Source organism: Oncorhynchus keta, chromosome 4 (assembly GCF_023373465.1).
Source record: "Oncorhynchus keta strain PuntledgeMale-10-30-2019 chromosome 4, Oket_V2, whole genome shotgun sequence".
NCBI lineage: Eukaryota > Metazoa > Chordata > Actinopteri > Salmoniformes > Salmonidae > Oncorhynchus > Oncorhynchus keta.
The window spans coordinates 4,597,025-4,669,113 of record NC_068424.1 but is presented as its reverse complement, the minus strand read 5'-3'; the positions used below and the strand labels follow the sequence as shown (position 1 = coordinate 4,669,113).

The window sequence follows — 72,089 nt, the reverse complement described above, 5'->3', positions numbered from 1 at the left end:
GAGGTGTTCTAGTGGGGCCTACAGTTAAGACAGTCCTAGAGGCGTTCTAATGGGGCCTACAGTTAAGACAGTCCTAGAGGTGTTCTAGGTGGGCCTACAGTTAGTTAAGACCGTGCTAAAGGTTTTCTAGTGGGGCCTACAGTTAAGACAGTCTTAGAGGTGTTCTAGTGGGGCCTACAGTTAGTTAAGACATTCCTAGAGGTGTTGTAGTGGGGCCTACAGTTAGTTAAGACAGTCCTAGAGGTGTTTTAGTGGGGCCTACAGTTAAGACAGTCCTAGAGGTGTTCTAGTGGGGCCTACAGTTAAGACAGTCCTAGAGGCGTTCTAATGGGGCCTACAGTTAAGACAGTCCTAGAGGTGTTCTAGGGGGGCCTACAGTTAGTTAAGACAGTCCTAGAGGTGTACTAGTGGGGCCTACAGTTAGTTAAGACAGTCCTATAGGTGTTCTAGGGGGGGCTACAGTTAAGACAGTCCTAGAGATGTTCTAGTGGGGCCTACAGTTAGTTAAGACAGTCCTAGAGGTGTTCTAGTGGGGCCTACAGTTAGTTAAGACAGTCCTAGAGATGTTCTAGTGGGGCCTACAGTTAGTTAAGACAGTCCTAGAGATGTTGTAGTGGGGCCTACAGTTAGTTAAGACAGTCCTAGAGATGTTGTAGTGGGGCCTACAGTTAGTTAAGACAGTCCTAGAGATGTTGTAGTGGGGCCTACAGTTAGTTAAGACAGTCCTAGAGATGTTGTAGTGGGGCCTACAGTTAGTTAAGACAGTCCTAGAGATGTTGTAGTGGGGCCTACAGTTAGTTAAGACAGTCCTAGAGGTGTTCTAGTGGGGCCTACAGTTAGTTAAGACAGTCCTAGAGATGTTCTAGTGGGGCCTACAGTTAGTTAAGACAGTCCTAGAGATGTTGTTGTGTGGCCTACAGTTAGTTAAGACAGTCCTAGAGATGTTGTAGTGGGGCCTACAGTTAGTTAAGACAGTCCTAGAGATGTTGTAGTGGGGCCTACAGTTAGTTAAGACAGTCCTAGAGATGTTGTAGTGGGACCTACAGTTAGTTAAGACAGTCCTAGAGATGTTGTAGTGGGGCCTACAGTTAGTTAAGACAGTCCTAGAGGTGTTCTAGTGGGGCCTACAGTTAGTTAAGACAGTCCTAGAGGTGTACTAGTGGGGCCTACAGTTAGTTAAGACAGTCCTAGAGATGTTGTAGTGGGGCCTACAGTTAGTTAAAACAGTCCTAGAGATGTTGTAGTGGGACCTACAGTTAGTTAAGACAGTCCTAGAGATGTTGTAGTGGGACCTACAGTTAGTTAAGACAGTCCTAGAGATGTTGTAGTGGGGCCTACAGTTAGTTAAGACAGTCCTAGAGATGTTGTAGTGGGACCTACAGTTAGTTAAGACAGTCCTAGAGATGTTGTAGTGGGGCCTACAGTTAGTTAAGACAGTCCTAGAGATGTTGTAGTGGGGCCTACAGTTAGTTAAGACAGTCCTGGAGATGTTGTAGTGGGGCCTACAGTTAGTTAAGACAGTCCTAGAGATGTTGTAGTGGGGCCTACAGTTAGTTAAGACAGTCCTAGAGATGTTGTAGTGGGGCCTACAGTTAGTTAAGACAGTCCTGGAGATGTTGTAGTGGGGCCTACAGTTAGTTAAGACATTCCTAGAGATGTTGTAGTGGGGCCTACAGTTAGTTAAGACAGTCCTAGAGATGTTGTAGTGGGGCCTACAGTTAGTTAAGACAGTTCTAGAGATGTTGTAGTGGGGCCTACAGTTAGTTAAGACAGTCCTAGAGATGTTGTAGTGGGGCCTACAGTTAGTTAAGACAGTCCTAGAGATGTTGTAGTGGGGCCTACAGTTAGTTAAGACAGTCCTAGAGATGTTGTAGTGGGACCTACAGTTAGTTAAGACAGTCCTAGAGGTGTTGTAGTGGGGCCTACAGTTAGTTAAGACAGTCCTAGAGATGTTGTAGTGGGGCCTACAGTTAGTTAAGACAGTCCTAGAGATGTTGTAGTGGGACCTACAGTTAGTTAAGACAGTCCTAGAGATGTTGTAGTGGGACCTACAGTTAGTTTAGACAGTCCTAGAGGTGTTGTAGTGGGGCCTACAGTTAGTTAAGACAGTCCTAGAGATGTTGTAGTGGGACCTACAGTTAGTTAAGACAGTCCTAGAGATGTTGTAGTGGGACCTACAGTTAGTTAAGACAGTCCTAGAGATGTTGTAGTGGGACCTATGTAGATAATTTGGAGTTCCATTTGGGGCAGAAAAATATTAGTGTATCTCAAAAAAAAAAAAAAAAACATTAGTATTACTTCTACTGTCAGATGACCAATACATGTGATCATGTTTTTATCTATCAGTCTATCAAGGCATTCTAGCTGCTCATTAACACCAGTAAATGAGTAGATGATAGTTGTTTTTGATTTCTCTAACGGGTGGTTTGTCTCTGGCATCGTAATTGATTCATCATATTCTCAAGTGTCATCCTGATATCATTACTGTAACTCTTTTGGTCTGTTTCCAGTTAGTTTTTCATCCTGATCATTTAAAACTTCTCTGTTCGTATTGCTGTCGTGTCTTGGACTGGACGTAATTGTTTATATTTCTGTCGTGTCTTGGACTGGGCGTAATTGTTTATATTTCTGTAGTGTCTTGGACATGATTGAGTTTTAAAACTGAATGATTTCAGTCAAGACCTCAAGCTTAACTTCTACTTTCTCTGCTTGTTTTCGCAGAATGATAATACCAGCCACGTTGCCTTTTGTTCTAATTGACATGCTAGAATATAATATATTATATATATATATATAGCTTTGGCATGGAGCTTGGCTGAGTGTAAAATATAAACTTGTGTTGAGTTTGAGAAAAGGACATAGATGCTGAACGCTACAGAGACGAGGAGTAGGTTCATCTTTCCTGGTGGTTCTCATAGTGTAAAGCAGGGGAGAAGGACTACCCCCTTTCATAGGAGACACGGAAGTTCAAGGCTGACAGAGGGGTACGCAGGAATTGTTTACAGAAAACAGGATCCCTCGTTATAGTGAATTGAAAAATGTCAATCTTTTTGGTTAGTCTTCATGCAAATAAAAATGTAAATAAATCTTAGACAAATATGGTACCAATAATTGAAAAGGATCATTTTGTTGCTCATGAGAGCCTGCAGTACCCCGGTCGGCCTTCAGCTTGAGTTACTCAATGAGAGGGGGCAGCACTGAGCTTAGCCTGCATCGTGACTTCCTAGAGTGGCTCAACCTGCACATGTTGTCTCCATGAGACGCCATCTTAACCAACTTCAGGGTGCTATTGAGTCTTCAGATAGGAATGAATGGTGTCAAGTGATCGATGGCTTTGTCCATTCATATATACAGTCATGGGTAGCCTAGTGGTTAGAGCGTTGGGCTAGTAACCGAAAGGTTGCAAGTTCAAATCCCCGAGCTGACAAGGTACAAAATCTGTCGTTCTGTCCCTGAACAAGGCAGTTAACCCACTGTTCCTAGGCCATCATTGAAAATAAGACTTTGTTCTTAACTGACTTGCCTCGTTAAATAAATACATTTGTTTAATAAGAGAGGAAGAAAGTGCAATACAGCCTTCTTTGCAGGCCAAGAATTGTGTAACTTTATTTTCTATCCAATTGGATGTATGAGTATACAGGCAGACACTAGTACTACACTAGTATTTTTCAGAAGGTATTTCATCTATAAGGCCCGAGGGGATGTGGTATATATCACAGCGTTTGTGAAATATCTGAAAAATACAAGTGTAGTACTAGTGTCTGCCTGTATACTCAAGGTGCCTTATTTCCATTATAAACTGGTTACCAACGTAATAAGAGCAGTGAAAACAAATGTTTTTTCATACCCGTAGTATACGGTCTGATATGCCACAGCGGTCAGCCAATCAGCATTCAGGGCCCAGTTTATAAATCTGAATATATAACGGGAGCTATATCTCTAATCTACACTGAGCATACCAAACCTTAGAAACACCTTCGTAATATTGAGTTATACAGCCCCAACTTGTGTCAAGTTGGCTGGATGTCCTTTGGGTGGTGGACCATTACTGATACACAGGGGAAACTGTCAAGCATGAAAAACCTAGCAGCGTTGCAGTTCTTGACACACTCAAAGCAGTGCCCCTGGTCACCTACGACGACGCCCCCATCTCCGCCCCCATCTCCGCCCCTATCTCCGCCCCCATCTCCGCCCCCATCTCCCCAGTTCAATAGGTACTTACTGTAAATCTTTCGTCTTGCCCATTCACCCTCTGAATGGCAAACATACACAATCCATGTCTCCATTGTCTCAAGATGTAAAACTCCTTCTTTAACCTGTCTCCTCTCCTTCATCTACATGTCTCCTCTCCTTCATCTACACTGAATGAAGTGGATTTAACAGGTGACATCAATAAGAGATCACGGTTTTCACCTGGTCAGTCTGTTAAACAAAGAGCAGGTGTTCTTAATGTTTTGTACACTCAGTGTATCGCGGAGAAATGTCTTTATTATATAATGATATAACATTGTTATCATGACCAATGCACCATTATCAAAATATAAACTGAGAAATGAAAATGTTTACTTTCAAATATTGGTATGACTGACAATGTGTTGTCAGTCATCCTACAATGTGCTGTCAGTCATCCTACAATGTGCTGTCAGTCATCCTACAATGTGTTGTCAGTCATCCTACAATGTGTTGTCAGTCATCCTACAATGTGTTGTCAGTCATCCTACAATGTGTTGTCAGTCATCCTACAATGTGTTGTCAGTCATCCTACAATGTGCTGTCAGTCATCCTACAATGTGTTGTCAGTCATCCTACAATGTGTTGTCAGTCATCCTACAATGTGTTGTCAGTCATCCTACAATGTGTTGTCAGTCATCCTACAATGTGTTGTCAGTCATCCTACAATGTGTTGTCAGTCATCCTACAATGTGCTGTCAATCATCCTACAATGTGTTGTCAGTCATCCTACAATGTGTTGTCAGTCATCCTACAATGTGCTGTCAGTCATCCTACAATGTGTTGTCAGTCATCCTACAATGTGCTGTCAGTCATCCTACAATGTGTTGTCAGTCATCCTACAATGTGCTGTCAGTCATCCTACAATGTGTTGTCAGTCATCCTACAATGTGCTGTCAGTCATCCTACAATGTGTTGTCAGTCATCCTACAATGTGTTGTCAGTCATCCTACAATGTGTTGTCAGTCATCCTACAATGTGTTGTCAGTCATCCTACAATGTGCTGTCAGTCATCCTACAATGTGTTGTCAGTCATCCTACAATGTGCTGTCAGTCATCCTACAATGTGTTGTCAGTCATCCTACAATGTGTTGTCAGTCATCCTACAATGTGTTGTCAGTCATCCTACAATGTGTTGTCAGTCATCCTACAATGTGTTGTCAGTCATCCTACAATGTGTTGTCAGTCATCCTACAATGTGTTGTCAATCATCCTACAATGTGTTGTCAATCATCCTACAATGTGCTGTCAGTCATCCTACAATGTGTTGTCAGTCATCCTACAATGTGCTGTCAGTCATCCTACAATGTGTTTTCAGTCATCCTACAATGTGTTGTCAGTCATCCTACAATGTGCTGTCAGTCATCCTACAATGTGTTGTCAGTCATCCTACAATGCCAGAAGACGATGGGGGAAAAAAACTCTAAACAATTATGGAATATAAATGAGAATATCTTAAATGTTATTTATTTATTTCCATAGCAACTAGAGTAACATGTAAAGCTATTTTATGTTTTGTTGTGAATTAATGTAGAGAATAATTATATATATTTTTCTAAACCAAAACCAAACAAGCACAACCAACGATTTAACGGTGACTTCTCATAAAGATGTTGTTTATGAGAAGGTGTTTAAACATTAGGCTTTGATCATAGTATAGAACTGTACAGACTTTTATAGAGTTAAAACATCAGGTCTTTAAGTAATAGATACAATATAATTGAGTTCTCAGGATTTCTAACTATCAACTCTCTTATGTTTCGATTGGCTCTCTGGTTTTCATCAACAGGTATAATGTCAGCTAGTACAGAACTTTATATAATATGTTTTCAAACCCACATTGATGTCTTGGCGACTAGGATATACCTCGACGCCCCTATCTCCGCCCCCATCTCCGCCCCTATCTCCGCCCCCATCTCCGCCCCTATCTCCGCTCCCTATCTCCGCCCCCATCTCCGCTCCCCATCTCCGCCCCTATCTCCGCTCCCTATCTCCACTCCCCCATCTCCGCCCCTATCTCCACTCCCTATCTCCGCCCCCATCTCCGCCCCCCATCCCCATCTCCGCCCCCATCTCCGCCCCCCGTCTCCGCCCCTGTCTCCGCTCCCTATCTCCGCCCCCATCTCCGCCCCTAGGGAGAGGAGAGGGAGAGGGAGAGGGGAGATACAGAGGAGAGAGACAGAGACAGATACAAAAAGAGAGAGAGAGAGAGAGAGAGAGACAGTTAGACAGATACAGAGAGAGAAAAGAGAGACAGAGACAGATACAGAGAGAGAGAGACAGTTAGACAGATACAGAGAGAGAGAGACAGTTAGACAGATACAGAGAGAGAGAGACAGTTAGACAGAGAGAGAGAGAGAGAGAGAGACAGACAGATACAGAGAGAGAGAGAGAGAGAGAGACAGTTAGACAGATACAGAGAGAGAGAGAGAGACAGTTAGACAGATACAGAAAGAGAGAGAGAGAGACAGTTAGACAGATACAGAGAGAGAGAGAGAGAGAGACAGTGAGACAGATACAGAGAGAGAGAGAGAGAGACAGTTAGACAGATACAGAGAGAGAGAGAGAGACAGTTAGACAGATACAGAGAGAGAGAGTGAGACAGTTAGACAGATACAGAGAGAGAGAGAGAGACAGTTAGACAGATACAGAGAGAGAGACAGTTAGACAGACAGACAGACAGACAGACAGACAGACAGACAGACAGACAGACAGACAGACAGACAGACAGACAGACAGACAGACAGACAGAGCAGTCATCAATGAGAGTCTAACGGACCATCAGAATGGCAGAACGGAATTGGACCTCAGACAGGAAGAGATGTGAATGGATCACTCTGATTGGCTCCTACTGAAGCCAAGTCAATGAAAAGTCAGTATTGTAGATCACTGGAAGGAGTGATGGGCTGGATCCCCATGGCATGCTTGCAGGAAGACTGGTCCATTGATAAATGGTTAGGATAGGTTATGGAGACAGTTTTGGGATGCAGGGAAGGACACTAGTCTTTGGACTAAAATATAACCTGTTTCTAGGTGAGAGCAGTCCCCCCAAAAAAAAAAAAAAATATATATATTTTTGACTTATTTGGGTTTTATTTTAATTTTTCTGTCCAAGATTCATCTTTTAAATGTGAAAGGTCATGAAATGTGTCCATGTTTTCTCTCAACGGTGATTCCACATGGAAAAGCTCTTTCTTGGTATTTGTATACAGTAATCATAAGTGTAGAGTAATCATTAATCAGTAGCGAAGCAGGGCAACAGAGTTGAATCAGCTATCTAGAACCAAGCTGAATGTTTCTTCAGGATTGTGTACTGTAGTGTTTTCCCAACTCCAGTCCTCCAGTACCCCCAACAGCCCAACTCCAGTCCTCCAGTACCCCCAACAGCCCAACTCCAGTCCTCCAGTACCCCCAACAGCCCAACTCCGGTCCTCCAGTACCCCCAACAGCCCAACTCCAGTCCTCCAGTACCCCCAACAGCCCAACTCCAGTCCTCCAGTACCCCCAACAGCCCAACTCCGGTCCTCCAGTACTCCCAACAGCCCAACTCCAGTCCTCCAGTACCCCCAACAGCCCAACTCCGGTCCTCCAGTACCCCCAACAGCCCAACTCCAGTCCTCCAGTACCCCCAACAGCCCAACTCCGGTCCTCCAGTACCCCCAACAGTCCAACTCCGGTCCTCCAGTACCCCCAACAGCCCCACTCCGGGTCCTCCAGTACCCCCCAACAGCCCAACTCCGGTCCTCCAGTACCCCCCAACAGCCCAACTCCGGTCCTCCAGTACCCCCAACAGTCCAGCTCCGGTCCTCCAGTACCCCCAACAGCCCAACTCCGGGTCCTCCAGTACCCCCCAACAGCCCAACTCCGGTCCTCCAGTACCCCCAACAGCCCAACTCCGGTCCTCCAGTACCCCCAACAGCCCAACTCCGGTCCTCCAGTACCCCCAACAGCCCAACTCCGGTCCTCCAGTACCCCCCAACAGCCCAACTCCGGTCCTCCAGTACCCCCAACAGCCCAACTCCGGTCCTCCAGTACCCCCAACAGCCCAACTCCGGTCCTCCAGTACCCCCAACAGCCCAACTCCGGTCCTCCAGTACCCCCAACAGCCCAACTCCAGTCCTCCAGTATCTCCAACTCCGGTCCTCCAGGACCCCCAACAGGAGTTGGGACTGGAGTTGGGCTGTTGTGTGTGTGTGTGTGTGTGTGTGTGTGTGTGTGTGTGTGTGTGTGTGTGTGTGTGTGTGTGTGTGTGTGTGTGTGTGTGTGTGCGTGTGTGCGTGCGTGCGTGCGTGCGTGCGTGCGTGCGTGCGTGTGTGTGTGTGTAGAATTTAACTCTATGAGCTAACAGAAGAAGGACAGTGTGCTACGACAGTCTCCTGGTATTATTATTGGTGATACCGTTTAAAATGGTGGAGGAAATATTGTGTCTTTATTTTCTTTGACAGAATTATATTGTGTCATTCACACGTAGAATTATCGAACTCCCACTTCCCTTCCCACAAACACATAAATACTGCGTTGTTTTGTTTCCCATGTCCATGTGAAAGTCTGCCTCTCTTAGTTGGGGGATTTTTTTAATTTTTTTTTATTCTCAATTATTTATTTTTTGACAGTTTTAAGGGACATTATCAGTAAACACCTTTTTAAGATTCAGACTGTTTATCTTTATACGCATGTAATTAGTCCCAACAATTGTCACGGTACATGTATGTTAACATTTCTGTATTGGTTAGACAGCATTGTTCCCCATTAAGTCTACTAGCATATGCAGGACAACAAATAAATGTAAATACAACTCACCTGTTTCCTGTCTGCTCTTCTCCTTCTACAAGATATTTGTGTCCCAAATGGCAACCTATTCCCTATATAGTGAACTACTGTAGCCTGGCACCAGTCTCTTTAGCTAATGTTCCCTGTAGTCCCAGTCATGTGTCTAAGAGACATCTTTGTGAACTTGAACATTCTATCACTAATGAGCTCGGGAGGATTTGATCCTGATTCGATCACCCTCACAGCTATAATCCAATCACAAAGATTATGCAAATGATTTATGTACTTTTTCCTGTATCCACAGAACACATCGGTATGCGGTTTCTAAGCAACCGTTGTCTTTATTCAGATCAAAAGTTGCTAGCTCATGTTTACATTCTCAAACTAAATAGCTGGCTGTATGCTTCAATTCCAACCATAAAACGTCTTAGCTTTGATTTTAAGCCTTAAAATACAACAACTTGTCGAGCTAACAGCTAGCTGTTTGTTTATAAATATTTATGTTATTTCCAATAACCAATTCGATATTAGATAGCTAGAACGTAGCGGCCCCTTTGAAGGAAAACAACCTGTGGTTACCTAGGTTACCCAATCAGCTCACAACACATTTTCAAGTGCAATTTTCTCGTCTACTTGTTTTTGTCAATAACAAGACTACACTTAAGAAAAGTATAACATGTCTAAAAATAACTTTTCAACATTTTCTGCTCCCGAGCATTCTCACTAATTGGAAAAAAGATCATATTGTACGGTCGGTCCCCTTTTCATAACGCTGGTAGCAGCCAGGTGAGTGAATGTTAACTAGGAGTTACCCACCTGAACATTAAATGTCTTACTGTAACCGTGATTAAACGTTTTCCACATTCATATCTACGTGTATCCTACTTAGACACCTGTCCCCATATTGTCCAAGCCATCGCAGAATAGCCTGAAGCCACAGGGCTCTTCTCAGAGTCTCTTATTTCCCTACCTGGGAGTATTACAAACCGTAGGTCGGGATGATTGACCTGGTTGCATTTTTACTGAACAAAAATATGAAAGCAATATGTAAAGTGTTGTAAAGTGTTGTAAAGTGTTGTAAAGTGTTGTAAAGCGTCTCAGGGAAGCTCATCTGCATTGGTTGGGTTATGGTATGGACAGGGATAAGCTACAGACAACAAACACAATTGCATTTTATCGATGTCATTTTGAATGCAAAGATATTCCGTGACCAGATCCTGATACACATTGTCGTGCCATTCATCCACCACCATCACCTCATGTTTCAGCTTGATAACGCACGGCCCCATGTCACAAGGATCTGTACACAATTCTTGGATGCTGAAAATGTCCCAGTTCTTCCGTGGCCTGCATGCTCACCAGACATGTCACTTATTAAGCATGTTTGGTGTGGATGGACGTTTACGACGTGGGTGACAGCGTGTTCCAGTTCCCGCCAATATCCAGCAACTTCACAGCCATTGGGAGAGGAGTGGGACAACACTCCACAGTCCACAATCAACAGCCTGATCAACTCTATGTGAAGGAGATGTGTCTCGCTGCATGAGGCAAATGGTGGTATCACCAGATACTGACTGGTTTTCTGATCCACACCAGATACTGACTGGTTTTCTGATCCACACCAGATACTGACTGGTTTTCTGATCCACACCAGATACTGACTGGTTCTCTGATCCACACCAGATACTGACTGGTTTTCTGATCCACACCAGATACTGACTGGTTTTCTGATCCACACCAGATACTGACTGGTTTTCTGATCCACACCAGATACTGACTGGTTTTCTGATCCACACCAGATACTGACTGGTTTTCTGATCCACGCCAGATACTGACTGGTTTTCTGATCCACACCAGATACTGACTGGTTTTCTGATCCACACCAGATACTGACTGGTTTTCTGATCCACACCAGATACTGACTGGTTTTCTGATCCACACCAGATACTGACTGGTTTTCTGATCCACACCAGATACTGACTGGTTTTCTGATCCACACCAGATACTGACTGGTTTTCTTCCACGCCAGATTGACTGGTTTTTTGATCCACACCAGATACTGACTGGTTTTCTGATCCACGCCAGATACTGACTGGTTCTCTGATCCACACCAGATACTGACTGGTTTTCTGATCCACACCAGATACTGACTGGTTTTCTGATCCACACCAGATACTGACTGGTTTTCTGATCCACGCCAGATACTGACTGGTTTTCTGATCCACACCAGATACTGACTGGTTTTCTGATCCACACCAGATACTGACTGGTTTTCTGATCCACGCCAGATACTGACTGGTTTTTTGATCCACACCCCTACCTTTTTCTAATGTATCTGTGACCAACAGATTCATATCTGTATTCCCAGTCATGTGAAATCCATAGATTAGGGCACAATTAATTTATTTCAATTGACTGATTGCCTTATATGAACTGTAACTCAGTAAAATCTTTGAAATTGTAGCATTTATATTTTTGTTCATGTATGTTGAACAACACAACAACTTTTGCATGCTTAGTTATTTCTGTATAGCAAAAGAAATTGACGACAAAGTTGGCTCTTTTACACAGGGTGTCAATGGGAAAGAATGTTTGCACAGCACGCATAAAGCAACTATTTCTGTCTTACAATCTCTCTCCACCAGGTGTAGTAGCACTTCTATCATCCTTTAATAAAAAACAAGAAATGCACAATGACGATGGTAAGGGGAGGATACCTAGTCATTTTTTCCGACAGAAGAGTGAAGGAGACAGAGGAGGAAAGGTAAAGATATGATTACAAAGCCTGCCAATTTATTATTACAAACAATGTTTGAGATAAAATACAAAAATGAGGCAAGCAATGGGAATCTGTTAACCGAAGTATTATATCTAATAGTGTACTATTTATTATTAAAGATTGGATTAGAAGAAGGGAAGATTAAGGGAGTAAAAAGAGTGAAGTGAGGAGAGTGTGGAAGAGTGAGGTGGAAAGGTGAAGAGAAGGAAAGGAAGAAAGAGCAGGAAGACGATTGGAGAAAGAGCAGGAAGACGATTGGAGAAAGAGCAGGAAGACGATTGGAGAAAGAGCAGGAAGACGATTGGAGAAAGAGCAGGAAGACAATTGGAGAAAGAGCAGGAAGACGATTGGAGAAAGAGCAGGAAGACGATTGGAGAAAGAGCAGGAAGACGATTGGAGAAAGAGCAGTAAAGACGATTGGAGGAGAATGAAACAGTTTATGAGTAAGAAGAGTGACACAAGGAGAGTGAAGAAGAGCAGACAGAGGAGGTACAATGACTCTTTCCCAGAAACAGAAATGCCATTTTAATGACAACATGATGAGAGAATGTCTATTTATAAGCTCAGGTCAAGACAATAGAATGGTTAACTGCACCCTTTGTCATTCCTCTCTTTCAATTGGCTGCCGGAGAAGAACGGCAGTGGTAGAACATCAGCAGACGAAAAAAAGCATAAAGCCTCTCTGATTGGCCGTGTTGGTTTGCCCTCCGTCACCACATTCTTCAAGAAGGTAGAGCCTTCCCAAGAAGAATATGGTTTAGCTGTGCGGGAGGGTTTCTTTGCACACCACACTATCCGACACAATCATAGTTACAGATCTATGGACTGCACAGCGCAACTGACACGAAAGCTTTATGAGTCGAAGTCTACATGTGCTAGGACAAAATGTGACGCCACAGTAACGTGTTAGTAACATGGACAACTACTTTGGTAACACAGGACCTAGACCAGGTTGAATGCATCCAATCACAGACATGTAAAAGCTGCTGTCAGTAGTAGGTCCTGCTGGTCATACAAAACTGTTTGATTGTGTTGAATTGAAAGGAGACACAGCAGAGGAGATTGCAGCTGAGGTCCTGGTGGTCATACAAAAGTGTAACCTGCAAAACAAAGTCGTGGCATTCTCTGCCGACAACACTTTGTTTTTGCATTATTTAACATTTACATTTACATTTCTCCTGTCCTATTCGGTGTCCTGTGTGAATCTAAGTGTGCATTCTCTCCTTCTCTCTTTCTTTCTCTCTCTCGGAGGACCTGAGCCCTAGGACCATGCCCCAGGACTACCTGACATGATGACTCCTTGCTGTCCCCAGTCCACCTGGCCATGCTGCTGCTCCAGTTTCAACTGGCCTGGGCCCTAGGACCATGTCCCAGGACTACCTGACATGAGGACTCCTTGCTGTCCCCAGTCCACCTGGCCATGCTCCTGCTCCAGTTTCAACTGTTCTGCCTTACTATTATTCAACCATGCTGGTCATTTATGAACATTTGAACATCTTGGCCACGTTCTGTTATAATCTCCACCCGGCACAGCCAGAAGAGGACTGGCCACCCCACATATGCTCTCTCTAATTCTCTCTTTCTTTCTCTCTCTCGGAGGACCTGAGCCCTAGGACCGTGCCCCAGGACTACCTGACATGATGGCTCCTTGCTGTCCCCAGTCCACCTGACTGCTGCTGCTCCAGTTTCAACTGTTCTGCCTTATTATTATTCGACCATGCTGGTCATTTATGAACATTTGAACATCTTGGTCATGTTCTGTTATAATCTCCACCCGGCACAGCCAGAAGAGGACTGGCCACCCCACATAGCCCGGTTCCTCTCTAGGTTTCTTCCTAGGTTTTGGCCTTTCTAGGGAGTTTTTCCTAGCCACTGTGCTTTTACACCTGCATTGTTTGCTGTTTGGGGTTTTAGGCTGGGTTTCTGTACAGCACTTTGAGATATCAGCTGATGTATGAAGGGCTATATAAATAAATTTGATTTGATTTGATTTGATTTGATTTAAGTCATTTAGCAGACGCTCTTATCCAGAGCGACTTACAAATTGGTGCATTCACCTTATGACATCAGTTGGAACCAAATTGAACATGTTTAATTATTTATTTGAGGCTAAATTGATTGTATTGATGTATTGTATTAAGTTGAAATAATTGTTCATTCAGTAAACAAAACAAAAAAATTGTCCGATTAATCGGTATCAAAACTCTTTTTTTTTGGTCCTCCAATAATCGGTATCGGCGTTGAAATATCATAATCGGTCGACCTCTAATGTCCATACCAAAGTAAAAAATGCTCTGCAGTGGGAGGTGATTGGCTTAGGTTGTCCTGCCCACATCATTCATAACACGGCCAGAACAGCTTTGGATGTGATCCCACTTGAGTGTTGAGTACCTGCTCACAAAGATGTTTTCATATTTTCACTGTCAGAGTAGAAAGACTGAAGAGCTTTTGTGAGTTTGTTGGCCAGGAGTACCATAACATTTTAGGACACATCAACGTTCGCTGGCTGTCCCTGCTCCCTGCTCTAGAAAGAGTGCTGAAAAGGCATGTGCTATTGAAAACCTTTTTTCTTTCTGAAGACAAAATAGCCTGTTGTCTTGCTAACAATGTTCGAAGATCCACTGACTGAACTTTGGCCTTTGTCCATGGAAACCTGATTGTATTCAGTGACACGATCGAGAGGCTTGGAGGCCAGGACCACTGTGCTGTGGAGTCCGCTGCAATCCTGAGAAACCTTGAGGCAAAATTGACTGCAAGACGTGATGACAACTTCATTCCCGTTTTGGTCAGAGGACTTCTGAGAGAGCTGTAGGACAATGGAGACGTGTCCAAAGGGAGCTTTCTCAAAACATCCCAATCGTTCTTCACTACGGCTGTGAACTACTTGCAAGCATTGGAGAAAGCACACAGATAATAATCATCTAAAATATGTACTTTGTCTCCTTTTAAAAAGGCAACCTCGGCATGAAGAGATCCAGAAGGCAGCAGACTCACTGCAGGAAAAATGCCCCCATGTGACCATCAATGAGGATGCATTGTGTGACGAGGTTACTGGCCTGCAAGAGTTCCTAAAAGGGGGGATCGCTTGAAGAATGGAAAACATCTGAGACACCGCTTAGTCAGAGATGGAGCACGGTGTTTACCCACTTCAAAGAGAACGACATCCCACACACTAACCTGGCTAGATTAGCCTCTGTTGTCATGTGCTTACCTGGAAGTAATGCACCAGTCGAGAGAGTGTTCTCCCAAATGAATGATCTATGGACAGCAGCAAGAAATAGGTTCACTGTTCCTGCCATCAAGGCCATGCTTATTGTGAAGACAAACTTCAACCTCCCCTGCCAGGAGTTCATGGAGAAGCTGGCCAAAGACAGAGCAATCAAGCTGAATAAGATAATAACCAAGCTGAATAAGATAATAACCAAGCTATACAAGATAGCAACCAAGCTAAATAAGATAGCAACCAAGCTAAATAAGATAGCAACCAAGCTGTACAAGATAGCAACCAAGCTAAATAAGATAGCAACCAAGCTGTACAAGATAGCAACCAAGCTATACAAGATAGCAACCAGGCGTTACAAGATACTAACAGCATTCATTGCATCATTGTGCTTTCAACCAAACATTTGAGTTAATTAATTACCTCAATCAATAGTTTAGTTACTTAACAGATTTTCAATTCCCAATGGTGAGTTTAATAATTCATTATTCATCTCCAACATTGCAGAATAAGCAACAAAACAACTGGTGTGTGTGTGTGTGTGTGTGTGTGTGTGTGTGTGTGTGTGTGTGTGTGTGTGTGTGTGTGTGTGTGTGCGTGTGTGTGTGTGTGTGTGTGTGCGTGCGTGCGTGCGTGCGTGCGTGCGTGTGTGTATGAACAGTTTATCACAAAAGAGGAAATGTTTTACATTTCAATGCACAGTTAATTGATAGCCCCTATTTAAATCAGGGTCAATAACTCAAGTGGTGAAGTTTAATGTCTGGTTTTAGGACCAGTCTCCTATAACAGGTCGTAGCGAGATGAAAACTGAAATCTTCATATCATGTTGGATCGGGATTCTTAGTGGAATAACCTAGTGGTTTATATTTATGTTCAGAAAAGGGAGGCGATGAGGACAGCGTACACACTCCCATTGACCTCTCCTGTCTCCCCAAGTGTGCACTCGTTCACTTCCCTTCACAGAACTGAAAGGAAATGACTGGCATATGGAAACTCCATTTAGGCCGTGCCAACACCAATCCAATGCTTTTACATTTAGTGAACAAGTGCACACTTCAGCAGGAAGGAGAAAGTATTGGAATTAAACCCTTACATTGTACTAGCCAACCAGGGTTTTCCCTCACTAGCTAAATGTGGTAGAGGCTGATGAACCCCCCTCCAACCCTCCTCATTAGCTAAATGTGGTAGAGGCAGGTGAACCCCCCTCTAACCCTCCTCATTAGCTAAATGTGGTAGAGGCAGGTGAACCCCCCTCTAACCCTCCTCACTAGCTAAATGTGGTAGAGGCAGGTGAACCCCCCTCTAACCCTCCTCATTAGCTAAATGTGGTAGAGGCTGGTGAACCCCCCTCTAACCCTCCTCATTAGCTAAATGTGGTAGAGGCAGGTGAACCCCCCTCTAACCCTCCTCATTAGCTAAATGTGGTAGAGGCAGGTGAACCCCCCTCTAACCCTCCTCACTAGCTAAATGTGGTAGAGGCAGGTGAACCCCCCTCTAACCCTCCTCATTAGCTAAATGTGGTAGAGGCAGGTGAACCCCCCTCTAACCCTCCTCACTAGCTAAATTTGGTAGAGGCAGGTGAACCCCCCTCTAACCCTCCTCATTAGCTAAATGTGGTAGAGGCTGGTGAACCCCCCTCTAACCCTCCTCACTAGCTAAATGTGGTAGAGGCAGGTGAAACAACCCTCCTCATTATAAATGTGGTAGAGGCTGGTGAACCCCCTCTAACCCTCCTCATTAGCTAAATGTGGTAGAGACAGGTTAACCCTCCTCATTAGCTAAATGTGGAGACAGGTGAAAACCCTCCTCACTAGCTAACTGTGGTAGAGGCAGGTGAACCCCCCTAACCCTCCTCATTATCTAAATGTGGTAGAGGCAGGTGAACCCCCTCTAACCCTCCTCACAGCTGTAGAGGCAGGTGAACCCCCTCTAACCCTCCTCATTAGCTAAATGTGGTAGAGGCAGGTGAACCCCCTCTAACCCTTCTCATTAGCTAAATGTGGTAGAGGCAGGTGAACCCCCTCTAACCCTCCTCACTAGCTAACTGTGGTAGAGGCAGGTGAACCCCCTCTAACCCTCCTCATTATCTAAATGTGGTAGAGGCAGGTGACCCCCTCAACCCTCCTCACCAGGCAGGTGAACCCCCTCTAACCCTCCTCATTAGCTAAATGTGGTAGAGGCAGGTGAACCCCCCTCTAACCCTCCTCGTTAGCTAAATGTGGTAGAGGCTGGTGAACCCCCCTCTAACCCTCCTCGTTAGCTAAATGTGGTAGAGGCTGGTGAACCCCCCTCTAACCCTCCTCGTTAGCTAAATGTGGTAGAGGCTGGTGAACCCCCCTGTCCACATCACCAACAAACTGTCATGGTCCAAACAAACCAATAAAGTTGTGAAGAGGGCACGACAACGCCTTTTCCCCCTCAGGAGACAAAAAATATTTGGCATGGGTCCCCAGATCCTCAAAGAATTCTACAGCTGCACCATCGAGAGCATCCTGACAGGTTGCATCACCGCCTGGTATGGCAACTGCCCGGCCTCCGACCGTAAGGAGCTACAGAGGGTAATGTGTACAGCCCAGTACATCACTGGGGCCAAGCTTCCTGCCATCCAGGACCTCAATACCAGGCGGTGGTGTGTACAGCCCAGTACATCACTGGGGCCAAGCTTCCTGCCATCCAGGACCTCTATACCAGGCGGTGGTGTGTACAGCCCAGTACATCACTGGGGCCAAGCTTCCTGCCATCCAGGACCTCTATACCAGGCGGTGGTGTGTACAGCCCAGTACATCACTGGGGCCAAGCTTCCTGCCATCCAGGACCTCTATACCAGGCGGTGGTGTGTACAGCCCAGTACATCACTGGGGCCAAACTTCCTGCCACCCAGGACCTCTATACCAGGCGGTGGTGTGTACAGCCCAGTACATCACTGGGGCCAAGCTTCCTGCCATCCAGGACCTCTATACCAGGCGGTGGTGTGTACAGCCCAGTACATCACTGGGGCCAAGCTTCCTGCCATCCAGGACTTATATACTTGGAAGTGTTGTTTTTACATTGCTGTTTATTACCTATGCATAGTCACTTTACCCCTAACTACATGTACAAATGACCTCGACTAACCTGTTCACCCGCACATTGACTTGGTATCGGTACCCCCTGTATATAGACTCATTATTGTTATTTTATTGTGTTTATTTTTTATTTTACTTTATATTGTAAATATTTTCTTAACTCTATTTTCTTAAAATAGCATTGTTGGTTAAGGGCTTGTAAGGTAAGGTGTTGTATTCGGCACATGTGACAAATACAATTGGATTTGACAGGTGCACCTTGTGCTGGGAACAACAAAAGTCCACACTAAAATGTGCAGTTGTGTCACACAACACAATGTCACAGATGTCTCAAGTTTGGAGGCAGTGTGCAATTAGTATGCTGACTGAGGGAATGTCCTCCAGAGCTATTGCCAGATGTTCAATGTTCATTTTTCTATCATAAGCCGCCGTTTTAGAGAATTTGCCAGTATGTCCAACCGGCCTCATAACCACAGACAATGGCGTTGTGTTGGCGAGTGGTATGCTGATGCTGTTGTGAACAGAGTGCCTAAAGGTGGCGGTGGGGTTATGGCATGGGGCAGGCATAAGCTACGGACAACGAACACAATTGCATTTTTTCAATGGCAATTTGAATGCACGGAGACACAGTGATGAGATCCCGAGGCCCATTGTCGTGCCATTCATCCGCCCGCCGTCACCTCATGTTTCAGCATGATAATGCACGGCCCCAAGTTCGCAAGAATCTGCACACAATTCCTGAAAACTGAAAATGTCCTTCCATGGCCTGCGTTCTCACAAGACATGTCACCCATTAAGCATGTTTGGTCTGGACATTTACGACATGTACGACAGCGTGTTCCAGTTCTCGCCAATATCAAGGAAAGAGCAGAGGGGAGGAAACCAGCACCACTGATGGAGGAGGGGAAAACAGACATCTTCTCTACCACACCTTCATCATGTCATCCAATGTTGCTTCATGATGTTGAATCTGCTCAAATAAATCCATAGTCTTTTTACGCGAGTAAATTAGCAGTTCTATAGTATAATCTTTTGTTTTTCAATGTGTCTAAAATATAATCATTTTGATTATTTTATGTTTCCTTTTTAAATGTTTGCTAAAATTATGTATGTATTGTTATCATTAGTTTGGGCTAATCTTGGTCATGTTCTGTTATAATCTCCACCCGGCACAGCCAGAAGAGGACTGGCCCACCCCTCATAACCTGGTTCCTCTCCACCCGGCACAGCCAGAAGAGGACTGGCCACCTCTCAGAGCCTGGTTCCTCTCCACCCGGCACAGCCAGAAGAGGACTGGCCACCCCTCATAGCCTGGTTCCTCTCCACCCGGCACAGCCAGAAAAGGACTGGCCCACCCCTCATAGCCTGGTTCCTCTCCACCCGGCACAGCCAGAAGAGGACTGGCCACCTCTCATAGCCTGGTTCCTCTCTACCCAGTACAGCCAGAAGAGGACTGGCCCACCCCTCATAGCCTGGTTCCTCTCCACCCGGCACAGCCAGAAGAGGACTGGCACACCCCTCATAGCCTGGTTCCTCTCCACCCGGCACAGCCAGAAGAGGACTGGCCCACCCCTCATAGCCTGGTTCCTCTCCACCCGGCACAGCCAGAAGAGGACTGGCACACCCCTCATAGCCTGGTTCCTCTCCACCCGGCACAGCCAGAAGAGGACTGGCCCACCCCTCATAGCCTGGTTCCTCTCCACCCGGCACAGCCAGAAGAGGACTGGCCCACCCCTCATAGCCTGGTTCCTCTCCACCCGGCACAGCCAGAAGAGGACTGGCCCATCCCTCATAGCCTGGTTCCTCTCTAGGTTTCTTCCTAGGTTCTGGCTTTTCTAGGGAGTTTTTCCTAGCCACCGTGCTTCTACACCTGCATTGCTTGCTGTTTGGGGGTTTTAGGCTGGGTTTCTGTACAGCACTTTGAGATATCAGCTGATGTACGAAGGGCTAAATAAATAACATTTGATTTGATTTGACTATGATCTGGAAATGTTTCCTTTATTAAAAAGTTGAGTGAAGTCAGAACTCGTCAACCTCGGATGTGTATTGATTATGCGTGTAAAGTCGACATGAGTGCTGAAAACCTACATTTTATTGAATGTCATTAACCAGGATAGAAGCTGACAAACATGATTTGATGGCAAGAATCCTACACACCCTTGTAAAGTGTTGTGTGATGTGTTTATTGTTGAATATGTAATGTAGTGAAACTAAATGTGTAATATACGCTTCAAACTACAGATTAAAGGACATTGAAGTGGTAAACAATGGCATTAAAAAAAAAGCATTAAAAAGAGGAGAAAATGAATTTACAAATGTATGAGTATTACCAACATCAGACTGTTTAAAAAGCGTAGGTAAGAGTGGAGAGAACTGGCAGCATGTGGCTTTGCAACACGCAGGTGTTTCATTTCAACACTTGGATGATTTTAACAGTACAACGCCACACAGGCCTCATGCCTCTCAGGTAGGTAGGTGCCAGAAATAAATGAATAAAAACACAAAACTCATGAAAGAGCACACAGGGCCACAGCACTTCAGGAGCAGGCAGAAGCCAACAATATCCCTGGTATCAATATGTTCAACTGGCTCGGATCGCTATTACAGCGCCACCAAATTACATTTATTAAGGTGGTAACTGACCTTTTAATGGGGTCAGACCTGCCTTCGTGCTCCTAGACATTAGTGCTGCTTTTGACACCATCGATCACCACATTCTTTTGAAGAGATTAGAAACCCATATTGGTCTACACGGACATCTTCTTGGCCGGCTTAGAGCATATTTGTTGGAAATATATCAGTTTGTCTCTGTGGATGGTTTGTCCTCTGAATAATCAATTGTACGTTTCGGCGTTCCTCAAGGTTCTGTTTTAGGACCGCTATTGTTTTCACTATATATTCTACCTCTTGGTGATGTCATTCGGGAAACACAATGTCAACTTTCACTGCTATGTGGATTACACACAGCTGTACATTTTGATGAAACATGGTGAAGCCCCAAAATTGCCTTCCCTGGAAGCCTGTGTTTCAGACATAAGGAAGTGGATAGCGGCAAAAGTTTTACTTTTAAACTCGGACAAAACAGACATTCTAGTTCTAGGTCCCAAGAAGCAGTTGCAGTTGCTGCAGTTGGATCTGACAATGAATCTTAATGGTTGTACAGTCGTCTCAAATAAAACTGTGAAGGACCTCGGCGTTACTCTGGACCCTGATCTCTCTTTTGACGAACATATCAGGACTGTTTCAAGGACGTTTTTTTCCCATCTATGTAACATTGTAAAAATCAGAAACTTTCTGTTAAAAAACTAGGCAGAAAAATTTGTCCATGCTTTTGTTACTTCTAGGTTAGACTACTGCAATGTTCTACTTTCCGGCTACCCGGATAAAACACTAAATAAACTTCAGTTAGTGCTAAATACGGCTGCTAGAATCCTGACTAGAACCATATTATCATATTATCATTATCATACCATGTTATCATCCTGACTAGAACCATATCATATTACTCCAGTGCTAGCCTCCCTACACTGGCTTCCTGTTAAGGCAAGGGCTGATTTCAAGGTTTTACTGCTAACCTACAAAGCATTACATGGGCTCCTACCTATCTTTCCGATTTGGTCCTGCCGTACATACCTACACGTACGCTACGGTCACAAGACGCAGGCCTCCCAATTGCCCCTAGAATTTCTAAGCAAACAGCTGGAGGCAGGGCTCTCTCCTATAGAGCTCCATTTTTATGCAATGGTCTGCCTACCCATGTGAGAGACGCAGACTCGGTCTGGACCTTTAAGTCTTTACTGAAGACTAAATCTCTACAGTAGGTCCTATGATTGAGTGTAGTCTGGCCGAGGGGGGCAAAGGTGAACGTCAATGCACTGGAGCGAAGAACCGCCCTTGCTGTCTCTGCCTTGCGGGCTCCCCTCTCTCCACAGAGGTTCTCAGGCTCTGACCCTATTACGGGGGCTGGATCACTGGTTTACTAGTGTTCTTCCATGCAGTCCCTAGTAGGGGTGTGTCACTTGAGTGGGTTGAGTCACAGGCGGGATCTTCCTGTCTGGTTTTGCGTCCCCTCAGGCTTGTGCAGTGGAGGATATCTTCATGGCCTATACTCAACCTTGTCTCAGGATGGTAAATTGGTGGTCTGTTGATATCCCTCTAGTGGTGTAGGGGCTGTGCTTTGGCAAAATGGGTGGGGTTATATCCTGCCTGGTTGGCCCTGTCCGGGGGTATCGTGGGATGGGGCCACAGTGTCTCCCGACCCCTCTTGTCTCAGCCTCCAGTATCTATGGTGCAATAGACTATGTGCCGGGTCGGTCTGATATATTTGGTGTAATTCTCCTGTCCTATCTGGTGTCCTGTGCGAATGTAAGTATACTCCCTCTAATTCTCTCTCCCTCCCCTCTCGGAGGACCTGAGCCCTAGGATCATGCCGGAGGACTACCTGGCCTGATGACTCCTGGCTGTCCCCAGTCCACCTGTTCGTGCTGTTGCTCCGGTTTCAACTGTTTTCAACCCTGACCTGTTCACCGATGTGCTATGTCCCTGACCTGCTGTTTTCATCTCTCTCTTCAATCTCCCTCAGTGTTGTGTTTCACACTGATCCCGGTAGATAGAAGTTTCAGTAAGGCACAGATCTAGGATCAGCCTAATCGTTCTTAAATTTTAATGTTAGCCATTAGAGGGAAGGCCAAAGGGCTTTTGTCAAAAGTAGGGCACTATGTAGGAAATAATGTGCAATTTGGGATGCTCTCTCTCTCGTCCTCTGACTGCTCGGTTATGAAAAGCCAACTGACATTCCTCCTGAGGTACTGACCTGCTGCACCCTCTACAACCACTGGGCCTAGTTATTACCAAGGGGCTTTCTACCGGGCCTAGTTATTACCAAGGGGCTTTCTACCGGGCCTAGTTATTACCAAGGGGCTTTCTACTGGGCCTGGTTATTACCATCACTTATTCTGCCTTCCTCTTGTGACAATTTAGCTAACTATAATAGAAAATGAATGGCAACTATTGATGCCGCAGCTCCAGTAAAGATAAGAAAGGTGACATCCAAACAGAGAACCCCTTGGATGAGTGAGGAAACTAATCAATGAAAGAGAAATTGTAGGAAGGCAGAGCAGAAGTGTACAAAGTCAAAGTTGCAGATCCATTATGATATTGTGAGAGAACAACTTGCCTTCAGGAAAGTATTCAGACCCTTTGACTTTTTTTTCCCACAGTTTGTTGCGTTACAATCGCATTTATAAGTGTAAGAAGGCTATTAGAAATGCCAGACGGGGTAGATTACTCTTCTCAACCAATGATGGCCTGATAAATCCCACCCTCTCAAACCGATGTGAGCTTTCCTCCACATCTAAATGTGATGGGTTTGTGGCATATTTCAGAGATAAGATTAGGCTGTGTATCAGTCAGGCAAGAGCTGATGAGAAGTTCGATATGTGCCCTAGCCTACCACGCAAAAGCACTATGGATTTGTGTTCCCTGGTTGACACAGACATGCTCAGGAAAGTGATATAACAATTGAAGTCTTCTACTAGTCTTCTAGGTCCTATCCCCACCAACTTCTTCAAAACAGTTTTCAATTATATATCTGAAGAAGTGCAAGCTATTGTTAATCACTCCCCATCCACTGGCACTTTTTCCACGGCACTAAAAACTGCTATGGTGAACCCTCTTCTGAAGAAAAGTAATCTATATTCTTCAGCTCTTAGCAATTTTCAGCCAATCTCCAACCTTCCATTCCTAAGCAATGTTCTGGAGAAATTGGTGTTCAAACAGCTAAATTATTTTTTAAGTGCCAACTGTATTTTGTTTTTTTGTGCACACCACAGCACAGAGACAGCCTTGGTTAACGCGGTAAATGATCTTAGAGCCAAACAGAGATGCCAAACAGCTCTCTGTCCCTTGTACCCTTAGATTTAAGTGCTACATTCAACACGGTTGTCCACGATGTTCTTCTGAACAGGCTGGAGAGGTGGCCTCTTCAGGTCCAATTCTAAATTGGTTTTGGACTTAACCGGTCAAGAGTTCATTTTTTTTATTGTCCGAATTTTTGTCGTTTATTTTTCACTGGTACGCAGACGATACACGTCTTTCCATTTCTCTTTCACCAGAGAATTTTAGCTCCACGGATAAAGTATTACACTGTAGTGATTTAAGTACTTGGAAGTACTCACAACTTCCTCCAGCTAAATCAAGACAGGACTGAGAGACTTACTGTTGTAACCGAAGCACAGAGAGAGAGAATCTGGCCGCACATTTGAATTCACAGGCAATAAAGATAAAACATTAGGTAAAAAAAAAAAAACGTAGTTTTAACTTTAGATTCTGAACTAAATGTTGAATCATTAGGAATGTGACCAAAATAGCTTTTTACCATGAGGAACATTGTCAATGCGTGGCCATTTCTCTCTCAGACTGACACAGAGAGACTCATACATGTTTTTATTACAAACAGGCATGACTACCGTAATGCTCTCCTGTCTGGTCAAAAGCAAAACATTGGTCAACTGCAAAACATACAGATTTCTGCAGCACGGGTACTGACCAGGACCAGACGGAGAGCATGCATTACACCGGTTTAATGGTCCCTGCACTGTCTGCCTGTGAGTTACAGAATTCATTTTAAGATTATTCTATTGGTTTTTAAATCAATCCACGATGGTGCACCTCAATACATGTCAGACATGCTTTTAAGTTACGTACCCAGTAGGTCCCTCAGGTCCTCTGGCCTTTTAACTATCCCAAAGCCCAGGGCCAAGAGACATGGAGAGACAGCCTTTTAACTATCCCAAAGCCCAGGACCAAGAGACATGGAGAGGCAGCCTTTTAACTATCCCAAAGCCCAGGACCAAGAGACATGGAGAGGCAGCCTTTTAACTATCCCAAAGCCCAGGACCAAGAGGCATGGAGAGGCAGCCTTTAGTTACTATGCCGCCAGCCTTTAGTTACTATTCCCCCAGCCTTTAGTTACTATTCCCCCAGCCTTTAGTTACTATGCCCCCAGCCTTTAGTTACTATGTCCCCCAGCCTGTAGTTACTATGCCCCCAGCCTTTAGTTACTATGCCCCCAGCCTTTAGTTACTATGTCCCCCAGCCTGTAGTTACTATGCCTCCAGCCTTTAGTTGCTATGCCCCCAGCCTTTAGTTACTATGCCCCCAGCCTTTAGTTACTATGCCCCCAGCCTTTAGTTACTATGCCCCCAGTCTTTAGTTACCATGCCCCCAGCCTTTAGTTACCATGCCCCCAGCCTTTAGTTACCATGCCCCCAGCCTTTAGTTACCATGCCCCCAGCCTTTAGTTACCATGCCCCCAGCCTTTAGTTACTATGCCTCCAGTCTCTGCAACAGCCTGCCAGAGAACCTGGGGGGGGGGCTGAAACTGTGGACATATTTAAAAGTGTCTGGGGGCAAAACATATCTCAAAACACATATTTAACTTAGCTTTTCCTTGGTGTGCTTTTTGGTCATTCAGTTTGCGTCAGTCTTTTGTTTTTTTGTCTTGTGTTTGTTGTTTCGTAACTATCTCAGCTTTTATTTTCAGAATGTAAGGCACATTGCGTTGCATTCCATTTCTGAAATGTGCTGTATAAATAAAGCTTGATATGATTTCATTGGAATATCAGTCTGGTCCAACAGTCTGTATGACATCTCATCAGTCTGGTCCAACAGTCTGTATGACATCTCATCAGTCTGGTCCAACAGTCTGTATGACATCTCATCGGTCTGGTCCAACAGTCTGTATGACATCTCATCGGTCTGGTCCAACAGTCTGTATGACATCTCATCAGTCTGGTCCAACAGTCTGTATGACATCTCATCAGTCTGGTCCAACAGTCTGTATGACATCTCATCAGTCTGGTCCAACAGTCTGTATGACATCTCATCAGTCTGGTCCAACAGTCTGTATGACATCTCATCAGTCTGGTCCAACAGTCTGTATGACATCTCATCAGTCTGGTCCAACAGTCTGTATGACATCTCATCAGTCTGGTCCAACAGTCTGTATGACATCTCGTCAGTCTGGTCCAACAGTCTGTATGACATCTCATCAGTCTGGTCCAACAGTCTGTATGACATCTCATCAGTCTGGCCCAACAGTCTGTATGACATCTCATCAGTCTGGTCCAACAGTCTGTATGACATCTCATCAGTCTGGTCCAACAGTCTGTATGACATCTCATCAGTCTGGTCCAACAGTCTGTAGGACATCTCATCAGTCTGGTCCAACAGTCTGTATGACATCTCGTCAGTCTGGTCCAACAGTCTGCATGACATCTCATCAGTCTGGCCCAACAGTCCCCCCCTTTGCTGCTATAACAGCATCCACTCTTCTGTGAAGACTTTAAAATGGAGTTGGTCCCCCTTTGCTGCTATAACAGCCTCCACTCTTCTGTGAAGGCATTCCAGTAGATGTTTGAACATTGCTGTTGGGATTTGCTTCCATTCAGCGACGAGCATTAGTGAGGTCGGGCACTGATGTTGAGCGATTAGGCCTCCTGGCTTGCAGTCGGCGTTCCAATTCATCCCGAAGGTGTTCAATGAGATTGAGACCAGGGCTCTGTGCAGGCCAGTCAAGTTCTTCAACACCAACCGAGACAAACCATTTTCTGTATGCACCTCGCTTTGTGCACAGAGGCACAGTCATGCAGAAACAGGAAAGGGCCCTTCCCAAAACTCTTTCCATAAGATTTGGAAGCACAGAATCGTCTAGAATGACATTGTATGCTGCAGCGTTAAGATTTCCCTTCACTGAAACTAAAGAGTTGTCCCGAAACATGAAAAACAGCCGCCCTCCACCAAACTGTGCAGTTGGCACTATGCATTGGGGCTGGCATCCGCCAAGCCCAGATATGTCCATCGGACTGCTAGATAGTGACGCGTGATTCATCACTCCAGAGAACGCGTTTCCACTGCTCCAGAGTCCAATGGCGGTGAGCATTTACACCACTCCAGACGACGCTTGGCATTGTGATCTTAGGCTTGTGTGTGCAGCTTATTTGGCCATGGCAAACCATTTCATGAAGCTCCTAGACTTTTCCACTTCACAATAACAGCACTCACAGTTGGCCTTGGCAGCTCTGGCTGGGCAGAAATGTGACAAACTGGACTTGTTGGAACAGTGGCACGCTATCATGGTGCCACGTTGAAAGTCACCGAGCTCTTTATGCGCCCGTCAGCAACAACGGGTGTGGCTGAAATAGCCAAATCCGCTAATTTGAAAGGGTGTCCACATACTTTTGTATTATCTGTCATCGTAATTGAGTTTAAACTGTAGCCGACTTTGATTCGCCCATAAACAGGAAAATTAACACATTACAAGGTCATTATTTACAAGTATGGCGAGCTGCTGACTTACTGTTGTGAATGTGAAGAAATTAAAGCATTTGGTAGATGCGGTAAAGACAGAGATTTGTATAGCTTACACAATATAGACCATTGACTGGCATTTCCAACGGGAGCAAATGCATTGTAGTGGGCAGAGCCAAGCACGAGTTACCAAGATCCTATTGGCTTGTGCTTCTAGTAAAACCAACAAGTAATTTTCAATTTAGCTGACACAGTTTACCATGAATTCGATCTCCACAAACGCGAGAATCTTGCCTTTAAAAGCTGCATTGTCTACAAACAGCGATCGGATTGAATCCCGGGCTTTTGTTAACATGCCGCTTCGATGCAAATGTGTTTTGTTGAGGAAATTGTCGTTGTGATTATGTTATTACTACCAGTAACCAGCAGAGGGAGCTGTTTATCCTGCTGTGAACAAGCACAGTTTGGAAACTTGTACAGTAGACTACCATTTTTGCACTATTTATAACCTCTAGTTAACTAATCAATAGCTTCTACCGATCAATAACTAAAACACACAAAGCAGAAAAACAATCACATTTTTTTAATTAGAAGAAAAAAAAACATTGTTAAATGTCTTTCATCGTTTTATTTAATTTATTATACAGTGTGTTTTATTTCTGCAATATTAAGAGTGACAATAGAAAAGCAGCATTGTGTATAGTAAATTAGTTAAGAATGTCATGCGGTTGTCTGTACATGGAAATGTTACTCAAATATTCCTACAACAATAGTTTTAACAAACTGATTTCATTAAATAAAGGTGCATAACTTTGATTGTGTGTTGTTTTGGTGTGGATATGACAAAATGCCACCCTATTCCCTACTGTTGACCAGAGCCCTATAGATTACCAGTCACCCTATTCCCTACTGTTGACCAGAGCCCTATAGATTACCAGTCACCCTATTCCCTACTGTTGACCAGAGCCCTATAGATTACCAGTCACCCTATTCCCTACTGTTGACCAGAGCCCTATAGATTACCAGTCACCCTATTCCCTACTGTTGACCAGAGCACTATAGATTACCAGTCACCCTATTCCCTACTGTTGACCAGAGCCCTATAGATTACCAGTCACCCTATTCCCTACTGTTGACCAGAGTCCTATAGATTACCAGTCACCCTATTCCCTACTGTTGACCAGAGCCCTATAGATTACCAGTCACCCTATTCCCTACTGTTGACCAGAGCCCTATAGATTACCAGTCACCCTATTCCCTACTGTTGACCAGAGCACTATAGATTACCAGTCACCCTATTCCCTACTGTTGACCAGAGCACTATAGATTACCAGTCACCCTATTCCCTACTGTTGACCAGAGCCCTATAGATTACCAGTCACCCTATTCCCTACTGTTGACCAGAGCCCTATAGATTACCAGTCACCCTATTCCCTACTGTTGACCAGAGCCCTATAGATTACCAGTCACCCTATTCCCTACTGTTGACCAGAGCACTATAGATTACCAGTCACCCTATTCCCTACTGTTGACCAGAGCACTATAGATTACCAGTCACCCTATTCCCTACTGTTGACCAGAGCACTATAGATTACCAGTCACCCTATTCCCTACTGTTGACCAGAGCACTATAGATTACCAGTCACCCTATTCCCCACTATTGACCAGAGCCCTATAGATTACCAGTCACCCTATTCCCTACTGTTGACCAGAGCACTATAGACTACCAGTCACCCTATTCCCTACTGTTGACCAGAGCTCTATAGATTACCAGTCACCCTATTCCCTACTGTTGACCAGAGCTCTATAGATTACCAGTCACCCTATTCCCTACTGTTGACCAGAGCCCTATAGATTACCAGTCACCCTATTCCCCACTGTTGACCAGAGCCATATAGATTACCAGTCACCCTATTCCCTACTATTGACCAGAGCCATATAGATTACCAGTCACCCTATTCCCTACTATTGACCAGAGCCACTATAGATTACCAGTCACCCTATTCCCTACTGTTGACCAGAGCTCTATAGATTACCAGTCACCCTATTCCCCACTGTTGACCAGAGCCCTATAGATTACCAGTCACCCTATTCCCTACTGTTGACCAGAGCCTCTATAGATTACCAGTCACCCTATTCCCTACTGTTGACCAGAGCCCTATAGATTACCAGTCACCCTATTCCCTACTGTTGACCAGAGCCCTATAGATTACCAGTCACCCTATTCCCTACTGTTGACCAGAGCTCTATAGATTACCAGTCACCCTATTCCCTACTGTTGACCAGAGCTCTATAGATTACCAGTCACCCTATTCCCTACTGTTGACCAGAGCCCTATAGATTACCAGTCACCCTATTCCCTACTGTTGACCAGAGCCCTATAGATTACCAGTCACCCTATTCCCTACTGTTGACCAGAGCCCTATAGATTACCAGTCACCCTATTCCCTACTGTTGACCAGAGCTCTATAGATCACCAGTCACCCTATTCCCTACTGTTGACCAGAGCCCTATAGATTACCAGTCACCCTATTCCCTACTGTTGAGCACTATAGATTACCAGTCACCCTATTCCCTACTGTTGACCAGAGCCCTATAGATTACCAGTCACCCTATTCCCTACTGTTGACCAGAGCCCTATAGATTACCAGTCACCCTATTCCCTACTGTTGACCAGAGCCCTATAGATTACCAGTCACCCTATTCCCTACTGTTGACCAGAGCCCTATAGATTACCAGTCACCCTATTCCCTACTGTTGACCAGAGCCCTATAGATTACCAGTCACCCTATTCCCTACTGTTGACCAGAGCCCTATAGATTACCAGTCACCCTATTCCCTACTGTTGACCAGAGCCCTATAGATTACCAGTCACCCTATTCCCTACTGTTGACCAGAGCCCTATAGATTACCAGTCACCCTATTCCCTACTGTTGACCAGAGCCCTATAGATTACCAGTCACCCTACTGAGAGAGCCCTATAATTAGCATAAAAATCTAGCGTCAAAAATGGATCCAATATTTTTTCCCCATAGGGGATTTTAGAAGCCCGTAAAAGAAGGGCTGTGTTTCGTATTGGCCGTACCCTGGGGTGACGCTTTGTCAACCATGTACGTGTCTCTAGGACAAGGATACTGTTTGACTGGGCTAAAGTAGTGCACCATATAGGGAATAGGGTTGCCATAGGGCTCTGGTCTAAAGTAGTGTACTATATAGGGAATAGGGTTCCATAGGGCTCTGGTCTAAAGTAGTGTACTATATAGGGAATAGGGTGCCGTAGGGCTCTGGTCTAAAGTAGTGCACTATATAGGGAATAGGGTGCCATAGGACTCTGGTCTAAAGCAGTGCACCATATAGGGAATAGGGTGCCATAGGGCTCTGGTCTAAAGCAGTGCACCATATAGGGAATAGGGTGCCATAGGGCTCTGGTCTAAAGTAGTGTACTATATAGGGAATAGGGTGCCGTAGGGCTCTGGTCTAAAGTAGTGCACCATATAGGGAATAAGGGTGCAAGTAGGACCGCAAGTAAGACTTCCTGTGTGTTTATATGAAGAGGAAGCTGTGGACGTGAGGACAGGAGCAGTATGCTGTTCTCTGGACCTTCTTCCACGTTCCACGACAGCCAGAGTTCCCCACAGCCTGCCAATGGAGCAGCTCCTCACTACAAAACACACAGGACACAGGTTAGTATGGCCCACAGCCAGCCAATGGAGCAGCTCCTCACAGGATATAGGTTAGTATGGCTCACAGCCAGCCAATGGAGCAGCTCCTCACTGTAAAACACACAGGACACAGGTTAGTATGGCTCACAGCCAGCCAATGGAGCAGCTCCTCACTGGATATAGGTTAGTATGGCTGACAGCCAGCCAATGGAGCAGCTCCTCACAGGATATAGGTTAGTATGGCTCACAGCCAGCCAATGGAGCAGCTCCTCACAGGTCATTGGTTAATATGGCTGACAGCCAGCCAATGGAGCAGCTCCTCACTGGATATAGGTTAGTATGGCTGACAGCCAGCCAATGGAGCAGCTCCTCACAGGATATAGGTTAGTATGGCTCACAGCCAGCCAATGGAGCAGCTCCTCACAGGTCATTGGTTAATATGGCTGACAGCCAGCCAATGGAGCAGCTCCTCACAGGTCATTGGTTAGTATGGCTCACAGCCAGCCAATGGAGCAGCTCCTCACAGGTCATTGATTAATATGGCTGACAGCCAGCCAATGGAGCAGCTCCTCACAGGTCATTGGTTAATATGGCTGACAGCCAGCCAATGGAGCAGCTCCTCACAGGTCATTGGTTAATATGGCTCACAGCCAGCCAATGGAGCAGCTCCTCACAGGTCATTGGTTAATATGGCTGACAGCCAGCCAATGGAGCAGCTCCTCACAGGACATCAGACACTTTTCCACTAAGAACACCTGTTTTTATTTTCCTCAGGATCATTGTTCTCTATAGTCGTTCAATACTACTGGACTGGTGGAGGCAGTCCATGATACACAGGGTTAAAGGAGAAGACCTGGAGATACCAGGGGAAATACATACATATATACACATGTATATTTACATATATACACATATGTGTATGTGTAAATATATATGTGTGTATGTGTAATATATATGTAAAATATATGTGTGTATGTGTAAATATATGTGTGTATGTGTAAATATATATGTGTATGTGTAAATATATATATATTTACACATACACACATATATTTACACATACACACATATATTTACATATATATTTACACATACACACATATATATTTACACATACACACATATATTTACATATATACATATACACACATATATATATATACATATATATACATACATATATATATACATATATACACATATATATTTACACATACACACATATATATTTACACATACACATATATATTTACATATATACACATATATATTTACACATACACATATATATTTACATATATACATATACATACATATATATATATACATATATATTTACATATATACACATATATATTTACATATATATATTTACATATGCATGTTCTGAAAGGTCATTCTAACAGGAGTGGTGAGGGGTCAAATCTACTGAAAGGTCATTCTAACAGGAGTGGTGAGGGGTCAAATCTACTGAAAGGTCATTCTAACAGGAGTGGTGAGGGGTCAAATCTACTGAAAGGTCATTCTAACAGGAGTGGTGATGGGTCAAATCTCCGGCAGCACCAAGATCACACTGACGACAACACAACTACTGTGTGTGAAAACATTTTTCACCTTTCAGTTTAAAAAATATATATAATAATAATGAAATGTATCCTATCCTGACGAGACTAGTCTTCATCTATGCAACTGTTTTAATAAACTCGTACACCAGTCAAATGTTACCACAAACTAAGAACACAGTACTATCTCATATAGTCTACACATTGACTAATGTAATAACTGATCAATCAACTAGTGCCATTCCCAGGGGATTGGACATCAAAGCCTAACGACATAGCTGCACTGGCTCGAACAAGGCGTGCATGACTTTCTTTATAATACCAAACGTCTTTTAAAAAATGAGCCGTCCGTGACACCGTCCGTACCTGTTGGATTCTTGTCCGTCTCCCTGGCAGCTGCCGCTATGGTTACGCATGGCGGGGGGTTGGCACGCCACACACACCGTGTAGCCCTCACGTAGGTACTGCATCCAGTGGGTGTGTGGTCTGTTCTCCACCGTACAGTGGGTAGTCAGAGACTCCATCTTATACTCCATACAGAACCTGACGGAGGAGGGGTTTGAAATATCATACCTACCATTCCACACAGTGTACATCCTAAATGGCACCCTATTCCCTAATATAGTGCACTACTTTAGTCCAGAGCCCTATGGAACCCTATTCCCTAATATAGTGCACTACTTTAGTCCAGAGCCCTATGGCACCCTATTCCCTATATAGTGCACTACTTTAGTCCAGAGCCCTATGGCACCCTATTCCCTATATATAGTGCACTACTTTAGACCAGAGCCCTATGGCACCCTATTCCCTATATAGTGCACTACTTTAGACCAGGGCCCTATGGCACCCTATTCCCTATATAGTGCAATACTTTAGACCAGGACCTATAGGGAGTATAGTGCACTCCTTTAGACCAGAGCCTATAGGGAGTATAGTGCACTACTTTAGACCGGGGCCTATAGGGAGTATAGTGCACTACTTTAGACCGGGGCCTATAGGGAGTATAGTGCACTACTTTAGACCGGGACCTATAGGGAGTATAGTGCACTACTTTAGACCAGGACCTATAGGGAGTATAGTGCACTCCTTTAGACCAGGTCCTATAGGGAGTATAGTGCACTACTTTAGACCAGGACCTATAGGGAGTATAGTGCACTACTTTAGACCGGGACCTATAGGGTGTATAGTGCACTACTTTAGACCAGGACCTATAGGGAGTATAGTGCACTACTTTAGACCGGGACCTATAGGGAGTATAGTACACTACTTTAGACCAGGACCTATAGGGAGTATAGTACACTACTTTAGACCAGGACCTATAGGGAGTATAGTGCACTACTTTAGACCGGGACCTATAGGGAGTATAGTACACTACTTTAGACCAGGACCTATAGGGAGTATAGTGCACTACTTTAGACCGGGACCTATAGGGAGTATAGTGCACTACTTTAGACCGGGACCTATAGGGAGTATAGTGCACTACTTTAGACCGGGACCTAGGGAGTATAGTGCACTCCTTTAGACCAGGACCTATAGGGAGTATAGTGCACTACTTTAGACCGGGACCTATAGGGAGTATAGTACACTACTTTAGACCAGGACCTATAGGGAGTATAGTGCACTACTTTAGACCGGGACCTATAGGGAGTATAGTGCACTACTTTAGACCGGGACCTATAGGGAGTATAGTGCACTACTTTAGACCGGGACCTATAGGGAGAATAGTGCACTACTTTAGACCGGGACCTATAGGGAGTATAGTGCACTCCTTTAGACCAGGACCTATAGGGAGTATAGTGCACTACTTTAGACCGGGACCTATAGGGAGTATAGTGCACTACTTTAGACCGGGACCTATAGGGAGTATAGTGCACTACTTTAGACCGAGACCTATAGGGAGTATAGTGCACTCCTTTAGACCAGGACCTATAGGGAGTATAGTGCACTACTTTAGACCAGGACCTATAGGGAGTATAGTGCACTACTTTAGACCGGGACCTATAGGGAGTATAGTACACTACTTTAGACCAGGACCTATAGGGAGTATAGTACACTACTTTAGACCAGGACCTATAGGGAGTATAGTGCACTACTTTAGACCGGGACCTATAGGGAGTATAGTACACTACTTTAGACCAGGACCTATAGGGGTATAGTATAGTGCACTACTTTAGACCGGGGCCTATAGGGAGTATAGTGCACTACTTTAGACCGGGACCTATAGGGAGTATAGTGCACTACTTTAGACCAGGACCTATAGGGAGTATAGTGCACTCCTTTAGACCAGGGCCTATAGGGAGTATAGTGCACTACTTTAGACCGGGGCCTATAGGGAGTATAGTGCACTACTTTAGACCGGGACCTATAGGGAGTATAGTGCACTACTTTAGACCGGGACCTATAGGGAGTATAGTGCACTACTTTAGACCAGGACCTATAGGGAGTATAGTGCACTCCTTTAGACCAGGTCCTATAGGGAGTATAGTGCACTACTTTAGACCAGGGCCTATAGGGAGTATAGTGCACTACTTTAGACCGGGACCTATAGGGAGTATAGTGCACTACTTTAGACCAGGACCTATAGGGAGTATAGTGCACTACTTTAGACCAGGACCTATAGGGAGTATAGTGCACTACTTTAGACCAGGACCTATAGGGAGTATAGTGCACTACTTTAGACCGGGACCTATAGGGAGTATAGTGCACTACTTTAGACCCGGGACCTATAGGGAGTATAGTGCACTACTTTAGACCGGGACTTAAAGGGAGTATAGTGCACTACTTTAGACCGGGACCTATAGGGAGTATAGTGCACTACTTTAGACCGGGACCTATAGGGAGTATAGTGCACTCTTTTTTAGACCAGGGGACCTATAGGGAGTATAGTGCACTACTTTAGTGACCTTTAGACCAGGACCTATAGGGAGTATAGTGCACTACTTTAGACCGGGACCTATATTTGTTGCCATGCCAACAAAAGTAATTGGTTCGAATAATGACAGTTTTAATTACAGGGTTGCAGGAGGGAGCTGGGACTTCACATTTCAGATGGTGTGTGTTTGTTTGTTTGCGTGCGTTTCCCTGCGTTTAGAGAAAGTTTGCCAATTGTTAGTCCAGATTCTTTGTACATGTGATGTTAATCATGTTTCATACCTGATGGAAACGTGTGTGTGTGTGTGTGTGTGTGTGTGTGTGTGTGTGTGTGTGTGTGTGTGTGTGTGTGTGTGTGTGTGTGTGTGTGTGTGTGTGTGTGTGTGTGTGTGTGATGTTCCTTATGAACTAAGGAAGTACCACAGGCCCCCTTGAACTAAAGAGGTACAGACAGAATTCAGACCCCTTCACTTGTTCTACATTTTGTTACGACACAGCCTTGTTCTAAAATGGATTAAATAGTGTTTTTCCTCATCAATCTACACCATTATGACAAAGTGAATACAACCTGACAGAGCTTGAGAGGATCTGCAGAGAAGAATGGGAGAAACTCCCCAAATACAGGTGTGCCAAGCTTGAAGGGTCATACCCAAGGAGACTCAAGGTTGTAATCTAGGCCAAAGGTGCTTCAACAAAGTACTGAGTAAAGGGTCTGAATACTTATGTAAATATGATATTTCCTTTTATTCTTTTATTTTTTTTATATACATTTGCAAAAATGTCTATGAACCTCTTTTTGCTTTGTCATTATGGACTATTGTGTCTAGATTGATGAGGATTTTTTACTTGTATTTTAGAATAGGGCTCTAATTTGACAAAATGTGGGAAAACTCAAGGGGTCTGAATACACTGAATTGGACTTAATTCCACATTTTGTTGTGTTACAGCTCAAATTCAAAATGGGCTAAAAATATATCAAATGATTCACTAATCTACACACGATAAACCATAATGACAAAGTGTAACATGTTTTTAGAAATGTTTGCACCTTAATTAAAAATTATATACAGAAATATCTCATTTACATAAGTATTCACACCCCTGAGTCAATACTTTGCAGGAGCCCCTTTGGCAGCGATTACAGCTGTGTGTCTTTCTGGGTTAGTCTCTAGGAGATATGAGTCTCTCTGGATAAGTCTCTAATATCTGTGGGTCTTTTGGGGTGATTCTCTAAGAGCTGTGAGTCTTTCTGGGTAAGTCTCTAAGAGCTGTTAGTCCTTCTGGGTGAGTTTCTAAGAGATGTGGGTCTTTCTAGGTAAATCTCTAAGAGCTGTGAACCTTTCTGGGTAAGTCTCTAATATCTGTGAGTATTTCTGGGTAAGTCTCTAAGAGCTATGAGTCTTTCTGGGTAAGTCTCTAATATCTGTGAGTATTTCTGGGTAAGTCTCTAAGAGCTATGAGTCTTTCTGGGTAAGTCTCTAAGAGCTGTGAGTGTTTCTGTCTGTCTCTAAGAGCTGTGAATGTTTCTGGGTAAGTCTCTAAGAGCTGTGAGTCTTTCTGGGTAAGTCTCTAAGAGCTGTGAGTCTTCCTGGGTAAGTCTCTAAGAGCTGTGAGTCTTCCTGGGTAAGTCTCTAAGAGCTGTGAGTCTTCCTGGGTAAGTCTCTAATAGCTGTGAGTCTTCCTGGGTAAGTCTCTAAGAGCTGTGAGTCTTCCTGGGTAAGTCTCTAGGAGCTGTGAGTCTTTCTGGGTTAGTCTCTAATAGCTGTGAGTCTTCCTGGGTAAGTCTCTAGGAGCTGTGAGTCTTTCTGGGTTAGTCTCTAAGAGCTGTGAGTCTTTCTGGGTAAGTCTCTAAGAGCTGTGAGTCTTCCTGGGTAAGTCTCTAATAGCTGTGAGTCTTCCTGGGTAAGTCTCTAATAGCTGTGAGTCTTCCTGGCTAAGTCTCTAATAGCTGTGAGTCTTCCTGGCTAAGTCTCTAATAGCTGTGAGTCTTCCTGGGTAAGTCTCTAAGAGCTGTGAGTCTTTCTGGGTTAGTCTCTAAGAGCTGTGAGTCTTTCTGGGTTAGTCTAAGAGCTGTGAGTCTTTCTGGGTTAGTCTCTAAGAGCTGTGAGTCTTCCTGGGTAAGTCTCTAATAGCTGTGAGTCTTCCTGGGTAAGTCTCTAATAGCTGTGAGTCTTTCTGGATAGGTCTCTAATAGCTGTGAGTGTTTCTGTCTGTCTCTAAGAGCTGTGAGTCTTTCTGGGTAAGTCTCTAAGAGCTGTGAGTCTTCCCGGGTAAGTCTCTAATAGCTGTGAGTCTTCCTGGGTAAGTCTCTAATAGCTGTGAATCTTTCTGGATAGGTCTCTAATAGCGTTCCACACCTGGTTTCTACAATATTTGCCCATTTATTGTTTTATAAATTCTTCAAACTCTGTCATATTGGTTGTTGATCATAGCTTGATAACCATTTTCAGGTCTTGCCGTAGATTTAAGTCAAAACTGTAACTCAGCCAGTCAGGAACATTCACTGCCTTCTTGGTAAGCAACCCCAGAGTATATTTGGCCTTGTCTTTTAGGTTTTTGTCCTGCTGAAAGGTGAAATCATCTCCCAGTGTCTGGTGGAAAGCAGACTGAACCAGGTGTTCCTCTAGGATTTTGTCTGTGCTTGTCCATTTATTTGTTATCCTTTTTTATCCTTGTAAGCATACCCATAACATGGTGCGGCCACCACTATGTTTGAAAATATGGAGAGTAGTACTCAGTAATGTGATACATTGGATTGTCCCAAAAAGAACACTTCGTATTAAGGACAAAAAAATTTATTGCTTTGCCACTTTGTCTTGCAGTATTACTTTAGTGCCTTGTTGCAAACAGGATGAAGGTTTTGGAATATTATTATTCTGTACAGGCTTCCTTCTTTTCACTCTGTCATTTAGGTTAGTATTGTGGAGTAACTACAATGTTGTTGATCCGTCCTCAGTGTTCTCCTATCACAGCCGATAAACTCTAACCTGTTTTACAGTCACCAGTGGCTTCTGGGGAAATCCCTGAGTGGTTTCCTTCCTCTCTGGCAACTGAGTTAGGAATGTTGCCTGTATCTTGGTAGTGACTGAGTGTCACCATCCAAAGTGTAATTAATAACTTCACCATGTTGCTCAAAGGGATATTTAAGGTCTGCTTTTTAGTTTTTACCCATCTACCAATAGGTGCCCTTCTTTGCGAGGCATTGGAAAACCTCCCTGGTCTTTGTGGTTGAATCTGTGTTTGAAATTCACTGATCGACTGAGGGACCTTACAGATAATTACATGTGTGGGGTACAGAGATGAGGGAGCCATTCAGAAATCATGTTAAACAGTATTATTGCACACAGAGTGAGTCGTATCTTTATATGTAACTGGTTAGAGCACGTTGTTACTCCTGAACTTATTTCGGTTTGCCACAACAAAGGAGTTGAATACTTATCGACTCTAAACATTTTAAGCTTTTCATTTTTAAATTCATTTGTAAAAAATGTCAAAACGTTATAGAGTATTGTGTGTAGGCCAGTGGACAAATAAAAATAAAAAAATCTCGAATTGTTTCCATTTTAAATTTTAAATTCAGGCTGTAACAACAAAATGGGGGAAAAAGGTCAAGGGTGAAACACTTCTGATGGCACTGTGTGTACCACAGGATCCTCCTTGAATCTGATTCGTCCCCTTCCCTATGTGAGTAGACGGGTGTAATAGAGCATTGTACAACTCGCTACAAGCCTTCATAACTGTTCATTTCTCCTTTAAGAACAGTCATAAAACATACATAACGCAGCATACCCAGGGTACAGAGATGCTCCGTAGATGTCAGGCTTTGTTCTTCCTTTACCAAACTCCCTGGTGGTGATGAAAGCTGGACCTGGAGAGGGACAAACACAGTCCCCCTGGTTATAACCAGGACCTGGAGAGGGACAAACACAGTCCCCAGGTTATAACCAGGACCTGGAGACAGACCAACACAGTCCCCTGGTGATAACCAGGACCTGGAGACAGACCAACACAGTCCCCTGGTGATAACCAGGACTTGGAGAGGGACAAACACAGTCCCCTGGTTATAACCAGGACCTGGAGAGGGACAAACACAGTCCCCTGGTTATAACCAGGACTTGGAGAGGGACAAACACAGTCCCCTGGTTATAACCAGGTCCTGGAGAGGGACAAACACAGTCCCCTGGTTATAACCAGGACCTGGAGAGGGACAAACACAGTCCCCTGGTTATAACCACGACCTGGAGAAGGACCAACACAGTCCCCTGGTTATAACCAGGACCTGGAGAGGGACAAACACAGTCCCCTGGTTATAACCAGGCCCTGGAGAGGGACAAACACAGTCCCCTGGTTATAACCAGGACCTGGAGAGGGACAAACACAGTCCCCTGGTTATAACCAGGACCTGGAGAGGGACAAACACAGTCCCCTGGTTATAACCAGGACCTGGAGAGGGACAAACACAGTCCCCTGGTTATAACCAGGACCTGGAGAGGGACAAACACAGTCCCCTGGTTATAACCATGCAACAGTGTGACTCAGTTGGTTTAGTTTAATGTGTGTGTACCTGTGTTCTGAGTGCAGATCTCTCCATGGTTTGACTGGTAGTCCATGCAGCCAGCCTGCTCCTCCAGACTGGGACATGGATCTGCACTGTTCCTGGGCTCCCGCTCAATGTGGCGCTGCCTACAATCCATTGATGATTCATAGATTATTGGGTTTTAAAGCATTTTAAAAAGTACAATGTGGTTCTTCAGTGTTAAATCAATCTTTTCCACTAATTGGTCTTTTGACAAAAGATATTCCCACTAATTGGTCTTTTTTGACAAGTCAGATTTATTTAAGTCTTTTGACAAATTTATTGGTCTTTTGACAAATATTTATTCCCACTAATGTGGTCTTTTTCTTCATTGGTCTTTTGTGTTGGACAAAAGATTTATTCCCCTAATTGGTCTTTTGACAAATCAGTTTATTCCCACTAATTGGTCTTTTGACAAATCAGATTTATTCCCACAATCTTTTCTGATTCTAATTGGTCTTTTTGCCACTAATTGGTCTTTTGACAAATCAGATTTATTCCCACTAATTGGTCTTTTGACAAATCAGATTTATTCCCACTAATTGGTCTTTTGACAAATCAGATTTATTCCCACTAATTGGTCTTTTGACAAATCAGATTTATTCCCACTAATTGGTCTTTTGACAAATCAGATTTATTCCCACTAATTGGTCTTTTGACAAATCAGATTTATTCCCACTAATTGGTCTTTTGACAAATCAGATTTATTCCCACTAATTGGTCTTTTGACAAATCAGATTTATTCCCACTAATTGGTCTTTTGACAAATCAGATTTATTCCCACTAATTGGTCTTTTGACAAATCAGATTTATTCCCACAGGTCACTAATTGATCTTTTGACTTTTGACCAAATCCTTTATTCCCACTGGCACTAGTGGTCTTTTGGCTGGGCACTAATTGGTCTTTTGACAAATCAGATTTATTCCCCGTTCCAGTGACACTAATTGGTCTTTTCCAGTCAGTCACCACACAAATCAGATTTATTCCCACTGGGTCTGGATTGGTCTTTTGAGATTTACAACAGTGATTTATTCAGTATTTAAATAACAACAGGTCTCATCTTCAGGGCTAAACACCTGACTCCAGTCAGTCACCACACACGACTGGGCTGGACACACACAGTATTTGCATTAAAAGTATCTTCATAAACACCTGTAGACACACACACACACACACACACACACACACACACACACACACACACACACACACACACACACACACACATCTTTAATAGAACATTCAGGGAATCGTTACCTAATTAATATTCATACACCTGCCTCCCGATTGGTGGATGTACAAGCTTTTGTTCCAGCCTAGGATAAACGCACCTACCAAATCATCAAGGCTTTGATTAGCTGAATCAAATGAGTTAGCGCTGGGTTGGAACTAAAGCCTGCACGCCCTGTGAATCCTCCGTGCCAGGAGTGAAAACCCCTGAGGTGATGTTCGTTTGACGACTGAAGTTCTGTGACATTTTAAGCCATCCCTGTAACACTGAAGACGGAACAAGTCAAGGGTGACTGCTCAATATTCACCCTATTCCCTATGTAGTGCACTACTTTAGACTAGAGCCCTATGGCACCCTATTCCCTATGTAGTGCACTACTTTAGACCAGAGCCCTATGGCACCCTATTCCCTATATAGTGCACTACTTTAGACCAGAGCCCTATGGCACCCTATTCCCTATGTAGTGCACTACTTTAGACCAGAGCCCTATCCCTATAAAGTGCACTAATTATGACCAGAGCCCTATGGCATTCCCCTATTCCCTATAAAGTGCACTACTTTAGACCAGAGCCCTATGGCACCCTATTCCCTATAAAGTGCACTACTTTAGACCAGAGCCCTATGGCACCCTATTCCCTATAAAGTGCTACTTTAGACCAGAGCCCTATGCACCCTATTCCCTATTAGTGCACTACAGACCAGAGCCCTATGGCACCCTATTCCCTATAAAGTGCACTATACCAAGCCCTATGGCACCCTATTCCCTATAAAGTGCACTACTTTAGACCAGAGCCCTATGGCACCCTATTCCCTATAAAGTGCACCCTATTCCCTATAAAGTGCACTACTTTAGACCAGAGCCCTATGGCACCCTATTCCCTATAAAGTGCACTACTTTAGACCAGAGCCCTATGGCACCCTATTCCCTATAAAGTGCACTAATTATGACCAGAGCCCTATGGCACCCTATTCCCTATAAAGACCAGAGCCCTATGGCACCCTATTCCCTATAAAGTGCACTACTTTAGACCAGAGCCCTATGCACTACTTTAGACCAGACACCCTATTCCCTATAAAGTGCACTACTTTAGACCAGAGCCCTATGGCACCCTATTCCCTATTGCACCCTATAAAGTGCACTAATTATAGAGCCCTATGGCACCCTATTCCCTATAAAGTTATGACCAGAGAGCACCCTATTCCCTATATGGACCAGAGCCCTATGGCACCCTATTCCCTATAAAGTGCACTACTTTAGACCAGAGCCCTATGGCACCCTATTCCCTATAAAGTGCACTAATTATGACCAGAGCCCTATGGCACCCTATTCCCTATAAAGTGCACTACTTTAGACCAGAGAGCCCTATAAAGTGCACACCCCTATGGCATTCCCTATAAAGTGCACTACTTTAGACCAGAGCCCTATGGCACCCTATTCTATAAAGTGCACTAATTATGACCAGAGCCCTATGGCACCCTATTCCCTATAAAGTGCAGCCCTACTATTAGACCAGAGCCCTATGGCACCCTATTCCCTATAAAGTGCACTAATTATGACCAGAGCCCTATGGCACCCTATTCCCTATAAAGTGCACTACTTTAGACCAGAGCCCTATGGCACCCTATTCCCTATAAAGTGTGACCAGAGCCCTATGGCACCCTATTTATAAAGTGCACTACTTTAGACCAGAGCCCTATAAAGTGCACTAATTATGACCAGAGCCCTATGGCACCCTATTCCCTATAAAGTGCACTACTTTAGACTAGAGCCCTATGGCACCCTATTCCCTATAAAGTGCACTATTATGACCAGAGCCCTATGACACCCTACTAAAGTGCACTATGACCAGAGCCCTATGGCACCCTATTCCCTATAAAGTGCACTAATTATGACCAGAGCCCTATGACACCCTATTCCCTACCCTATTCCCTATAAAGTGCACTAATTATGACCAGAGCCCTATGGCACCCTATTCCCTATAAAGTGCACTAATTATGACCAGAGCCCTATGGCACCTATTCCCTATAAAGTGTAGACCAGAGCCCTATCTATTCCCTATTATGACCAGAGCCCTATGGCACCCTATTCCCTATAAAGTGCACTAATTATGACCAGAGCCCTATGGCACCCTATTCCCTATAAAGTGCACTAATTATGACCAGAGCCCTATGGCACCCTATTCCCTATAAAGTGCACTACTTTAGACCAGAGCCCTATGGCACCCTATTCCCTATAAAGTGCACTAATTATGACCAGAGCCCTATGGCACCCTATTCCCTATAAAGTGCACTACTTTAGACCAGAGCCCTATGGCACCCTATTCCCTATAAAGTGCACTACTTTAGACCAGAGCCCTATGGCACCCTATTCCCTATAAAGTGCACTAATTATGACCAGAGCCCTATGGCACCCTATAAAGTGCACTACTTTAGACCAGAGCCCTATGGCACCCTATTCCCTATAAAGTGCACTACTTTAGACCAGAGCCCTACAAGAATAGGGTGCCATTTGGGACACACCCTTGGATTTGAAGGATTGGTGTTTCTGTACAGCGTTGAGTGATCTGAATGAAACTGTAAAGCTGAATGAATTGGATCCAGTCACTGACCCATTTAATCCTGTAGTTCTCTTTTCAATGCTCTCCACACGCTCTCTGAGTACCTGGTCTTTGATGTGTCAGGTATTAGGTACACTCTGCTTGGCTAACTCCTACAGTAATTACCACAGAGATCCTATTCAATTCCGGATGTAGTACACTACATTGTAAATAAGGCGCTATCCGGGACACAGATAATGATTAATAGAAGTGCATTCCTCACATATTTGTCCATAATTCCATCCTGTCCGCACATTCATACAAAGTAAATGAGTTACGATTGAAACTAGGCAGCATAGTTTTCTATCAGATCAGTCAGAGTCCCTAACCATAGAGATCAGATTGCATTACTAGAGGGGTATGATGTCATAAACCCTTAAAGCTCCAGAGTGGTTTGAAAACGGCAGCCATCTTGGTCAGGGAGAAGTCCAAACCAGTCTAATTGGAATGAATGGCAGAAGAGGCTCAATTCTGATTTTACTTATGCAGGAAATTCAAAATAAGAAATGTCAGAAATTGATGAATAGAAGTTTTGTCAACTTAAAATAATGTCATATAATTATAACTGCAGTTTATATGGGTTTTATACACATTTTCTGTATATATATATATATATATATATATATATTTTTTTTTTTTTTCAAATATACAGCTGAATACGGAAGCTTACATACACTTAGGACGGAGTCATTAAAACCTGTTTTTCAACCACTCCACAAATGTCTTGTTTACAAACTATAGTTTTGGCAAGTCGGTTAGGACATCTACTTTGTGCAAGACACAAGTCATTTTTTTAAAAATTGTTTACAGACAGATTATTTCACTTATAATTCACTGTATCACAATTCCAGTGGGTCAGAAGTTTACATACACTAAGTTGACTGTGCCTTTAAACAGCTTGGAAAATTCCAGAAATTATGTCATGGCTTTAGAAGCTTCTGATTGGCTAATTGACAACATTTGAGTCAATTGGAGGTGTACCTGTGGATGTACTTCAAGGCCTACCTTCAAACTCAGTGCCTCTTTGCTTGACATCATGGGAAAATCAAAAGAAATCAGCCAAAACCTCAGAAAAAAATTGTAAACCACAAGTCTGGTTCATCCTTGGGAGCAATTACCAAATGCCTGAAGGAACCACGTTCATCTGTACAAACAATAGCACACAAGTATAAACACCATGGGACCACGCAGCCGTCATACCGCTCAGGAAGGAGACGCGTTCTGTCTCCAAGAGATGAACGTACTTTGGTGCGAAAAGTGCAACTCAATCCCAGAACAGCAGTAAAGGACCTTGTGAAGATGCTGGAAGAAACAGGTACAAAAGTATCTATATCTACAGTAAAACAAGTCCTATATCGACGTAACCTGAAAGGCAGCTCAGCAAGGAAGAAGCCACAGCGCCAACATATGTAGATTTGCTGGAAATTTGCTTCAAAACTGCCACAAATTTCTCTCATCTCAATGACGAAATGTGTAGAAATGTGTAGAATGTGTAGAAATGTGAAGAAATGTGTAGAAATGTGAAGAAATGTGTAGAAATGTGAAGAAATGTGTAGAAATGTGTAGAAATGTGTAGAATTGCAGAAAATCAGCTTTACAACAGCACCTTTTCCCACTACGCCGCAAAGAGACCGTTCTGGCTAATAGACTGAGTTAGAGTTCACACTTCCTCTTCCAATGACCTGTGGGGACTGAAAGGTCAACATAATAGAACTGTCGACCAAATCTATTCATGGTAAAAGGTTGATTACTTCAGCTTGCCATTGCAGGTTTGCGGGGGGTCCCTGGGCAAGAATAGTTTGAAAATCCCTGGGTTAGAGGACAGAGGTAAAGCTTAAAACAGTCGAGTGGTAAAATTAGATAAGGGTTTAAATCCCACTGTTAAGAAAACACTATGCACCCATTGTTTCTCTGGCCAGATACTGTAGAATGCATCCATTGTTTCTCTGGCCAGATACTGTAGAATACACCCATTGTTTCTCTGGCCAGATACTGTAGAATACACCCATTGTTTCTCTGGCCAGATACTGTAGAATACACCCATTGTTTCTCTGGCCAAATAATGTAGAATGCACCCATTGTTTCTCTGGCCAGATACTGTAGAATGCATCCATTGTTTCTCTGGCCAGATACTGTAGAATGCACCCATTGTTTCTCTGGCCAGATACTGTAGAATGCACCCATTGTTTCTCTGGCCAAATACTATAGAATGCACCCATTGTTTCTCTGGCCAGATACTGTAGAATACACCCATTGCTTTTCTGGCCAGATACTGTAGAATGCACCCATTGTTTCTCTGGCCAGATACTATAGAATGCACCCATTGTTTCTCTGGCCAGATACTGTAGAATACACCCATTGTTTCTCTGGCCAGATACTGTAGAATGCACCCATTGTTTCTCTGGCCAGATACTATAGAATGCACCCATTGTTTCTCTGGCCAGATACTGTAGAATACACCCATTGCTTTTCTGGCCAGATACTGTAGAATGCACCCATTGTTTCTCTGGCCAGATACTATAGAATGCACCCATTGTTTCTCTGGCCAGATACTGTAGAATACACCCATTGTTTCTCTGGCCAGATACTGTAGAATGCACCCATTGTTTCTCTGGCCAGATACATTGTTTCTCTGGCCAGAATGCACCCATTGTTTCTCTGGCCAGATACTGAATGCACCCATTGTTTCTCTGGCCAGATACACCCATTGTTTCTCTGGCCAGATACTGTAGAATACACCCATTGTTTCTCTGGCCAGATACTGTAGAATGCACCCATTGTTTCTCTGGCCAGATACTGTAGAATGCACCCAATATTTTACACTACGTCCAAAATGGCAATATTTTTCATATACTATATGGTTCACGAATTCAAATGGCATCCTGACAAAATGTAGAATAATCACAGGGTATGAATACTTCACTGTATATATACCATGTCCAGTCTTTCATAATAACAGACGGCCCACGATTCTCCATCATCATTACACTATTGTGGCTCCAGGTAGCCTAGTGGTTGGAGCGTTGGGCCAGTAAGCACGACAAGGTAAAAGTCTGTCGTTCTGCCCCCTGAACAAGGTAGTTAGACCCACTGTTCTCCGGTAGGCCTTCATTGGAAATAAATATTTGTTCTTTAACTGACTTGCCTAGTTAAACAAACGTCAAATATAGTGCTAGACCCTGGTCAAAAGTAGTGCACTACATAAGGAATAGGGCAACGTTTGGGGCAATTCATGACAACCGTGACTGTAGAGACTCCATCCATCCTCCTTACCTGGGCACTCGGTGGGGTAGTCATAGCAACAGTCTTTGGTCCTGAGGCAGCCCTCGTCGCAGTAGCAGGTGCCGAACACACGGTCCATCCTCCAGTCTGCCGTTGAACAGGTGATGTCTGAACCCCGGCAGCACTTCCCAGCGCACCCTCCTTCCACCCCAACGTGGTACGGTCCCAGCACGGCAGCTACCAGCAACAACACATAATCCACGGTTGACGCCATCGTCAGGGACAAAAATACAGGGGGGGCAAGTTGGGACCTCCAAGGATTCCACAAGAGGCTGAAATAGTCTCTCCAAAATTACAGTGTGTGTGTGTCGTCTCCGCGTCTAGAGTCTCTCTGTGTGAGTGTGTGTGTGTCTTCTACTCAGTTTGTTTTCAGATCTCCCATACTGTCAGAGTAAGAAGGACAGGGACAATCTTCAATCAAGCAGGACACAGTAGACATACTCCCTACCCCAGCTCAGATTAACGACAACACTTCTCCGACCACTGCTCTGCTGCTGGAGCCCTCGTGACCTGAAATTCCTGCGTCCACACAGCCCTTCTGTTTACCAGCAGGTTGAGCTGAAGAAAAGCGTCTTTCCACAAGCTCAACTCCACTGTTCACACACAGATCAGTCACTCAGTCAGTCTGTCTGTCTGTCTAGTGTTTCCGCACTGACTACTTGTAGACTAACCACACACCAAACCTGAGATTCTCTCTCTCTCTCTCCCACTGAGTTCCTCCCTCTCTCTCTCCCACTGAGTTCCTCCCTCTCTCTCTCCCACTGAGTTCCTCTCTCTCTCTCTCTCACTGAGTTCTCTCCTCTCTCTCTCTCACACTGAGTTCCTCCTCTCTCTCTCACACTGAGTTCCTCCTCTCTCTCTCTCACTGAGTTCTCTCTCTCTCTCTCACACTGAGTTCTCTCTCTCTCTCTCTCTCTCACACACTGAGTTCCTCCCTCTCTCTCCCTCTCCCTCACTGAGTTCCTCCCTCTCCCTCACTGAGTTCCTCCCTCTTTCTCCCTCTCCCTCACTGAGTTCCTCCCTCTCTCCCACTGAGTTCCTCTCCCACTGAGTTCCTCTCTCTCTCTCTCTCTCTCTCTCTCTCTCTCCCACTGAGTTCCTCTCTCTCTCCCTCACTGAGTTCCTCTCCCACTGAGTTCTCTCTCTCTCTCTCTCTCTCTCTCTCTCTCTCTCCCACTGAGTTCCTCTCTCTCTCTCTCTCTCACACACTGAGTTCCTCCCTCTCTCTCCCTCTCCCTCACTGAGTTCCTCCCTCTCTCCCACTGAGTTCCTCTCCCACTGAGTTCCTCTCTCTCTCTATCTCTCTCTCTCTCTCTCCCACTGAGTTCCTCTATCTCTCTCTCTCTCACCCACAGAGTTCCTCCCTTTCTCACTCACAGAGTTTCTCTCTCTCTCTCAATTCAATGGGCTTTATTGGCATGAGAAACATATGTTAACATTGCCAAAGCAAGTGAAATAGAAAATAAAAAATTACCAGTAAACATTACACTCACAGAAGTTCCAAAGGAGTAAACACATTTCAAATGTAATATTATATCTATATACAGTGTTGTAATGATGTGCACATAGTTAAAGTACAAAAGGGAAAATAAGTAAGTAAATAAGTAACCTCTCCACCCTCTCCGAGTTCATCTCCGGCGTTCCTCCCTCTTTCTCTACCTCTCCCTCACTGAGTTCCTCACCCCTCTCTCCCACTGGTGTCCCCCAGGGCTCACTAGGAGTTCTTATTCTCGCTATACACCAAGTCACTGGCTCTGTCATCCTCACATGGTCTCTCCTATCATTCCTATGCAGAGACACACAATTAATCTTCTCCTTTCCCCCTTCTCATGACCAGGTGGAGTTCCTCCCATGTCTGGCAGACATATCAGTGTTCCTCCCTTTCTGAACCTCAGCAAGACAGAGCTCCTCTTCCTCCCGGGGAAGGACTGCCTCTCCATGATCTCGCCATCACGGTTGACAACTCCATTGTGTCCTCCTCCCAGAGCGCTAAGAACCTTGGCGTGATCCTGGACAACACCCTGACGTTCTCAACTAACATCAAGGCGGTGTCCCGTTCCTGTAGGTTCATGCTCTACAAAGCAAGTGAAATAGAAAATAATCCAAAATGTCACCAGTAAACATTACACTCGCAGTTGGCTTCTGCCTGTGCCATTAAACACAATTTCAAATGTAATATTATATCTATATCCAGTGGTTGTAATGATGTGCAAGACCATAGTGTGTCTTCTCTTGAGAGCCAGGTCTCCAGGCTCTTCAGGCCTTTTCTCCAAACAAGGGCATGCTCACTCTGGTCCGCCTCCCCACCACTGAGGAAGAGTTCCCCTCAGCCCAGTCAAAACTTTTGCTCTGGCCCCCAATGGTGGAACAAACTCCCTCAACGCCAGGACAGCGGAGTCTGCCACTGTGTACTCTCTTCAAGGAATACCTAGGATAGGGGACAAATAAGCATTCCCAACAAGATTTTGCTCTGGGTTTTTGCACCAATTTTTCCTTGTGACTGGGGCTCTGTCCTGGGGCTCTGTAGGGTGTGTTTAAGTTTGTGAACAGAGCCCCAGGACCAGCTTGCTTAGGGGACTCTTCTCCAGGTTCATCTCTCTGTAGGTGATGGCTTTGTTATGGAAGGTTTGGGAATCGCTTCCTTTTACGTGGTTGTAGAATTTAACGGCTCCTTTCTGGATTTTGATCATTATGGGTATCCGCCTAATTCTGCTCTGCATGCATTATTTGGTGTTTTACGTTGTACACAGAGGATATTTTTTTTTGGTGCAGAGTCTTTTGTGTTTTCATTTTGTGAAGTTGGTGAACGGACCCCAGACCTCACAACCATTAAGGGCAATGGGTTCTATAACTGATTCAAGTATTTTTAGCCAAATCCTAATTGTCGAATTGAAGGCACCAGATCATCAGCAAACAGTAGAAATTTGACTTCAGATTCTGGTGAGGCCGGGTGCTGCAGACTGTTCGAGTTGATATATATGTTGAAGAGGGTGGGGCTTAAGCTGCATCCCTGTCTCACCCCACGGCCCTATGGGAAGAAATGTGTGTTTTTGCCAATTTTAACCGCACACTTGTTTGTGTACATGGATTTTATGATGTCTTATGTTTTTCCCCAAATACCACTTTCCATCAATGTGTATAGCAGACCCACATGACAAATAGAGTCAAGAGCTTTTTTTTAAATCAACAAAGCATGGGAAGACTTTGCCTTTGCTTTGGTTTGTTCGTTTGTCAATTAGGGTCAATTAGGGTTTGCAGGGTGAATACATGGTCTGTTGGTAAAAACTCAAATTGACATTTGATCAGTACCTTGTACATTTCCTCAGCGAAAACGAGTCTGCTGTTAGAATGACGGCATTTTACGGGCTCTTAACCAGTTTGTTTTTTTGTGTTTTGTGTTATTTGTAAACTATATTGTACATAACGTTCCTGCCACCGTCTCTTATGACCAAAAATAGCTTCTGGATATCAGGACAGGGATTTACTCACCTCGTATTGGACAAAGATTTTTTCTCTTTAGGACACAAAGGATTTACTTCAGAACCCGAGAAGGCCCAAAATCCCTTAATTCGCAGGAGAAATTAGGCAGATATCGAGGACATACACTACCATTCAAAAGTTTGTCCATTAAAATATCAAATTGATCAGAAATACAGTGTAGACATTGTTAATGTTGTAAATAACTATTGTAGCTGGAAACAGATTATTTTTTAAATGGAATATCTACATAGGCGTACAGAGGCCCATTATCAGCAACCATCACTCCTGTCTTCCAATGGCACGCTATGTTAGCTAATCGGTCATGGCTGTTGAAAGGACAGGACCAAGGCGCAGCGTGGTGAGCGTACATTTTCTTTTATTAATCAAAATGACGCCGAACAAAACAAATAACACTACAAAACATAAAAACAAACTGTGAAGCTTTATGTGCCCTAAACCAAGTCAACTTCCCACAAACACAGGTGGAAAAAGGGCTACCTAAGTATGGTTCTCAATCAGAGACAACGATAGACAGCTGTCCCTGATTGAGAGCCCTACCTGGCCAAACATAGAAATACAAATAATAGAACATAGAATACCCACCCCAACTCACACCCTGACCAAAACAAAATAGAGACATAGACAGGAGCTCTAAGGTCAGGGCGTGACAGTAATCCCCCGCCGGGCACCCTCGTTGTGGGCCCCGGACTGGGCACCCTCGTTTCGGGCCCCGGACAGGGCACCCTCGTTGCGGGCCCCGGACTGGAGACAGTCTCTGGAGGCTCCGGACTGGAGACTGTCGCTGGAGGGCAAACAGTGGGTCCATCTCCTCTATACCACCCACCTGGTAGTGTGGTGGATGGGACTACCAGCTCTCTGTAACCTAGAGGACAACCAGTGGGTCCATCTCCTCTATACCACCCACCTGGTAGTGTCGTGGATGGGACTACCAGCTCTCTGTAACCTAGAGGACAACCAGTGGGTCCATCTCCTCTATACCACCCACCTGATAGTGTGGTGGATGGGACTACCAGCTCTCTGTAACCTAGAGGGCAACCAGTGGGTCCGTCTCCTCTATACCATGTTTCTTGTAGGATGACAATGTCTGTATTTCTGATTTCTTTGATGAAGTCTGGGTTCCTGCTCTTAAGGCCAAAGGCAGATGGCCTCAGACCTTGTATATTCCAGGATGAGATAGTAAAAGCTTTGTGTTCCATGGTGTCTAGTGTTGTTTTTGTGTGGTTTACGCCCGGACCTCTCTCTCTCTTTGTCTTACTTTCCCTGTCTTTGTTTCTCTTTCTCTCAAAGAGAGAGAGAGAGCGAGAGAGCTCAAGGTAGAGAGCTGTTGTGTGTGCTTCCCCCTTCTCCTCTCCCCCCCTCCCTCCCTGTCTTTGTTTCTCTAGTTTCTCTCAAAGAGAGAGAGAGCGAGAGAGAGAGAGCTCAAGGTAGAGAGATGCTGTGTGTGCTTCCCCCTTGTCTCTCTCTCCCTTTCCCTTTCTATTTCCCTCTCTTTCTCTCTCTGTCTCTCTTTTTCTACCCTGTGCCATCCCAGTGTCTCAGCCAGTGTAATACCAGTCATGCCCAGCCGGTCTCAGCTCCGTATCCAGGAGCCTCAGGGGCAGAAGCAGGAATGTGAATGATTGGCTGGAGTCCAGGCCTAAATGCCTAGGGGGCTCGAGTACAGGGTCTGCGTCTGAAGTGGCACCCTGTGTGGTTTACCTGTTAACGTTATCTATACAATCACAGTTTGACATCCACATTTCCACAGTTGTCAAATCAAATTGTATTTGTCACATGCGCCGAATACAATAGGTGTAAACTTTATAGGGAAATGCTTAATTTACAAGCCCTTTTAACCAACAATGACGTTTTAAGAAAAATAAGTGTTGATAAAGTATTTACTAAAATCAACTTAAGTAACAAAAAATGCAAATAGCAACTTGATTAGCTGTTCAGGAGTATTATGGCTTGGGTGTAGAAACTGTTAAGAAGTCTTTGTTCTTTCTACTACCGCATGGCAAGAGGTCAGTATATGACTGGGGGTGGCTGGAGTCTTGGGCAATTTTTAGGGCCTTCCTCTGACACCGCCTGGTATAGAGGTCCTGGATGGCAGGAAGCTTGGCCCCAGTGATGTACTGGGCCGTACGCATTACCCTCTGTAGCTCCTTACGGTCGGAGGCCGAGCAGTTGCCGTACCAGGCGGTGATCCAACCTGTCAGGATGCTCTCGATGGTGCAGCTGTAGAACCTTTTGAGGATCTGAGGACCCATGCCAAATCTTTTCAGTCTCCTGACGGGGAATAGGTTTTGTCGTGCCCTCTTCATGACTGTCTTGGTGTGTTTGGACCATGATAGTTTGTTGGTGATGGGGACACCAAGGAACATGAAGCTCCCAACCTGCTCCACTACAGCCCCGTCGATGAGAATGGGGGCATGCTCCGTCCTCCTTTTCCTGTAGTCCACAATCATCTCCTTTGTCTTGACATGTAGTCTTGGTGAAGAAGTAAGTACAAGACAACAGGTTCTATGCTGTTGTCATAGAGAGGCACATCGGATAACGATTTTATCTAACTTGGTTTGACTTGAGGATAATTGATTTGCTTGGCTGTGTCCCAAATGGGACACTAATTCCCTTACATGTGCTAATTTTCGACTCTTCCACCCTTATGTTATACTAGGGAAAGTGTGTTTCCGTATCTAGGGCTGACGGTGAGGACTTGTGAAGAGCAGAAACAACAACCTCTGCATAATCAAGAGAGTTGCTGTGTGAGAAGGTGTTAAAGTTCACAGTTAGCCATTGTTATTGAAGTGCCAGTGGCTTCGGCCCCAAGTGAGAGGCAGGGCCGCCGGAGCCATGGCCCAGTGAGACACGAGTGGCGGCCCCGCCTAGACGGTAGGAGCCTTTTGAGTAAAACACCTTTGGAACACAGGGCTTTGAGAGACTCCATTAGATTAGTCGTTTCAGGAAAAGAGAGCACAGACATGCTCCCTTTATGCCAGACACACAGACAGGGTTGGCGAATAACTGTAATAAAATATAACTGTAATAATATTGAAATCAGATTAGATACTTTTTGAAAAGCTAGATGATTACTTCTTAGATTACTTTACATTTCAGAAATGACATTTCCTTTTTGTCTACTTTTAACTTCTCTTAAAGGGAAAGTATTCCAAAAGTAACTGGGAGTAATCAGATACCATTGCTGAGATTAGGTCATCCACAAATGACATTACTGAATACAATTTTAGACAGGCAACTGGTAACTGTAACAGATTGCATGCTGCTACACCTGAGTTGCTTGCTGTTTGGGGTTTTAGGCTGGGTACGAAGGGCTATATGGGCTATATAGGGCTATATGAATTAATTTGATTTGATTACATTTAGAAAGACAGGTAACTAGTAACTGTAAAAGATTACATTTAGAAAGTAACCTACTCAACTCTGTACAGATACATGCATCCGTACTCTTGGCATTCATCAGCCGTACTCTTGGCATTCATCAGCCGTACTCTTGGCATTCATCAGCCGTACTCTTGGCATTCATCAGCCGTACTCTTGGCATTCATCAGCCGTACTCTTGGCATTCATCAGCCATACTCTTGGCATTCACCAGCCATACTCTTGGCATTCATCAGCCATACTCTTGGCATTCATCAGCCATACTCTTGGCATTCATCAGCTATACTCTTGGCATTCATCAGCTATACTCTTGGCATTCATCAGCCATGCTCTTGGCATTCATCAGCCATGCTCTTGGCATTCATCAGCTATGCTCTTGGCATTCATTAGCTATACTCTTGGCATTCATCAGCCATACTCTTGGCATTCATCAGCCATACTCTTGGCATTCATCAGCCATGCTCTTGGCATTCATCAGCCATGCTCTTGGCATTCATCAGCTATACTCTTGGCATTCATCAGCTAAACTCTTGGCATTCATCAGCTAAACTCTTGGCATTCATCAGCTAAACTCTTGGCATTCATCAGCCATACTCTTGGCATTCATCAGCCATACTCTTGGCATTCCTATCTGTGGCCAATGACCTTGAGCCTGTCAAAAGCCTTGATAGTTTACATGAAAGCCAAATAACCTCAGTGACTGTGTATCAGCCTGCCCATCTAACTCCAAGCCAGTCATGGGGCTCCATTTTGGCTCGGTTTCCCCATGCCTAAGCAGTGATGACGGACAGTGAGTAAAACTGAGAGCGGCTGACTCCATTTTGGCTCGGTTTCCCCATGCCTAAGCAGTAATAACAGGCAGTGAGTAAAACTGAGAGCGGCTGACTCCATTTTGGCAGTTGATCTATAATTTCTCTTCATTACTTATCTTAATATGACAAGGATTAAAAGGATTTTTCCGGCATGCCTAAGCAGACTCTTAAAGGATTTACCAGTAGATTATCGACTTGATTCATGATGATGATTGCTAGCAAAGATTTTTGAAAGTAAGATGTTGACATGCCCCATGCCTAGATATAAGCAGTGATGACGGACAGTGAGTAAAACTGAGAGTGGCTGACTCCATTTTGGCTCGGTTTCCCCATGCCTAAGCAGTGATGACGGACAGTGAGTAAAACTGAGAGTGGCTGACTCCATTTTGGCTCGGTTTCCCCATGCCTAAGCAGTGATGACGGACAGTGAGTAAAACTGAGAGTGGCTGACTCCATTTTGGCTCGGTTTCCCCATGCCTAAGCAGTGATGACAGGCAGTGAGTAAAACTGAGAGCGGCTGACTCCATTTTGGCTCGGTTTCCCCATGCCTAAGCAGTGATGACGGACAGTGAGTAAAACAGAGTGGCTGACTCCATTTTGGCTCGGTTTCCCCATGCCTAAGCAGTGATGACAGGCAGTGAGTAAAACAGAGTGGCTGACTCCATTTTGGCTCGGTTTCGCAAATGCCTAAGCAGTGATGACAGGCAGTGAGTAAAACTGAGAGCGGCCGACTCCATTTTGGCTCGGTTTCGCAAATGCCTAAGCAGTAATAACAGGCAGTGAGTGAAACTAAGTGACTTTTTTTGAAGACTTGATGCCCATGAGAGGTCAGTTGGGCAAAACAGTTGGCATCACCCTGAACATCGAACAGTAATCCTTTGTTGGGTCTACCTTTTCTTTCCGGAGACTCACTGAGCTCAATCCAAGGGCGACGTGAAGGCCTTGGAAGTTTTGAAAACATTGAACTCGCCGCGGGGCAGAACCATAGGAAGATGATAGACATGGAGATATGACTGTATTTGTTGGGGCTGTAACTACGGGCTCTCTCTCTCTCTCTCGCCCTGGTATTGGAACAATCTTCTCTCGTCACACCACGCTGTCATTGGATGCTATTCAGCGATTCGGACTTCAGATTCTAATTCACACTAGGACAATAGAGCCGAGTCCCAAATGGCACCCTATTCCCTACATTGCGCGCTAATTTGGACCAGAAGTGCTATGGATCCTGGTTTAAAGGAAGTGCACTATGAAGGGAATACGGTTCCATTTGGGACAGATTCTACAAGAAGAGGATGATGTCAATGGAATCACTTACTGCAACGAAGATCGTATCATATTTTCATCACATTGTCATGAATCTGATCTTTTCATCACATTGTCATGAATCTGATGTTTTCATTAGTGAATCACCTCTGACCCCAGAGATCACTGTTTTCTAACAGACTCCTTCCCTATTTGGTTCTGTCCTGATGTTGTCTGTTTATACGTAAGATCTGATCACAGTCAGATCCCAACACGTCTTAATAATAATGAGGACAAGATCAGGACAAAGGATGCATGACGGAATCAGGTATAAACAGGGCTTGTGTGTTCGCGCGCGCCTGCATGCCGTGAGTTGTCAGCGTGTTGTCAGTCGTTAGCTTCTCTCCAAAAGTCCCTCCATGGTTGTGTTGAGAGTGTTTGGTAAGTCAGTAAGTTGTTAGTGTGTTGTCAGTGTGTTGTCAGTGTGTTGTCAGTGTGTTGGCAGTGTGTTGTCAGTGTGTTGTCTCTGTGTTGTCTCTGTGTTGTCAGTGTGTTGTCAGTAAGTTGTCTGTGTTGTCAGACATTAGCTTCTCTCCTCCAGGCTCTGTGTCGTCAGTCGTTAGCACAATGTTTGTGATCAAATGGAGTTTTACTTGCGCACACTCTCTCTGCAGCGAGTCAATTCACTGGGGTAATGGGAGGGGTAGCGGTTCCTGCTATCCGTATCGTACATGTGCGTATTCACTAATTAACGCCTTCTTGAGGCCGTTTCAGGCCCGTCGTGTCCCTCCCTGGTCAATGCAACTGCTCATTGAATCTCCCTCCACGCAACCGATTCTCTCCTCATCTCACCCTGACACAAAACAAGATACAATAGGACGTGTGTGACGGGCCTCGCTATTGAACACAATGAGGTCTATTGAACACAATGAGGTCTATTGAACACAATGAGGTCTATTCACCGGTATGGTTGTGTCTGTACAGTACTGCAGCGCCACAATGTAGCCTACTTTAGTGAGGAAAGGCCACATTCCCAGTCCTGTGGGAAAGACTTGGTCTCTATATTGGTGATATGGAATGCACTCTGTCCCATGTCCCAATTTGCACACTTTTCACTATACACTATAGTGTCCCTATGGGCCTTGGTCAACAGTAGTGCACTATATAGGGAATAGGGCCCTGGTCAAAAAGTAGTGCACTATATAGGGAATAGGGCCTTGGTCTAAAAGTAGCACATTATATAGGGAATAGGGCCCCAGTCTTTAGTAGCACATTATATAGGGAATAGGGCCCTGGTCTAAAGTAGTGCTCTATATAGGGAATAGGGCCTTGGTCAAAAAGTAGTGCACTATATAGGGAATAGGGCCCTGGTCAAAAAGTAGTGCACATTATATAGGGAATAGGGCCCTGGTCAAAAAGTAGTGCACTATATAGGGAATAGGGCCTTGGTCAAAAAGTAGTGCACTATATAGGGAATAGGGCTCTGGGTCTAAAAGTAGCACATTATATAGGGAATAGGGCCCTGGGTCTAAAAGTAGCACATTATATAGGGAATAGGGCCCTGGGTCTAAAAGTAGCACATTATATAGGGAATAGGGCCCTGGGTCTAAAGGTAGCACATTATATAGGGAATAGGGCCCTGGTCTAAAGTAGTGCACTATATAGGGAATAGGGCCCTGGTCTAAAGTAGTGCACTATATAGGGAATAGGGCCCTGGTCTAAAGTAGTGCTCTATATAGGGAATAGGGCCCTGGTCTAAAGTAGTGCACTATATAGGGAATAGGGCCCTGGTCTAAAGTAGTGCACTATATAGGGAATAGGGCCCTGGTCTAAAGTAGTGCACTATATAGGGAATAGGGCCCTGGTCTAAAGTAGTGCTCTATATAGGGAATAGGACCCTGGTCTAAAGTAGTGCTCTATATAGGGAATAGGGCCCTGGTCTAAAGTAGTGCACTATATAGGGAATAGGGCCCTGGTCTAAAGTAGTGCACTATATAGGGAATAGGACCCTGGTCTAAAGTAGTGCACTATATAGGGAATAGGGCTCTGGTCTAAAGTAGTGCACTATATAGGGAATAGGGCCCTGGTCTAAAGTAGTGCTCTATATAGGGAATAGGACCCTGGTCTAAAGTAGTGCTCTATATGGGATAGGACCCTGGTCTAAAAAAGTAGTGCTCTATATAGGGAATAGGACCCTGGTCTAAAGTAGTGCTATTATATAGGGAATAGGGCCCTGGTCTAAAGTAGTGCACTATATAGGGAATAGGGCCCTGGTCTAAAGTAGTGCACTATATAGGGAATAGGGCCCTGGTCTAAAGTAGTGCTCTATATAGGGGATAGGACCCTGGTCTAAAGTAGTGCTCTATATAGGGGATAGGACCCTGGTCTAAAGTAGTGCTCTCTCTATATATGTAATGATTAATTAGCTAATCCAAGTTTATAATTGTAAAGGCTAACACAACGTGCCATTGGAACACAGGAGTGATGGATGCTGATAATGGGGTTCTGTAGATTTTCCATTAAAAATCAGCCGTTTGCAGCTACACTAACCATTTACAACATTAACAATGTCTAAACTGTACTTCTGATCAATACAATGTCTGCGAAATGGCATATATTATTATTATATATTATTTTAATGGACAAAAAAAAATGTGATTTTCTTTTAAAAAACAAGGACAAGTCTAAGTGACCCCAAATTTTGAACAGTAGTACAAGTCAAAATATTGAATTACACTTTGCTATTACATAGCACCAACAAGCTTTTACAAAGTCAGATTATATTTAAACAAGAAAAAGGTTTATATTTCCCTAAGTGTTTTCTTTGTTCAGGCGGCATTGGCACTGCGTATGGGGTCACAGCCTTGAACTGTGACCTCTGCTCTCTGATTGGCTGATAGACAGGTTGTGTCAGGAGTCCTGTCTCCTGTTCTTCTTAATCTTCTTGATCTTCTCCTGCCTGACCGTCTCTCCCTCCAGAGAAGCGATCTCAGACAGTCTCTGGATGATTGAGGCTGACGGGGCTCCGCTTACCGGGTCTGGGTACGACTGGGCTGGAGGAGGAGCAGAGAGGAGAATGGTATGTACACTCCAGAGACTCCTTCGTGGATGAGAGGGCTAAAATATTGAGCAGGTCATGTGTGATATGGGGAACACTGGACTAGAAACAAAACAGTGTCTGATCCGACTGTCCTGGAGGAGGAACAGAGAGGACAGTCTAAAGGGGGAGGAACAGAGAGGACAGTCTAAAGGGGGAGGAACAGAGAGGACAGTCTAAAGGGGAGGAACAGAGAGGACAGTCTATGATGGAGGAGGAACAAGAGGACAGTCTAAAGGAGGAGGAACAGAGAGGACAGTCTAAAGGAGGAGGAACAGAGAGGACAGTCTAAAGGGGAGGAACAGAGAGGACAGTCTAAAGGGGAGGAACAGTCTAAAGAGGACAGTCTAAAGGAGGAGGAACAGAGAGGACAGTCTAAAGGGGAGGAACAGAGAGGACAGTCTAAAGGGGAGGAACAGAGAGGACAGTCTAAAGGGGGAGGAACAGAGAGGACAGTCTAAAGGGGGAGGAACAGAGAGGACAGTCTAAAGGGGGAGGAACAGAGAGGACAGTCTAAAGGGGGAGGAACAGAGAGGACAGTCTAAAGGGGGAGGAACAGAGAGGACAGTCTAAAGGGGGAGGAACAGAGAGGACAGTCTAAAGGAGGAGGAACAGAGAGGACAGTCTAAAGGAGGAGGAACAGAGAGGACAGTCTAAAGGGGGAGGAACAGAGAGGACAGTCTAAAGGGGGAGGAACAGAGAGGACAGTCTAAAGGGGAGGAACAGAGAGGACAGTCTAAAGGGGGAGGAACAGAGAGGACAGTCTATGAAGGAGGAGGAACAGAGAGGACAGTCTAAAGGGGGAGGAACAGAGAGGACAGTCTAAAGGAGGAGGAACAGAGAGGACAGTCTAAAGGGGGAGGAACAGAGAGGACAGTCTAAAGGGGGAGGAACAGAGAGGACAGTCTAAAGGGGGAGGAACAGAGAGGACAGTCTAAAGGGGGAGGAACAGAGGACAGTCTAAAGGGGAGGAACAGAGAGGACAGTCTAAAGGGGGAGGAACAGAGAGGACAGTCTAAAGGGGGAGGAACAGAGAGGACAGTCTAAAGGGGGAGGAACAGAGAGGACAGTCTAAAGGGGGAGGAACAGAGAGGACAGTCTAAAGGGGGAGGAACAGAGAGGACAGTCTATGAAGGAGGAGGAACAGAGAGGACAGTCTAAAGGGGGAGGAACAGAGAGGACAGTCTAAAGGGGAGGAACAGAGAGGACAGTCTATGAAGGAGGAGGAACAGAGAGGACAGTCTAAAGGGGGAGGAACAGAGAGGACAGTCTAAAGGAGGAAGAACAGAGAGGACAGTCTAAAGGAGGAGGAACAGAGAGGACAGTCTAAAGGAGGAAGAACAGAGAGGACAGTCTAAAGGAGGAAGAACAGAGAGGACAGTCTAAAGGAGGAAGAACAGAGAGGACAGTCTAAAGGGGAGGAACAGAGAGGACAGTCTAAAGGGGAGGAACAGAGAGGACAGTCTAAAGGAGGAGGAACAGAGAGGACAGTCTAAAGGGGAGGAACAGAGGACAGTCTAAAGGGGAGGAACAGAGAGGACAGTCTAAAGGGGAGGAACAGAGAGGACAGTCTAAAGGAGGAGGAACAGAGAGGACAGTCTAAAGGAGGAGGAACAGAGAGGACAGTCTAAAGGGGAGGAACAGAGAGGACAGTCTATGAAGGAGGAGGAACAGAGAGGACAGTCTATGAAGGAAGAGGAACAGAGAGGACAGTCTATGAAGGAGGAGGAACAGAGAGGACAGTCTAAAGGGGGAGGAACAGAGAGGACAGTCTAAAGGGGGAGGAACAGAGAGGACAGTCTAAAGGGGGAGGAACAGAGAGGACAGTCTAAAGGGGGAGGAACAGAGAGGACAGTCTAAAGGGGGAGGAACAGAGAGGACAGTCTAAAGGAGGAGGAACAGAGAGGACAGTCTATGAAGGAGGAGGAACAGAGAGGACAGTCTAAAGGGGGAGGAACAGAGAGGACAGTCTAAAGGGGGAGGAACAGAGAGGACAGTCTAAAGGGGGAGGAACAGAGAGGACAGTCTAAAGGGGGAGGAACAGAGAGGACAGTCTAAAGGAGGAGGAACAGAGAGGACAGTCTAAAGGAGGAGGAACAGAGAGGACAGTCTAAAGGAGGAGGAACAGAGAGGACAGTCTAAAGGAGGAGGAACAGAGAGGACAGTCTATGAAGGAGGAGGAACAGAGAGGACAGTCTAAAGGGGGAGGAACAGAGAGGACAGTCTAAAAGGAGGAGGAACAGAGAGGACAGTCTAAAAGGAGGAGGAACAGAGAGGACAGTCTAAAAGGAGGAGGAACAGAGAGGACAGTCTATGAAGGAAGAGGAACAGAGAGGACAGTCTAAAGGAGGAGGAACAGAGAGGACAGTCTAAAGGGGGAGGAACAGAGAGGACAGTTTAAAGGAGGAGGAACAGAGAGGACAGTCTAAAGGAGGAGGAACAGAGAGGACAGTCTATGAAGGAAGAGGAACAGAGAGGACAGTCTATGAAGGAAGAGGAACAGAGAGGACAGTCTATGAAGGAAGAGGAACAGAGAGGACAGTCTATGAAGGAAGAGGAACAGAGGACAGTCTATGAAGGAGGAGGAACAGAGAGGACAGTCTAAAAGGAGGAGGAACAGAGAGGACAGTCTATGAAGGAAGAGGAACAGAGAGGACAGTCTATGAAGGAAGAGGAACAGAGAGGACAGTCTAAAAGGGGGAGGAACAGAGAGGACAGTCTCAGGAGTGGGTTGGTATGAGGAACAGAGAGGACAGTAAGGATACCAAACTAAATCAAAACTAGTGAGAAAGTGTTAGGAAGCCACACACACTGACAGCTTCAGGGAAGCTAGAAAACAAAATCACAAGTAAGAGGACAAAACTCCAACGGCATGAACACATTAAACAGATGGGGAATAGCTGCCTGCTCCAGACAGACATGACTAATATGACCGACTGTTAGGAAGGGCACTTGACCCCCCCAACGGCATGAACACATTAAACAGATGGGGAATAGCTGCCTGCTCCAGACAGACATGACTGATATGACCGACTGTCAGGAAGGGCACTTGACCCCCCCACACACACACACACACACAGACACATGACTGATATGACCGACACACACACACCTACACACACACTCCACCCCCGCTTTTCTCAGTGGGAGAGCTAATCCAGGAGGGGTGAACTGAGCCGAGCCCTGACAACGAGCCAGACCTCCGGTGCGTTGTGTTTGACGAGGCTTTCCGTCTGAGGAATAAAGGCGCGTTTGTTCGGTAGCTTTACGTCACCGTCGTCATAAAGCACCTGAGGCCAGGTTGAACTGTGACGAACGAAAAAGCCCTCTCCTGTGCAGCAGCCGGGGGGGTCTGGAATGACAGGCTGAGCTCTCATAAAATACACATAGGAGGAAGTACCGTACACTTAATCAAGGAAAGGCCACATTAGTCCCGAATGCTACCCTATTACCTATTTAGGGTACTACTTTGGACCACGGCCAGTAGAGGTCGAAAGTAATGCCTTTTATGGGAAATAGGGCTCGATTTGGGACGGATTATGAAGACGCTGGGTTCATGGAAGGATACAGGTCTATGGGTGTTCCTTTACACACAGTCTTTTCATAGAAGAGGCCTCTTACTAAAAACGTGTGTGTGGAAACGATAGCCACTGGTTACACAAGGTTTACATCTAGTTGGTTTAATGGTTTAAACGGTAGACGAGCCTGTATCGTTTTCCGCGCAGGCATTTAAAAAGGCTGATAAAGGATATCATAAATGAATCAAACCCTGAGGTAGTCATTATTGTGGGGACGATAGCCCTCACCATAGTATAGGCATTTATTGAAGCGCAATGTTAAATTCAAATCGCCCTTCAATACTATGTAACTATGTACAGTAGAAGTCGGAAGTTTACGTACACCTTAGCCAACGTGAAGTGTCAGAATAATAGTAGAGAGAGTTATTTCAGCTTTTATTTATTTCATCTTATTCGCAGTGGGTCAGAAGTTTACATGCACTCAAATAGCGTTTAGTAGCATTGCCTTTAAATTGTTCAACTTGGGTCTAACGTTTCGGGTAGCCTTCCACAAGCTTCCCACAATAAGTTGGGTGAATTTTGGCCCATTCCTCCTGACAGCTGGTGTAACTGAGTCAGGTTTGTAGGCCTCCTTGCTCGCACACGCTTTTTTAGTTCTGCCCAAAACTTTTCTATAGGATTGAGGTCAGGGCTTTGTGATGGCCACTCCAATACCTCGACTTTGCTGTCCTTAACCTCTCTAGGGTACGTGGGACGCTAAACGCCCCACCTAACCAACATCCAGTGAAAGAGCAGGGCACCAAATTCAAACAGAAATCTCAATTAAAATTAATAAATTAATATATTAATAAATTAAAATTCCTCAAACATACAAGTATTATACACCATTTTAAAGATAAACTTGTTGTTAATCTCACCACAGCGTCCGATTTCAAAAAGGCTTTACGACAAAAGCGCACCATGCGATTATTATATTATTATCATGGTCAGTACCTAGTCACAAAAACACAGCCATTTTTCCAGCCAAAGAGAGGAGTCACAAAAACCAGAAATATAGATACAATTAATCATTAACCTTTGATGATCTTCATCAGATGACACTCATAGAACTTCATGTTACACAATACCATGTATGTTTTGTTCGATAAAGTTCATATTTATATCCAAAAATCTCTGTTTACATTGGCGCGTTATGTTTTGCCTCCAAAACATCCGGTGAAATCTACAGAAATACTCATCATAAATGTTGATGAAAATACAACTGTTATGCATGGAATTAAAGATATACTTCTCCTTAATGCAACCGATGTGTTCTGCAACCGCAGATTTCAAAAAAGCACACCATGGAATAATCTGAGTACAACGCTCAGAGACCAAAACAAGCAATACAGATTGTTATGGAGTCAACAAAAGTCAGAAATAACATTATAAATATTCACTTACCTGTGATGATCTTCATCAGAATGCACTCCCAGGAATCCCAGTTCCACAATAACTGTTAGTTTTGTTCGATAAAGTCCATCATTTATGTCCAAATACCTCCTTTTTGTTCACGCATTTAGTACAGTAATCCAAATGCGCAGGCAATAGGTCCAGACAAAGTCAAAAAAGTTATATTACAGTTCATAGAAACATGTCAAACGATCTTTACAATGTTTTTATCATAAATCTTCAATAATGTTTCAAAAGGAGAATTCCTTTGTCTTTAGAAATGAAAGGGAACGGAGCTAACTCTCACGGGCGCACGCCTGACTGAGCGCATGTCCTTCTGGCAGACCCATGACTCAAATCAGCTCTCATTCTCTCCCACTTCACAGTAGAAACCTGAAACAGGGTTCTAAAAACTGTTGACATCTAGTGGAAGCCTTAGGAAGTATACTATGACCCCACAGACACTGTATATTGGAGAGGCTAAGACTGGAAAACCTACAAACCTCAGATTTCCCACTTCCTGGTTTGATGTTTGTCATATGAGTTCTGTTATACTCACGGACATCATTCAAACAGTTTTAGAAACTTCAGACTGTTTTATATCCACATCTACTAATAATATGCACATCCTAGCATCTGGGCCTGAGTAGCAGGCAGTTTACTCTGGGCACGCTTTTCATTCGGACGTGAAAATACTGCCCCCTACACCAAAGAAGTTAAGCCATCATATCTATTTTGTGAAGTCCACCAGTCCCTCCTGCAGCAAAGCACCCCAACAACATGATGCTGCCACCCCCGTGCTTCACGGTTGGGATGGTGTTCCTTGGCTTGCAAGCCTCCCCCTTCTTCCTCCAAACATAACGATGGTCGTTATGGCCAAACAGTTCTATTTTTGTTTCATCAGACCAGAGGACATTTCTCCAAAAAAGTACGATCTTTATCCTTATGTGCAGTTGCAAACCGTAATTTGGCTTTTTTTATGGTGGTTTTGGAGCAGTGGCTTCTTCCTTGCTGAGTGGCCTTTCAGGTTATGTCGATATAGGACTCGTTTTACTGTGGATATAGACACATTTGTACCTGTTTCCTCCAGCATCTTCACAGGGTTCTTTGCTGTTGTTCTGGGATTGATTTGCACTTTTCGCACCAAAGTACATTCATCTCTAGGAGACAAAGATGTCTCCTTCCTGAGCGGTATGCCGGCTGAGTGGTCCCATGGTGTTTATACTTGCATGCTATTGTTTGTACAGATGAATGTGGTACCTTCAGGCGTTTGGAAAATGCTCCCAAGGATGAACCAGACTTGTGAAGGTCTACACATTTTCTTCTGAGGTCTTGGCTGATTTCTTTTGATTTTCCCATGATGTCAAGCAAAGAGGCACTGAGTTTGAAGGTTGGCCTTGACATACATCCACAGGTACACCTCCAATTGACACAAATGATGTCAATTAGCCTATCGGAAGCTTCTAAAGCCATGACAACATTTTCTGGCATTATCCAAGCTATTTAAAGGCAGTCAACAAGGTGTATGTAAACTTCTGACCCACTGGAGTGAATTATAAGTGAAATAATCTGTCTGTAAACAATTGTTGGAAAAATGACTTGTGTCATGCACAAAGTAGATGTTCTAACTGACTTGCCAAAACTATAGCTTGTTAACAAGAAATTTGTGGAGTGGTTGAAAAATGAGTTTAAATGACTCCAATGTAAGTGTATGTAACTACATTAAATTAAAAAATCGCCCCCTACCAACATATCTAAGCCAATATGACACCAATGTTGAGGAAAATTCTCAAATCAAAGTACTGCTAAACTGGATTTTATCAGACAATTATTTTCGCCCAAACCTAGCTCAAATTCTAGACGTCGAATGAAAACAAGGACACAGCATCCATAAGATATGATAATTATACTTTGGATCAATTTGGACTGAATAGGCTTGTAGGTGCAGCAGTTTATATCACATGTATAATTGAATCGCTCTCGTTCATTTCCGTCCGTTAAGAACCAACGATGTGCTACCTTTTGGTAGCATCAATGGACAATGCTAACTGACAATGGAGATGGAAATTCATTTAAAAATATATATTTTATCAAATAAAAGTCAACATATGAGCCAGGATGAGAATGACACTTTCAACGAGCATCACCTGCCTGTGTTTGAGATGAGTGGGCTATCGACAGTCGGAAGAGTGGGCTATCGACAGTCGGAAGAGTGGGCTATCGACAGTCGGAAGAGTGGGCTATCGACAGTCGGAAGAGTGGGCTATCGACAGTCGGAAGAGTGGGCTATCGACAGTCGGAAGAGTGGGCTATCGACAGTCGGAAGAGTGGGCTATCGACAGTCGGAAGAGTGGGCTATCGACAGTCGGATGAGTGGGCTATCGACAGTCGGATGAGTGGGCTATCGACAGTCGGATGAGTGGGCTATCGACAGTCGGATGAGTGGGCTATCGACAGTCGGATGAGTGGGCTATCGACAGTCGGATGAGTGGGCTATCGACAGTCGGATGAGTGGGCTATCGACAGTCGGATGAGTGGGCTATCGACAGTCGGATGAGTGGGCTATCGACAGTCGGATGAGTGGGCTATCGACAGTCGGATGAGTGGGCTATCGACAGTCGGATGAGTGGGCTATCGACAGTCGGATGAGTGGGCTATCGACAGTCGGATGAGTGGGCTATCGACAGTCGGATGAGTGGGCTATCGACAGTCGGATGAGTGGGCTATCGACAGTCGGATGAGTGGGCTATCGACAGTCGGATGAGTGGGCTATCGACAGTCGGATGAGTGGGCTATCGACAGTCGGATGAGTGGGCTATCGACAGTCGGATGAGTGGGCTATCGACAGTCGGATGAGTGGGCTATCGACAGTCGGATGAGTGGGCTATCGACAGTCGGATGAGTGGGCTATCGACAGTCGGATGAGTGGGCTATCGACAGTCGGATGGGTGGGCTATCGACAGTCGGATGAGTGGGCTATCGACAGTCGGATGAGTGGGCTATCGACAGTCGGATGAGTGGGCTATCGACAGTCGGATGGGTGGGCTATCGACAGTCGGATGAGTGGGCTATCGACAGTCGGATGGGTGGGCTATCGAGAGTCGGATGGGTGGGCTAACTGGATTTTATCAGTAAGACTGGATTAGTTTCAGAACAAGAATCTGAAAGTCCTCGAGTGGCCCAGCCAAAGCCCAGACTTGAATCCCATTAACAATCTGTGGAAAGACTTGAAGATTGTTGTTCACCACCACTCATCCATCTAACTTAAGAGAGCTTGAAAAAAATCTGCAGGGAAGAATGGGAGAAAATCCCCAAATCCAGATGTGCAAAGCTGATACAGACATAACCAATAGGACTCAAAGCTGATACAGACATAACCAATAGGACTCAAAGCTGATACAGACATAACCAATAGGACTCAAAGCTGATAGAGACATAACCAATAGGACTCAAAGCTGATAGAGACATAACCAATAGGACTCAAAGCTGATAGAGACATAACCAATAGGACTCAAAGCTGATAGAGACATAACCAATAGGACTCAAAGCTGATACAGACATAACCAATAGGACTCAAAGCTGATAGACATAACCAATAGGACTCAAAGCTGATAGAGACATAACCAATAGGACTCAAAGCTGATAGAGACATAACCAATAGGACTCAAAGCTGATACAGACATAACCAATAGGACTCAAAGCTGATACAGACATAACCAATAGGACTCAAAGCTGATACAGACATAACCAATAGGACTCAAAGCTGATACAGACATAACCAATAGGACTCAAAGCTGATACAGACATAACCAATAGGACTCAAAGCTGATACAGACATAACCAATAGGACTCAAAGCTGATACAGACATAACCAATAGGACTCAAAGCTGATACAGACATAACCAATAGGACTCAAAGCTGATAGAGACATAACCAATAGGACTCAAAGCTGATAGAGACATAACCAATAGGACTCAAAGCTGATACAGACATAACCAATAGGACTCAAAGCTGATACAGACATAACCAATAGGACTCAAAGCTGATACAGACATAACCAATAGGACTCAAAGCTGATACAGACATAACCAATAGGACTCAAAGCTGATACAGACATAACCAATAGGACTCAAAGCTGATACAGACATAACCAATAGGACTCAAAGCTGATACAGACATAACCAATAGGACTCAAAGCTGATACAGACATAACCAATAGGACTCAAAGCTGATAGAGACATAACCAATAGGACTCAAAGCTGATAGAGACATAACCAATAGGACTCAAAGCTGATAGAGACATAACCAATAGGACTCAAAGCTGATAGAGACATAACCAATAGGACTCAAAGCTGATAGAGACATAACCAATAGGACTCAAAGCTGATAGAGACATAACCAATAGGACTCAAAGCTGATAGAGACATAACCAATAGGACTCAAAGCTGATAGAGACATAACCAATAGGACTCAAAGCTGATAGAGACATAACCAATAGGACTCAAAGCTGATAGAGACATAACCAATAGGACTCAAAGCTGATACAGACATAACCAAGAGGACTCAAAGCTGATACAGACATAACCAAGAGGACTCAAAGCTGATACAGACATAACCAATAGGACTCAAAGCTGATACAGACATAACCAATAGGACTCAAAGCTGATACAGACATAACCAATAGGACTCAAAGCTGATACAGACATAACCAATAGGACTCAAAGCTGATACAGACATAACCAATAGGACTCAAAGCTGATACAGACATAACCAATAGGACTCAAAGCTGATACAGACATAACCAATAGGACTCAAAGCTGATACAGACATAACCAAGAGGACTCAAAGCTGATACAGACATAACCAATAGGACTCAAAGCTGATACAGACATAACCAAGAGGACTCAAAGCTGATACAGACATAACCAAGAGGACTCAAAGCTGATACAGACATATCCAAGAGGACTCAAAGCTGATAGAGACATATCCAAGAGGACTCAAAGCTGATACAGACATAACCAATAGGACTCAAAGCTGATACAGACATAACCAAGAGGACTCAAAGCTGATACAGACATAACCAATAGGACTCAAAGCTGATACAGACATAACCAAGAGGACTCAAAGCTGATACAGACATAACCAAGAGGACTCAAAGCTGATACAGACATAACCAATAGGACTCAAAGCTGATAGAGACATAACCAATAGGACTCAAAGCTGATAGAGACATAACCAATAGGACTCAAAGCTGATACAGACATAACCAAGAGGACTCAAAGCTGATACAGACATAACCAAGAGGACTCAAAGCTGATACAGACATAACCAATAGGACTCAAAGCTGATACAGACATAACCAATAGGACTCAAAGTTATAATCATCACCAAAAGGTGCTTCTAACAAAGTATTGACTCAGGGGAGTGAATACTTATTTTAAATGAGGTCTTTCTGTATTTTCAATACATTTTTTTTTAAATATATGATATATTTTAAATATAAAACATTAAAACGTGTTTTCAATTTGTCCTTATGGAGTATTGCGTATACAGATGAGAGAAAAATATATTTCATCCATTTAAAAAAATAACAACAAAATGTGTAAAGGTCAAGAGGTTACATTCTGAAGGCCCTGTATATGAGTGACTGTGTACTACACACAATCAGGTTTTATGTTGGGCACCTACTGACCCCCAAAAAAATATTTGATGATATATACTGTTTTTTTTTTTTTTTTTTTTTTCCCTCGATGACATGTAGTGCTAAATATAAAGGTTTAAGGAAATACAGACAGGCACCACATAACTACAAGACAAAACAGGCTCAATCAAGCATTGGGATCTTGTAAGTTTAAAAAGCAAAAGCTTGTTTTCATATAATACAAAAACACTTGAAAACAGTGGAATGGGATTAGTGTGGTGAGTGAAGAATCCAATACTTTAACTTTTATGCAGTACTAATCACATTACTGTGGAAGAACCTCTTAGAGTATGAATTAGGCTGTTTGAGAAGCTTGTAATCCTAAGCAACCTGCCTTCACATTGAAGTACAATAGACAAACATAGCAACTGTAGTAGGACAAAGCCGTGTGCTGGAAAACCTTGGCACGGGTGAAATAAGCATTGTGGTGCTCGTGTGAATTCACTTTCGTTGTCCGCTTCAGACCAATGCCTACTTCTCACTTAATACTTAGTTTTTAGATTTGAATTATACTTACATTTCTGATTAGCTCCTATTGTGAAAAGACCGCAGGTTCTGTTATTTACTCTTGGTCTGAGAACAGAATGAGCAACAAGACAAGTTACCACCAACACTTGTGATGTCATGCTACATATGCTACTAGCACACTCTTATATAGTGTAGATATGCATCCCAAACGACAACCTATTATGGGCTATTGTGTGTAGGACTGGCTGTATAAAGCTACGGGGTGAATACTTGCTGTAGGTCATAGGTCATAGGGATGGGATGTAGACATACTGTATATTTAATACTGTAATGGTACTTTAATACTACTCTGGTACCTGTTCTTGTAGACTTCTGTAGAGAAGGGGTTTCTTCCATTGAGCGAGGCTGCAGCTGGCAGCAGGATGGCAGGAACTGACGCCAGGTCATAAGAGCTGGAGGGCGGAGGTGCACACCGTCAACCCCAACACACACTAATAAAGTTTTTTTTAATGTTTAAACTCCAATGACTGTCAGATTAGAGTCAACAGACTATGACTTTGAATCAGAAGGGGTTTGGCCGGCTCCTCTCTACTGTCTGACACATTGTAACCTACCAGCTAATCTCCCTCAGTGGTGGAAAAAGCACCCAATTGTCGTACTTGAGTAAAAGTACAGATACCTTAAGAGGAAGTTACTCAAGTAAAAGTCAGCCAGTAAAATACTACTTGAGTAAAAGTATTTGGTTTTAAAATATACTTAAGTATCAAAAGTAAAATTAAAAATATATAAAATCACTTAAAATGTCTTATGCAAAGCAGATGGCACCATTTTTGTTGTTGTTAACATTTACAGATAGCCAGGGGAACACTCCAACACTCAGAGATTATTTACAGATAGCCAGGGGAACACTCCAACACTCAGAGATTATTTACAGATAGCCAGGGGAACACTCCAACACTCAGAGATTATTTACAGATAGCCAGGGGAACACTCCAACACTCAGAGATTATTTACAGATAGCCAGGGGAACACTCCAACACTCAGAGATTATTTACAGATAGCCAGGGGAACACTCCAACACTCAGAGATTATTTACAGATAGCCAGGGGAACACTCCAACACTCAGAGATTATTTACAGATAGCCAGGGGAACACTCCAACACTCAGAGATTATTTACAGATAGCCAGGGGAACACTCCAACACTCAGAGATTATTTACAGAAGATGCATTTGTTCTTAGTGAGTCTGCCAAGCCAGAGGCAGTAGGGATGAGCACGCGTTCTCTTGATAAGTGCGTGAATTTGACTATTATCCAATCCTGTTAAGCGTTCAAAATATAAACGAGATATTTTTACTTAAGTACTTTACACAACTGGGTGTAATAGCAGGGGCAGACTTAGCGATTTCGGGGGGCCGTTTCAAAATGCAATTGAGAGGCCCCTTACACACAAAAGGGATATTTTCCTCCATACATTAAGTATTATAATACTGAATAACCTGGTGTTAAAAACACCTTCAATTCTGGGGTTTAATTTCAGCTCAATTCATGTTTGTTTTTCCATTTGTGTCAAAAACTGTCTCTGGGGGCCCCCCCCCCGGGGCAGCTGGGGCCTGTTTCATTTGAAACATGGCTGAGCCAGACTGGCATTTACAGACAGTAGAGACACAGAGCACAGTGATGGACTCATGTATTCCGGATGGGCTGCTTAGTTACCCCGAAGGCCAAGCGGGGTCTGCTTACCCAAAGGCGCAGGGGCGAGCAGGGGCATGGGAAAGCTCCTTGTGG

General features: G+C 44.3%; 2 protein-coding genes and 1 long non-coding RNA gene across 3 annotated transcripts in view; all 3 read right to left on the bottom strand.

The window, feature by feature from the left end:
* Window positions 1-1,335, bottom strand: part of LOC127916589 (uncharacterized) — a 2,841-nt gene extending 1,506 nt beyond the window's left edge. The window contains exon 1 of the long non-coding RNA XR_008095375.1: window positions 1,251-1,335. This is a non-coding gene — a long non-coding RNA (uncharacterized LOC127916589). The remainder of the gene's footprint in view (window positions 1-1,250) is intronic.
* A 28,023-nt stretch (window positions 1,336-29,358) lies between these two features.
* LOC127916410 (somatomedin-B and thrombospondin type-1 domain-containing protein) lies at window positions 29,359-47,903 on the bottom strand. Its single transcript, XM_052498188.1, has 7 exons — window positions 47,147-47,903; window positions 41,122-41,153; window positions 40,033-40,147; window positions 39,258-39,378; window positions 32,964-33,140; window positions 29,924-31,034; window positions 29,359-29,487 (listed from the first exon to the last, which is right to left on the bottom strand). Exons 1-6 carry the CDS (start codon window positions 47,367-47,369, stop codon window positions 30,917-30,919), a joined length of 786 nt encoding a protein of 261 aa, XP_052354148.1. The 5' UTR covers window positions 47,370-47,903; the 3' UTR covers window positions 29,359-29,487; window positions 29,924-30,916.
* Window positions 47,904-58,701: 10,798 nt separating this feature from the next.
* Window positions 58,702-72,089, bottom strand: part of si:ch211-171b20.3 (uncharacterized) — a 24,317-nt gene continuing 10,929 nt past the window's right edge. Inside the window, exons 4-7 of the mRNA XM_035764569.2 lie at window positions 72,045-72,089; window positions 70,660-70,755; window positions 70,353-70,408; window positions 58,702-59,141 (exon numbers count right to left, since the gene is read on the bottom strand). The exon at window positions 72,045-72,089 is cut by the window's right edge and continues 91 nt beyond it. Of these exons, the coding sequence (XP_035620462.1) occupies window positions 58,999-59,141; window positions 70,353-70,408; window positions 70,660-70,755; window positions 72,045-72,089 (340 nt within the window). The 3' untranslated portion in view covers window positions 58,702-58,998. The remainder of the gene's footprint in view (window positions 59,142-70,352; window positions 70,409-70,659; window positions 70,756-72,044) is intronic.

Bases quoted from the DNA above. Each gene is read 5' to 3' on its own strand.
- LOC127916410 (XM_052498188.1), bottom strand. From the start codon at position 47,369: ATGGCGTCAACCGTGGATTATGTGTTGTTGCTGGTAGCTGCCGTGCTG. The intron at 40,148-41,121 runs GTGTTTAGCCCT...GATTGTAGGCAG, and splicing joins TGGTGACTGACTGGAGTCAG to CGCCACATTGAGCGGGAGCC. The intron at 33,141-39,257 runs GTATGCTGCGTT...CTCCTCCGTCAG, and splicing joins GGAGCATCTCTGTACCCTGG to GTTCTGTATGGAGTATAAGA.